This window comes from Meles meles, chromosome 8 (genome assembly GCF_922984935.1).
Source record: "Meles meles chromosome 8, mMelMel3.1 paternal haplotype, whole genome shotgun sequence".
Taxonomy (NCBI): Eukaryota; Metazoa; Chordata; class Mammalia; order Carnivora; family Mustelidae; genus Meles; species Meles meles.
The window spans coordinates 43,481,531-43,542,478 of NC_060073.1; the positions used below are offsets into that span (position 1 = coordinate 43,481,531).

The 60,948-nt window shown below is 45.8% G+C and overlaps 1 protein-coding gene and 1 long non-coding RNA gene across 7 annotated transcripts; one reads left to right on the forward strand and one right to left on the reverse strand.

Moving 5' to 3' along the window:
* Positions 1 to 10,951: 10,951 nt before the first annotated feature.
* LOC123947918 lies at positions 10,952 to 43,410 on the reverse strand. Of its 3 annotated transcripts, XR_006819884.1 has the most exons (7): positions 43,272 to 43,410; positions 39,051 to 39,111; positions 38,532 to 38,645; positions 37,541 to 37,628; positions 21,432 to 21,685; positions 20,093 to 20,153; positions 10,952 to 12,652 (listed from the first exon to the last, which is right to left on the reverse strand). It is a non-coding gene; the product is annotated as an uncharacterized LOC123947918 (long non-coding RNA). The 3 variants fall into 3 exon arrangements; XR_006819886.1 differs by lacking the exon at positions 39,051 to 39,111 and having other exon boundaries at positions 43,272 to 43,405; XR_006819885.1 differs by lacking the exons at positions 10,952 to 12,652; positions 20,093 to 20,153; positions 21,432 to 21,685 and adding an exon at positions 29,303 to 30,727.
* E2F8 (E2F transcription factor 8) lies at positions 43,251 to 60,606 on the forward strand. Of its 4 annotated transcripts, none has more exons than XM_046014234.1 (13): positions 43,251 to 43,382; positions 44,577 to 44,704; positions 46,878 to 47,156; positions 47,513 to 47,669; positions 49,373 to 49,687; positions 50,132 to 50,293; positions 52,307 to 52,444; positions 54,107 to 54,310; positions 54,617 to 54,704; positions 54,963 to 55,482; positions 58,945 to 59,077; positions 59,197 to 59,585; positions 59,911 to 60,606. In XM_046014234.1, the coding sequence occupies exons 2-13, from the start codon at positions 44,690 to 44,692 to the stop codon at positions 60,091 to 60,093; spliced, it is 2,583 nt and encodes an 860-aa protein (XP_045870190.1). In that variant the 5' UTR covers positions 43,251 to 43,382; positions 44,577 to 44,689; the 3' UTR covers positions 60,094 to 60,606. The 4 variants fall into 4 exon arrangements, 3 of the variants coding, with proteins under 3 accessions (XP_045870190.1, XP_045870189.1, XP_045870191.1); XR_006819883.1 differs by having other exon boundaries at positions 43,272 to 43,394; positions 59,268 to 59,585; positions 59,911 to 60,050; XM_046014233.1 differs by having other exon boundaries at positions 43,272 to 43,394.
* The last annotated feature ends 342 nt before the right edge of the window (positions 60,607 to 60,948 follow it).

Consider the following 60,948-nt stretch of genomic DNA (forward strand, 5'->3'; position numbering starts at 1 on the left):
AGAGTCAAGTATCATATGGTTTCACTTATTTGTGGAGCATAACAAATAACATGGAGAACATGGGGAGATGGAGAGGAGAAGGGAGTTGAGGGAAATTGGAAGGGGAGGTGAACCATGAGAAACTATGGACTCTGAAAAACAACCTGAGGGTTTTGAAGGGGCGGGGGTGGGAGGTTGGGGGAACCAGGTGGTGGGTAATAGGGAGGGCACGTATTGCATGGAGCACTGGGTGGTGCAAAAACAATGAATACTGCTATGCTGAAAAAGAAATTTTTAAAAAGTGAAAAAAGAAAAAAGAAAGAAAAAGCAGCATTGAGACACAATAGCATTGTAATAGTAACGGAAGAAGAGATACAAACGGATACTTAATCAAGTGACTGTTTCGTAGATCAACAGTGTGAATGTCCAAGCATGTATGAGTATATGGGTAGAAAAAGTAGCTCTGATTATGAACCTCATATTTGACAGCAGCTTCCCATTTCTAATAATAGTATCTAATATTTACTAAGAGGTTGCCAGATACAAGACAAGTGCTAAACTCTTCACATCAGTGATCTAATTTAGCACTCACAAGAACCTAAGGAGGTCGATACCAAAAGAATTCTAATTTTGCAGATGTGAAAATTAAGGTGTAGAGAGGTTAAGTCGCTTTCTCATGAAGATCAGAAAGTAGCAGGTTCAAGACCTTGCTCCAGAGAGCTCATGTGGTTAGTCTCTTATCTCTTATCACCTCTTACCCAATGGGCACCAGCACCGCAAAATCTACCCTTTCCTCTCCCTTTCCCTGATGTCGTCAGGAGCTCTGGCAGGAAAGCAGGTAACAGATCCCTCAGTCTCTTTGCTAAGATGCACGTACAGCTCCAACCCTCTGGTTCATGAAAACACAGGATTAAAGCACGTGCAGCCTTGAAGCACACACACAGTCACAAAACCAGAGGAACAGCAGAAAAGAGTGCTCACAGCCCAGTATAATAGCGCCACATGCAGACAGTATAATTATGAGGTCAACACACATGTATTGACGTGGAAAGGTAATAACTGCTAATATTTAATGAGAGTTTCCCATGTTCTGGGAACTGTATCATGGGCTTTTTTGCATGGACATATTTAATTCTCACACCTGGATGTAGCAGATACCATCATTAACATGTCCATTTTACAGATGAGGAAATTGAGGCACTGGAGAGGTTATATAACTTACCCAAGATCCGTATAGCTAGTAATCGATAGAGTCAGTATTTGAAATAAGGCAGTCGAGCTTCAGAGGACACGATGTTGACCCCACACTATTCTGACTCCAGCAGAGTGTAAAAATGACAGGACAAGCTATTCAGCCAAAAAGAAAACAGATTACAGACTAGTGTGTCTAGTATTTTGCCATATCTATTCCATGTCTATTTCATATATACATATATGAATTTTATATATAATATATTTTAAAAATTTTAGTCCATAAAGGAAAGTGTGGAAGGGTTTATAATAACATATGAACAATGATTACCTCGGAATGGTAGTTTGACTTTTTTGCCTTCTTATTTTTAAATAACTGTATGTTCTGGTTTTTCTACAATAAACATATTCTCTGTTGGAATAAACTTGCAATTTTCTTTAGGAAATGAGTATTATTTCAGGGAAAATGATCTGGCAGTGTGAACAGCTTCCTAATATTTTGGGTGGATAAGGAAAGGAAACTTGGGCTCCCACTAGACATATATAAAAGGAAAGATTCAAAAGCATCTGCTTCATCCTGGCAAGGCAATCAAATGCCCCCTGACAATCATCCCATACCTGAGTGAGCCCAGAAGCCACGTCCATGCATTGTTTCCAGCATGTTCCCTTCTCCACTGCACTATATGAAGGACTTAAAATGTACGGAGCATGGGCATGATTATTCCGCTTTGAAACGCCAGCCTGCTAGATCCTAATCAAGATGACTTGGTCCCTCTGAACATCCGACATTTGCACGCAGGATAGCATTGTTGTGGTAGCTGTGATGTTATCCCTTTGCATCGAGAGTATTCTCTCCCATTTCCCCAAGCCATGTGTTGCCTTGGAAACATCATGATTCTTACAGAGATCTAAGCAAAGGGAAATAATAAAAATAATAAAATCTTACAGTTGAAGTCTATCTTTCATGCCACCAAGGCGCGTTGCTAAACCCATCCTCTAGATAAAAAGACAGACAGGAAGAGTGGCTCATAACATGTGTCATCCTGATAATTAACAATTAGAGAAAACACATTGATCTCTGTTCTCTGGATAATTCAGGTCAAAGTAGTTTTCCACCTGAATTAAGCAGATTGTCAAAGCCAGCAAGTTTATGAATAGGACGATTGAGTCCCATAACTAAAGATGCTGGCCTGAGAGAGGTCTCTGAGTTGGGAGGCAACAAAGCCTCTTGCCATCCTGGCATCAGCTCACGTGGAAGAAAGGTCTGAAGCCATGCGGAGAATCTTTCCTCGTAGAGTAGTGGTTGGCAAACTTTTCTGCGAAGGCCCAGCTGGTAAAAAAGTTTAGCATTGTAGGCCCTCTGGTGTGACTCACCAACTTAACTCTATTGTAGGGTGCAAACAGCCATAGAAAATATGGAAAGGAATGAGCACAGTCACGTTCAATAAAATGGATTTACAAAAACAGATGGCGGGCTAGATGTGACCCTGGAGCCATAATTTTGTAGACCCTTATTCTAGAATATAGACTGAGGATCTTCAAGGGGTGCCTGTAATAGTCAAGGATTACCCTCAGAAGAAGTATGAAGTTGAGAAAGTTATTCTCATTCATTTATTCAATGGATGTGTATTATATTCCTTTAGTGAGTCAGGCTTCGGCTTAAGTACTGCAAGTCAGAAGTGGGAAAGCAAATAAAGTCCCTAGAATTTGCCGTTGATGGAGGAAGACATACTAAGTCAGTAAACAAGCAAATGAGCAAATTTCTAGTATTGATGAGTTATATGGATATGATAAATAAAAGAAATAGTGAGAGAGGGGAGAGCCCAGTTTAGCTAGAGTGGTCAGAGAAGATCTCCTAAGAAAGGTGCTGTCTAGCTCACATTTGTCTGCAAAGAAGGAGCTCACATGCAAAGACCTGGACAAAGAACAGGCCATCAAGGTAATAAGCAAGGAGAGTATGGTTTGGGATGAGGCTAAGAGGTGGTCAAGGGTCTTAGCAGACATAGTGTTCTGAGGCCTTCTGAGTCGTAGGGCCTGATCTTGACCTCACCTTTCCATTGTCCAGGAGTCCTGGCTCTTGCTGAAACCTCACCTGGACACTCACAGCTTTTGGGCCTTGCTCAGGTCCACTGCATTTGTGGTGGGCTTGGAGGTATTCTAAAACTAGTACAAGCAGGCTCCCCTACCAAGGAAAACACACCTATTTTCCTTGGCACCAGTAAAAGACTGATCAAAGCAAAGTAAATATCATGCAGTAGTAAGATTTTAGGCGCCTGATCAAGTGACTTCTTAGCTTCCCCTTTTCTTAAAATCAGTGTTCAGACCAGGAAGAATAAGGAGGTGACTGCTGAGTGTGTCAGGCAGGGCACACTCACAGATGAGAAAAAAAAAGCAAAATCTACTTACCTCCTTTAGCTCTATCAAGGACAAAAATCTTCACACTAGAAAGCATAGACTATACATGCTTCGGAAGGCACTTGAACACAGGGTAAAGAGAACTAGTAAGACAGGTCTTCAGCTATTTTAAATGATCTGGAGGCACCAAGCCCACACCAGTGAACCCAGGGTAGAGAGGCATGCCCTGACCCAGGGTTATAAGATACCGGGATCTGTAAGGCCAGGAGAAAAGCCAGAAAAGGCAGCATTGTTCTTTTCAGAAGGAGTAAAGAGGCATATTCCAAAAGCACAACCCATGAGTTGGATATCCTTCCCTACAAAAATCCTATAAGGGATAATTAAATAATAACATTTCATGAGTGAGAGGAAAGTGGTGAGCATTACACAGAGAGGATTCCTGGAAACAAATCTCACAGGATCACCCTCATTTCTTTTCTTTGATGTGATGGTCACATTCAACCAATGTTCATTATATAACAACTAAGTTCTCACACGTGGGCTGTAGCATGAACAAGACAGACACAGTGCCTAACTCATCAGTGGAGTCCTTAGGAATATACCACTGGGCTTTCTTCTGGATCCTAGCTTACGCAACCTTCTTATCCATTAGTTGGATGAAGACATGGGAGATACGACACAGTGGAATCTAAAATGGGTTAAATCTAATGAAAAATGAATAAATATTCAACCTTGTACAAGTTAACTCTGAAAGTACAGAGTGTAGACTTCTGGTTAAAAATGATCTGTTGATTACAAATATTTATCTGCTCTCCCTTTCAGGCAAAGAGAATGGGAAAGGGGGCTTCAGCAGATGAGAGATTTCATTAAATTTTTGAAAGGGGAGAAGTTATTGAAAGAGTATTGAATGATGGAGCAGGGCAGAGAAAGACAAAAATTAATTTGCAGAGGAAGCTAAGGGCAAAGATTCCCAGTTTGCTTCACAGAACCCTAGAGAAGCTCTAGACTTGATTAAAACTGCATGGAGGGGCACCTGGGTGGCTCAGTTGGTTAAGTGTCTGCCTTCTGCTCAGGTCATGATCCCAGGGTCCTGGGATGGAGCCTACATTGGGCTCCCTGCTCAGCAAGGAATCTGCTTCCCCTCTGCCCCCACCCACCACCCCCGACCCTCCACTCCCCACTCCTGCACTCACTCATGCTCTCTTTCTCTCTCTCACAAAAATAAATAAAATCTTTTTTAAAAATAAGAAGTGAAGCTGCCATGGAGAGGGCAGGGGCAGTGCAGAACTACAGACCTACTGTATCTGAACTCTGAAACGCCTCATCCTTCTTTCCCACTGGATATGTCTGCCCCCAAGGAAGACATCAGGAAATTCTTCTCTGGGAAATCCAAACAGTCCCAAGGAAAAAAATTTCACAGTCTGTTATCTGGGTTTCCCCCAGTGCCAGCCTCCCACCCAATTGCCCACATGAGGTCTGCGAATTGACAAACCCCATAACCATACTCATGCACAGAGCTATCCGTCAGCTTTGTAATGTCTTACAATTAGATAGGAATGGACAGCCGACATCTGCGACAATGTGAAGAGAGGCTGAGGTCAATGAATAGAGAAAAGGAAACTGAAGGAAACAGATTTCAGGCAGGAAACAAAGACTTAGCAAAAAAAAAAAAAAATCTGGTCAGTATCCTCAAAGTAAGTGATTATTACATACAAAAAAAAAAAAAAAGGCAAAACAACCAAGAAGAGAATATTATGAAAAAGTGGCAACTGAAAAGTAAGAGTGAGTTTTTGAAATTAAAACAATGACAGTATAGGGGTGCTGGCCAGTCAGTAGAGTGTGTGACTCTTGATCTCGGGGTTGTAGGGTTGAGTCTCATGTTGCGGGTAGAGATTACTTAAAAATAAAATCTATAGTATACATAAATGATAAATTATCGCCTAAATAAATAAATGAAAGCAATGGAAGATAAAGTTGAAGATCCTTATAAGAAGTAAAACAAAAAGAACAGACTGAAAATAGGGGGACAAATAAAAAATTCAACATATGAAGCAGGAGGCCCAATATTCTAACAAGAACTCCAGAAAAAGAGAACAGAGTAAAAAGAGGGGGAAGAAATTAATATGAATGAATGAATGAATGAATGAATGAATGAATGAATGAATCTCCAGGTTAAAGGACCCATAGCAGGCCCAGCACAATGAGTGACAAGAGGCTGTCACTAAGACTTCTCAAAGTGAAATTCTGAAACTTAGAGATAAGGAGGAAACCCTAAAAGCTTCAGAGAGAAAAACTCACTACTTAGAAAATACCAAAGTCATGGGACACCTTGGTGGCTCAGTCCATTGAGTGTCTGCCTTCGGCTTAGGTCATGATCCCAGGGTCTTGGGATTGCATCCTGCATTGGGCTCCTTGCTCTGCAGGGAGCAAGTTCCCCCCACTGCCTGCTGCTCCCCCTGCTTGTTCTTGCTTTCTCTCTCTAATAAATATTAAAGAAAAAAAGGAAAGACAAGACCAGACCGAGATCAGACTGACAAAGGACTTCTCAAGAACAATACAGCAAGCTAGAACAGTGCTTCTCAAAGTATTAGGCAGAGATTTTACTTTGTTTTCAATCTGTCACTGACTGCTACTTTCATAAAACAGAGTAGAAATAATTCCTACACAAAAAATTACAAATTAAAAGCCAGATTAAAACATTATCATCAGAGATGCCTGTGTGGCTCAATTAGGTGTCTGCCTTTGACTCATGTTATGATCCTGGGACCCTGGGATGGAGCCCCGCATCGGGTTCCCTGCTCAGCGAGGAGCCTGCTTCTCCCTCTTGCTCTGCCTTTCCCCTCTGCTCCTGTGTGCTCTCTCTCTCTCAAATAAATACAGTCTTGAAAAAATATTGAAAAGTAAAACTTATCATTAGCTTCAAGAGACATGAAATGCTGTGGTTAAATTAGTTTAAATTTTGAGAAGCTTACTCTCAATTTCTATACTTAGCTCATCACAGATGAATGGCAAACAGTTTGCAGACTGACACCAGTCCAGGGACCACACTTTGAGTAGCAGTGTGGGACAAGAAATGCCTTCAAGATTGTAGCTCTCAGCCCGGAATTATATACCCAAACTATAACTACGAGAGAGTACAACAATGGAATGTTGAGGCTGGAAAAAATAAAGACAATTTATCCTCTTGGATCCTTCTGTATAAAGCTACTAAGAAGTGCTCAAGCAAAATGAAGGAGTAAATGCAGAAAGTATAAGACAAGTCCAGGGAAGGGGGTTTAAGGGTGGGGTCCTACCCACGCCCACCTGGACCACTGGGATCAGTGACACCCACCCTGCGCCCTGCCCCACCCAGAGCCACTCTCTTCCCTATCTCTTGGCAAGCATCTCCTTCAGCCTGCTGAGTTTAAGCCCTTGAACCTGTGAGGGGCTGAAGTATTCATACACACATCAGAGAGAAACTATGACAACCAGGCAAGGGAAGTGCCAGGAAAAGCAAGGACCTTGACTTCACCTGTGCCTTTTTCACCTGTGAGTGTCCCCAGTGATTCCCATGGGCTGCCACCCTCCCACTACCACCTGGGATCAAACCCGGAGGTGGCTTCTCCTGGAGACGGTCAGAGGGGCCAGTTCTTGGTGCCTGCTCTCTCCTAATGTCTGCTGGGGCTCATTTCGCCCTCTTCCTTCCACTCTGGCGGTCCTGGGAAATAATTTTAAAAATTGAAAATATTTGCATTCCATCCGAGTTAACACCACATCTTCTGTAATTATCCCCGCTGCTGAAATCATTTTCTCATGTGCTTTTTGAGCAAGAAGGGGGCACAGGGGGAGCAAATTAATTCCTTGGCAACAAAAATCTAATTAATCAAAACAGGTCTGAGAGACTCAGAGCCTCTTCGGCCCATGAAAGCAGCAGCCATAAGGGGAACAGGAACACTTAGTAGTAAGGAAAAAAAAAAGTAGGCACCACTTCAGATGGCAGTTTCATGAATGTGCAAGTGAGAGGCAAGGCAGCATGAGAGTAAGAGCAGGAGGTTGGAGTCAATCTGAGTTGGGCTGGAATCCCAGCTCTGCTGTTTCCTGCTGCATCACCTTGAGCGAGTTACCTAGTCCCATGGAGCTTCAGTTCTCCCATCTGTAAAGTAGGGATAACAACACTGTCTCATGAAGGTAGTGGGGAAACTGAGATGATGTCTATAAAACCCTCACACAAAGCTGTCATCATCAAGACAGTATGGTACTGGCACAAAAACAGACACGTAGATCAATGGAACAGAATAGAGAGCCCAGAAATAGACCCTCAACTCTATGGTCAACTAATCTTCAACAAAGCAGGAAAGAATGTCCAATGGAAAAAAGACAGCCTCTTCAACAAATGGTGTTGGGAAAATTGGACAGCCACATGCAGAAAATGAAATTGGACCATTTCCTTATACCACACATGAAAATAGACTCAAAATAGATGAAGGACCTCAATGTGAGAAAGGAATCCATCAATATCCTTGAGGAGAATGCAGGCAGCAACCTCTTCGACCTCAGCCACAGCAACTTCTTCCTAGGAACATCACCAAAGGCAAGGGAAGCAAGGGCAAATATGAACAACTGGGATTTCATCAAGATCAAAAGCTTTTGCACAGCCAAGGAAACAGTTAACAAAACCAAAAGACAACTGACAGAATGGGAGAAGATATTTGCAAACAACACATCAGATAAAGGGCTAGTATCCAAAATTTATAAAGAACTTATCAAACTCAACACCCAAAGAACAAATAATCCAATCAAGAAATGGGCAGAGGACATGAACAGACATTTCTGCAAAGAAGACATCCAGATGGCCAACAGACAGATGAAAAAATGCTCAACATCACTCGGCATCAGGGATATACAAATCAAAACCACAATGAGATATCACTTCACACTAGTGAGGATGGCTAAAATTAACAAGTCAGGAAATGACAGATGCTGGCGAGGATGCAGAGAAAGGGGGACCCTCCTACACTGTTGGTGGGAATGCAAGCTGGTGCAACCACTCTGGAAAACAGCATGGAGGTTCCTCAAAAAGTTGAAAATAGAGCTACCCTATGACCCAGCAATTGCACTACTGGGTATTTACCCTAAAGATACAAACGAAGTGATCCGAAGGGGCACGTGCACCCGAATGTTTATAGCAGCAATGTCCACAATAGCCAAACTATGGAAAGAACCTAGATGTCCATTAACAGATGAATGGATAAAGAAGATGTGGTGTATATATACAATGGAATACTATGCAGCCATCAAAAGAAATGAAATCCTGCCATTTGCGATGACATGGATGGAACTAGAGGGTATTACACTTAGCGAAATAAGTCAGTCGGAGAAAGACAGTTATCATATGATCTCCCTGATATGAGGAAGTGGAGATGCAACGTGAGGAGGTTGGGCGGTAGGAAAAGAATAAATGAAACATGATGGGATCGGGAGGGAAACAAACCATAAGAGACTCTTAATCTCACAAAACAAACTGAGGGTTGCTGGGGGGAGGGAGGTAGGGAGAGGGCGGTGGGGTTATGGACATTGGGGAGGGTATGTGCTATGGTGAGTGCTGTGAAGTGTGTAAACCTGGTGATTCACAGACCTGTACCCCTGGGGCTAATAATACATTATATGTTTATAAAAAAATTTAAAATTAAAAAAAAAACCCTCGCAATGTTTGTCACACTGAAAACACTAAGTGTCAGTGATGAATTATTAGCACCCTCAAGCACCAACCCTGTTATATAAATTGCAAACTTTCAGGAGACATTTTTTTCAGCTTTTTGAAAAGCTGTTTTCAAAGAGCTTCAACTAAATGTATTATATTTTCTGGAAGACATACTAAAGAAATAACAAGAGAAGTATGAAGATATCTAGTTGTAGGAATGCCCATCAAGCTATTCATTCTAATAGAAAAAAGAAAACTGTCCAAATGTCCTGAAATGGGAGTTAGTAAAATAGATCATGCTACACCCATAAAATGAATAATCACTCTTCAAAGCGGGTATCAAGAGAGAACGCTGATGGATGGAGATGTGGGGGTTATAGGGTAGGAAGGTGTAGGAAGCCGATTACCAGTTTGTAAAGTATAAACTGTATTTATTTACTTCAACACATTTTCCACCTGTGTGTATATATGTACAGAAAAGAATTTCTGAAAGGATGACAAAGGCTTTGTTGTTTTGAGTATTTGCTCTCTTCTTTAAACCATCTGTATTTTTCAAATTCTTTTATTGTGAGCATACTCTTTGTGATTTCAAAAAAAATTTGAAATTTTACTTTTTACAGAGTACCATAGATTTCCTCATTCTACCCTCAACCGTAGAGCTCTCTGGACGTGACCCTGGGATGATTTAAAGGCTGCCTGGAGGCTCCGTCAACACAGAAGACGCACAGGTGTCTGGACCCCTGTTGTCAGCCAGACGCCCCAAGGATGACCACCAAGGCGGCCAGTGCTGGGCCTCCTCAGTTAACAGGCAATGGTCCCTGGGAAAGAAATCATCTCACACAGATGTTAACTGGGGTCACCGATGGAGCCTGGGGCTTCTTTGCTGGGCCATACCTGCTGGCTTTTTCCTCTTTGGGGACGAGGAGCAGGGGATACTGTCTGCCTGCCCATTGCCTTCTGTTTATTCCCCCAGGGAAGGTGTCGGCTCTAAGGCAACACTGGGCTCCAGATTGTCTGATCTCTTTTTCCCCAACCAGCAGCTGCCACCCGCCTGCACAAACTCAGTGTCACCATGGACGACGACCTCCTTCTCCCCTCTGGTCCTCGCCAGCCTGCGCCCTGTGCTCTGTTGAGGAAGCAGCAGGTCTTTTCCTGCCCTCTTCCCACAAAAATACACACCCATTCCTGCCTGGGAGAAAATCAGCTGTGATGTCCATCACTCAGATCCACCACTGCAGTCTCGGGGGCAGCAACGAGAGAAACATAAGGCCATACATACCACCAGCCCTCAGATGTCCCAAGAAAAGCCTCAAGACTTGGGTCTCAGGTCCCCATCACCTCCTTGTACAGTTTGTGGAAAGCTCAAGAGAAAAAAAAATCCCCAGGCTTTGAGCATGGCTGCGCAAAGCAGAAAGGTGATGTTGTCCAAAGAGTTGAAGGCTCTGCCGAAAGTTCCATGACATGCCTCCAAGGCTTTCAAGAGCTTTCCCCCAGAAATCCCCGCAAGGTATGAAGCAGATGCCTGTGATGCAATGGCATCCTAGAACCTCTGATGGAAGAAACAAACCTTGAGGCAAAACAATGAAGTAGAACATTTTGGCTGCAGAAATTAAAGATAAAACAGTAAAGGGGAAATTGGAAGAATAATAATAAAACCCTCAAAACAGCTTGAGTTGGATTTTTTGTATTTATTCATCCAATTCAACAAACATGATGTGTGTCTCCATGTGTTGGGTCTCCAAGCATTACAAAGATTGGGACAAAGTCACCATGGTGAGTCTCCCATCTCCTGGATGTATTCCTTTGGGGTCCATCATGTGGCTGGTTGCATTGTCCAAAAGTAGCCAGCCAGGGCAGTGTGTCCAGTCATATGTTTCCTTTCCAAACCTTGATACCCCTCCAGCCAAATGGGGAGCCGATCTCCCCTTGGCAGGGGTTCACACAGTCCCCTGTGATGGCCTTGACAAGTAGGACCCAGCAGAAGTGATATTGCTCCCTTCGGAGGAGAGCTCATAAAAGCAGGTATGATGTCTGCTTGGTTCTCTCTCTCCTTTCTGGCCCCTTAAATGTGGGGGCCACCATATTGGGAGGAAGCCCAAATTCATCCACACAGAGACAGCTCATGGGCAGGTCCACGTGGAAAGGAACTGAGGCCCCCAGCTTCAAGTCAGCCTCAGTGGGCAGAGTGGGGCAAGTGAGCCTTCCAAGGAGCACGGTCTCCAGGCTTCGAGTCCTCCAGCTGAAACTCTAGACACTGCAGAGTGGAAGCAAGCCCTCTGTGCCCTCTCTGCATTTATACATGAGCCCAAGAGATGGTTGTCTTATGCCACTAAATTTTGTGAAACTGTTCCTCAGTCATAGGGACTGGAATATCTTGTTTTCTTGAACAGAGCTTGGGTTTCCGGAGCCGGGCGGACCCGTTTTTAAATCCCAGCCCTGCCATGTCCGAGTTAAGGGATGCAGGCAAAGTCACTTAAAGACCCTCTGTAATATGGGAATAATACCAAGACCACTAGCGAGAGCAGAGACTGGAGAGAGACCCAAGGATTAGAGAGGAAGGGGAGTTCAAAAGTCTCCAATCACAAAGGTTAGAAGTGGTATTGAAACAAATGAAGCCAAGAGTCTAGAAGGAGAGGAGAGGTTGCTCAGGGAATAGAGAGCAGCAAGGAAGGGCTAGACGGTTGTCTGGGAGAGGAGCTCAAAACACCAGAGTGGGCAAGTGGCCACAAAAGGAACAGGAGCAGGGAGATAAAACCACAGGGCTACCGATTTTCACTCAGCAGCAAATACTTTTCGCACCCAAAGATGGGTTAGAGTAATCGAGAAGATGGGCGTTTCTGTCAGCAGGGGTATTTGACGCAAGGCAGGATGCCCTTGGAACAAACCTGCAGAGTACGCTGAATCTTCACCAGGAGACTGGATCCAAGGAATTTTAGAGTCCGGCCCACCCTGAGACACCAACTGTCACCAAGCCAGCCTGTCACTCTTTAGTATGGGGCCCTTTATTCATGCTCAGCACCACCTTGTCACCAGTCGATATTTTCTTTCTGCACTATTCTATTCTATTCATCTGTATTAACAGTTTACCATCCCATCCCTACCTACTACTATCATTGACTACATATCGAATTGTCCCAGAGTTCAGTGGCTTGCAAACAACATTTACTATTTCACAGTTTCTGCGGGTCAGGAATCCACTGGGGCCAGCTGGAGCCTCCGGCTTTGAGATTCACAGGCTGCAGTCACGGTGTCGGACAGGCCACGTGCCCCTCAAGGTCAAGCCGGGCAGGTCGGCAAACTGGCTCACTCACATAGTCATTGGCAGCATCCAGTTCCTCCCGGCGGGGGACTGAGGCCCCAGTTTCTCAGGAACCGTCAGTCAGAGGCCACCCTTGGTTCCTTGCCAGGTAGGTGTCTCCATTGAGCGTCTCACAGCCCCGCTGCTTGCTTCAGCAGAGGGAGGGAGAGGGGAGAGAGAGAAAGAGCCAACAAGACGAAAGTCACGATCTTTGTAACAGAATCAGAAGTGACCCCCCCCATCACTGTGGCTATATTCCCTGTCTTAGAAGTGACTCACTGGGTCCAGCCCACACTCAGGAGTGGGGATTTATACAGAGCTGTGACTTCCCAAAGTCACGGCTGCCATCCCCCTTCATCCAGCCCTCGCAAAGGTCCATGACAGCAGGAACCTCGCCTGCCTTTTTCACCTCCTTATGCCGGCGCCTGAGATGTAGATGTTCGACACACATTTTTAACGGAGTGAACAAGGTGAACCATAAGTCCCAAGAGCTCTGGGTGCTGCCCTGTAGAATACGTGCTCATTGAATAGATGAATGAATGAGTGGATGGATGAGCTAAATGTCCCTCGGTAAACATTTGACACAGTCCCCAAATCACGATTAAAAACTAGATTTAGAAGACTGAGTGGCTTAGTAGGACCCATGAATAAAGAGGGGTTTTCAGGCCGAATTACACAGAGATCCTATTCCCAAACCATGTGTCCACAAGGCCATCTTGAAGACGCGTAAATAACATAGGAATCCCTCCAGGAGACATGTGGCAAGAAGGCTACTGCCTCCAGGGAGTAGGATGGCAAGCAGACCTTTATCCTCTTGCCAGGTCGTGGCAGGGGCTCTGGAGAATTTACATTTGCATAATTGTTTCCCCCTGACTGACTCCCCTCCCTGCTAAGTCTGATGTCCTGGAGATGCCTTTCCAAGTGACAAGTGTAGTGTCAATGCAGAGCAGATCCATGCACCAGGCTTGGTGATTGGCAGGCCATCAAATCACAGAGGAGGCCCCAAATGGGGAACTTGGGGGACCAGACCTGCAGGAGGAGGCTGGTGAGAACATGTTCTCCCTGCCCCCCATCCTTACCCCTACTATGGCTGTTAATTGAGAAGGGGAGCCTCAATAAATTATATTGAAAACAGATAAACAACTCAAGCTGTGTTTATTAAAGAAATAGCAAATGGCACGGTGCCAGCACGAATGAGCTTTGCTGTAATCAGTGTATTTATTTCACCGAAAAAAAGCCTGTCTGGGCTTCTTTTAAGCCTGATAAATTCATTATGCTAAGTTTCAGCCTCCATAGAACTGAGGCTTTTCTATATGTTAATTCACTTTAGTAAATAATTATTCTGTTTGGCTGAGGGAATGCATGTCTCTATAATTTAATAATTGGGAGGGTTATTACATGTGATTAATAGGAATCATAAGCAAATACTGAGAGTATAATAAAGAAGGTCAGTGGGGAGGAAAGTGGGAAAGATGCTCCATCCCCCACCCTTGGCGGAGTTAGGGATTCGGTACTTGGAGGAGAGATTGCCTTTTTATCCATCTGAGAGCCATTTCTGATACATGGTACATTTCTCTTTGGAGCTTTGCAGTGTGTCTCCATGTGTCTGTATTTCAGAGGTGAGAAAGGAGGAGACAGAAGACCTGGAGAGAGAAACAGGGCCTTGAGTGGCTGGAACCTCCAGACCAGAGCCTCCCAGATGCCCAAGGGAGCCCCGACCTGTCCCTTCAATGCTAACCAGAGACATTTTCAACAAACCTCAGTGAAATGAGAACAACTGACACCATGTGACGGCTTTTCCAATTTTTTTCAAAATTCTGGAATCATCCCTTCCCCAACTGGAATATTTTTAAAATGTCCTTTTGTGAAATAAGGATGACCAGTAACCTCTTTCTCTTTCTTCTTTGTTGGAAAAATGAAAATCTGGCAATTTTTGACCTCTTCCCTCCAATGGGTTTTGGCATTTTTAGTTCAGAAATGTACCAGACTGTGAAACCCCAAAGTCTTAGAACCTCTGCTTTAGGCCAGAGCCCTCTGACCTCAAGAGTGAGACCATCCTGGGATGAGCGTCCCATACCTGATTGTCCTGGGCTATTTCCTCATTTATTAAATGGAGAAATTGATTCACCTACATAGGAGTCCAACAATTCAAAAATATTAATTGGGCATCTATGTGACAAGTACTCTTCTTAGCACTGATGATAAAGCCCCTGATGTCCTTTAGCAAATACGGGTTTAGTTGAAGAACTGTTACCCCCATCAGTGTAGAGATTGTACATGACCAAGGCAACAGGGGCAATGCGCGGCTCTTAGTAAGGGATAAATAGTGCTTGTTGACCATACGAATGACTGAACTACATTCATAGTTGTTACAAGATCATAGATATCAAGGTTCTTTACATATGTCAATATTGTTATGTTGTCCTTATTCCTGTAAAAAAAAAAAAAAAAGCAATGGAACCTTCCGGGCCCAGCCAGGCCAGCTGGGAAGCCCTAAGGAATCAACAGGTACTAGGAGACGCATGAGCAAGCTCCCCATGATCCTTCCAGACACAGCTGCTGTGCTGCCTTCTCCGTTGTCTTCTCACAACTGCTTCTCCTGACTTACACACAAGACCTGCTCTCCAACCCCTGCTGTCCTGACCTTGACCCCAGCCTCTCTCAGTCCTGATCTTCCCCAGCCCTGCCCTCCCGTGCCTGCTCTGGCTGTTGGGTCCACATCCAGCCTCAGGGAGCTTCGGCCCCTGCCCCCACTGCTGCTTCCCAGACTGACACACCATGGTCCCGGCGGAGGTTTCTGGGGCTGAGGCTGCCACTTGCCAAACATGTCTCCTCTCTCCCAGGGACCAGTGAACCTCATAAGGTATAAGCCCTACTGCCTTGTAGGTACCGGCGAGCTAGGCCCAGACTGGTGTTCCTGGAACGTGGCGCACCTGAAGCCATGGAGAGGCCAGAGCTTCAAAATGTATTAATTCCTTCAAGAAATGAGTTGAACTTGTACCTAGTATATGCCAGTCATTGTGCAGGGTGCTGAGCAGACAGCAATGAACAAACAGGCAAAAGTCCCTGCCCCTGTGAGGCTTAATTTTTGGCAAACGGATGCAAATATATGAGATAGAATTCCAGAGAGTGATCAATGTTACAAAGAAAAATAAAGCAGGACAATGGGATAAGGGGGCAGAAAGGGCATCTTTGAGGAGGTGACATTTGAGGTGGACTGCATAACATCAGGAGAAAGGCCTCTGGGGCAGAGGGAACAGCAAGTGCAAAGGCCCTGAGGCCTAAAACTGGGATGTTTTAGAAATGGCCAAGAAGGTTAATACAATAAGGACTGGAAGGGTTATAGACTGAGAGAAGAGAGGATAAGGGGCAGTGACATCACGTAGCACTTAAAGACAGTTGTGAGTACTCTGGATTTACTCTAAGCATTTAAGAAACTACTAAGAAATTTTCTGATAAATGGAAAGTAAGGGGAGGCCCAAGCTGAGGCCTGGCCTGGCTAACTGCATAGTCATTAAAAAGGGTACCTGCCTTCAGAGAATTCCTTCAAGCCTTTCAGTCCTCCTATACCCTCCAGCCCCACCTGATGCCCCTCTTATTACTACCAGCCCCCATGCCAGATCTCTTTTGTCATCTCTCATCCCCACTCTCAGGTTGGTCCCTGGCTCATCAACAAACAATCCTGAAGGTGGGGATGGCCGCCATGTGCTGAGAATCATGACATGCCCAGGGTTGGTGGCCCAGATGAACACTACCAGAAGATTAGCCTGCTTCGATAGACCGTACCAGACATGGGATCAGAGGTGTTGGGTCCAGTCCAGCTTTGCCATTTAGTAGCTGTGTGATCTTGTACAAGTTACCTAACCTCTCTGGTCTTTGTCTTTAAATGACAATTGTAATAACTGCTCTGCTAACCTCCTGTGGTGGCGAGGACCCAGTTCTTCACGTAAACTGTTGAGCAATGTACCCCTGTCAGCTGTGCCTGCAAGCCGATTATCAGCATTAAACCCTGAGCCTGCCTATAGGCTCGGACCCTCATGGCTAAATGGCTTTCAAACACCATCCTCCCTTTCTTCCCTGGGGCCTGGGCCCCAAAGCCATCTCATCTCCATTCCCTCCTTCAAATAATACATTTCACTGTTGCTCAGCTTTCTAGGAAATAGTGACTCTTGAGCTCGTGAAGGGCCCAGAAAACACATTTGGCACAGGCAGGGCATGGCTTCACGTCTGACACACCCAGTGCTGGGCCAGGATCCCTTCCGGATGCCTCCCTCTACAGCCGCCCCTACAGACACTCACACACGCACAAGTCAAGAGGGCCGTGGATCACACTCCTGTCGGGGATGATGGGAGATCCTTGGTTTGCTCGTTCACTCAGTCTGGCGGTCAGGCAGGCAGTCACCAAACATGTGTTCAGGGCCACGCTCCAAGCTAGGCCCCGAGGCCCCACAGTGAGCTAGGCAGGCCTGGCCCTGGCCTGAGGGGAGCTTAGGCCAAGTTGTGGTCAGTCTACCAGCGTGCCGGGAGCTACAAGGGACTACATCCGTCCAAGGGTTCAGGGCGGGGGGTTCCTCTGAGGAAATGCCTACGTTACCTCTCTCAAAACCATGCTCCGGGGCACCTGGGTGGCTCAGTGGGTTAAGCCGCTGCCTTCAGCTCAGGTCATGGTCTCAGGGTCCTGGGATCGAGTCCCGCATTTGGGCTCTCTCCTCGGCGGGGAGCCTGCTTCCCTCTCTCTCTCTCTCTGTGCCTGCCTCTCTGCCTACTTGTGATCTCTCTCTGTCAAATAAATAAAATCTTAAAAAAAAAAAAAAAAACCATGCTCCACTTTGTGGAGCGGTCCTCGGGGCAAACAGCCTTTTTCCAGAGAAGCGGCCACCCTGCAGCCCGGCGGAGACGGGGGATTCTGTCCTGACTCCAACATGCCAGGTCCGTTTATAACTTTGGACACATCCCTTCTGCTCTCTGGGCCGCCCGGTGTCCCATCTGTCACGGAAAGGGCTACAGCAACCAAAATTGCTCACAAACTTCAGTTGTCCTGCAACACTCCTTGTCACTTCTGTCCCACTGTCCCCCTGCCACCTCCAATCCACACACTTTTATGAACGGTGACTTAGACCATGCTTACTATGTGCTGGGAAATGCTGTAAGAGCTTTATATGTATTCACTCATTTAATGGTCTAGATACCCTTCTGAGGTGGCTGCTGTTTTACAGAAAAGGACACAGAGCATAGCAAAGTGTTTGCCCGTCTCATCACAGCTCCTAAACGTGGGGCTGGGAACGCCGCTTGGGCAATACGGCTTCGGAGCTCATTCTCTTAACGCTTGTAGTATGCTACTTGCTGCTCTTAATACCTTTCTTTCAACCAATCGACTTTTTAATGTCTGTTTCTTTTTTTTTTAAAGACTTGCAATCACGTCCATCAAGTGAAGAAGTATGTGACTTGTCATAAATAGAAGAGACCTGTTAAAAATGCATGACTACTCCATTGCGAACTCAGTATTTCTCCACGAGACTCCTCAGATCAGCTCTCAGACCACCAGGGGACACTTGGGGACACCTGGAGAGGACACGCTGAGGGCTTTTCCAGTCTGCTTACACTGTGACTTTCTGTCACTTCCAGGCACCTGCAGGCTTCCAGGGGAGGAAAGCCTCATGGCTCTCTGACCCCACCCTTCCCCAGGATTGCCACTCCTTGCACACCTCAAAGACTTCCAGAGGATTCGACTCCTGCCAGCCTGGGGCTCCCATGACTCACCACCTCCTCCCTTGTGGGTAAAACGTCCACACAGGAGCTAATGATGCCCCCAGCTGAGGCTCCCTTGGTCCTTTGCTTTTTCCAAAGACAACCCACTGGAGGCATGTTCCACCTCCTGCCGGAGTAAATAGATGATTTTCCATTGCCCTGGGTCCAGTGGGGCCTCCTGGGGAACATCAGCAACAACTGCGGGGGGTGGGGGACAGGGAGGAAGGGGGAAGCCTTGCTGCCCAGGCCCCTTCCTGAGGGGGATTTGCAGGGTAACAGGTGTTAATCACACCTCTGCTGCTCCAGCACTTTCCAGACCAGCATGTCTCCCACCGCTCACCCCCTGCCCCGGCACCAGGCTCTTTATAAAACCAAGTGTTTGTCTACACGGACCATGGAAGGGAAAAGCAGGGAATTGACAGTCCAGGACAAAATGCCTCCCCTCACCTTGAATACTTTTCTTTAACTCAGAGTACAACTTCACTTAGAGAAGAAGGATCGCTTAGGAGAGCCCAGTCCTGCAAATACTCACAGTGCCCAGCTTGCTATCACTCCAGGGCATAGCTGAGTCACAGAGAGAAGAGAAATGAACTTGGAACCACCGCCACCCCCACTAAAGTTTGAGTCCTCTCTCCAGCACCCTGGCAAGTGGGAGTGTGTACTTGGGCTAGTCATTTACCTACCTTGGGTCCCACCTCTTCATCTTCAAAACAGGGATAATATCTGGGGGTCTGCCCAGCTCCAGGGGCCATGTGGGGACAGAATGAGAGGTGCCTCTGAATGTGTGGTACAAGCAAGGAAACCCAGTGTGGATGTGGGAGTATGACATGACGAGGTGTTAGCCACCGTCACCTGCTCACAGCAAACCTAGTGTCGGGGCAGGGGCTGTAGGTTTGAGATGTGTCCTCTGAAAATGAAGGTACAGTCCTCCCCACCTCTGTGGCTATAGGAATTTGTCAAATGAGGCATCATTTAACCCATAAGACAACTAGACTCGGAGAGCAGGATGCTAATGAAATGGAGTCTTAACCACTTTCAGGGTTGAAACCATTTTCAAACTCCTTCTTTTGTTCTAGAACGAAATGAAGTTTGATTCCCATTGAATCTAGTTTACCAAGTAAAATTTGGCTTGGACAGGAGGGAACAAATTTAGTTCAGTTGGAAATTCCAAGAGATGGCACATACTTGGGTTAGGTTTAGGTTCCAAGCAGGAGGGCTTGTTGCCCTCATTTGGGTTTTGAGTCTGTTGCATGTGGGTTCCCTGGCCTTTCGTAACGGGGTCTGGCTGGGCAAATGACCTTCATCACACTGTGCTCTTCCAGTACGTTTGTGAGTCAGAAGCCATCTGATAGACGCCATCAGATTTGGCTCTCCCCACTAAGAGAATAAGCTGGCCCAGCTGCTTACCCAGACAGATGGAGCAACCCCCATGGCTTTATCCATTCATTCACTCAAGCATTCATTCAACAAACATGTATTAAACTCCTGTGCCATGCCCTCTCCAGAATGCGGGGGAAAATAGAGGTAGGACTTAGTCCCTGACCTCAAGAAGCCCATAGTCAGGTGAGAAACAAGCTTGCAGAGAAATACATTACAATGTTGCATGTCAAGAGCTAGGGTCCAGAGCACAGAACACAGGAAGAAGACAAGAACAAAGGATTAAAGCAGCAGTGTGGGCCAGTGCTCCTGGATAAGGTGGCCCCTGGTCTGGACCTTGAAAGATGAATAGAAAGTCACCAGCTGCATGACATTACTACATTCTGATTTGTATTTGTTTTCATGGATGTGTTTATTTCTGCACAAGCGTAGACACACACACACACACACACACACCCCACTACCTCGATCCTCAGCACCATGAAGGCCGGGAGCTGGTCTTGTTCACTGCTGCATCCCCAGCACCTAGACAATGAGTGGCACATTTTTTGTTAAGTGAATAATACGTAGGAGGTATTCTAATCAAAGAGCAAAGCATTTTCCAAGGGGACGTTAAGAGGAACAGAGTTAAAAAGGAGAGAGAAGACCATTTTCCACTGAGGGTGGAGGAGAAAAGCTGGGGCAGGCTCAGGATAGGCAGTTACTCAAACACTCCACGGGTGGGCAGCCAATTTGCAAAGGAGGGAGTTACCCGACAAGGAACAGGTGGCAATAGCTGTGGCCTTCAAAGTGGCTATACATTTTTCGGAAGGTTCAGGGACCCCACACCACCCACCTACACACAAACTCCATTTCTGCATGAAATTTGCCTGGAAATAGACAGGCGGAGGAGGGTGGCACCAGCCGGGGGCAAGAGCATTAACCAGTGAGCAAAAGAACGATTGCTGGTCCCTAATCATCCTGCCTCCCCTGACAAGCCAAAGCCCTGGGTGGGCCAAGGTGACAGCCACAGAGCTAAGGCGGCCGTTCTCATGGAGGTACCGCTTGGAATGGCAGCAACATAAGCCCCAAGAAGTTCACTTCTGGTTCTGCGGGCTGAGGACTGGCGGCCTCCCAACAAGGGAACAGCCAGGTCTTGGAGGGAAAGTGGAGTCTAGACTTGAATGCCCCATTTATTTATCACCTAAAACTGAGCCAGAAAGGTCATCAGGGCATTTGGTCCACAAGTGCCAACAGCAAACTAACGCCCACCTTGCCCAAAAGTGCAGATCATGAAACAAGGACATGTTACCCCGCGAGCTTGGCTTGCAGGGATCAGAGGGAAGGGGAAGGAAGGAACTTCATTCTTTGAGGGGAGAGGCGCCCAGAGCGCTCCCCCCACCCCGCCCCCGTCAGCCGTCGTTGGGTGGCCCAATTGCTCAGTAGGCAGCCCAAGTCCCCAGGAAGCCTGCCTCCCTGCGGTGCCCTCGGGAGAAGGAAAAATGCCGGCGAAAGGAGCACAGAGCAAGGGAGAAGGAAGCCCCCGGCGCTGTTCACAAAGGCAGGCAAGAGCCTCCAGCGAGAACACAAGCCTGTGCAGCAAGGACGGAGGGCTGAAGTCACCTGCGCTGCGGACTCTAAAGGAGGGGTGATGCTCGGAAGAGGTGAAGCCTCGGGCGGCAGCATCTGGATGGAGGTATCTCACTTACCGCCAAGATGCACCTACTGAGGGAATGAGGTCCCCCGGCCCACGCCACTTCCTTTCAGGGGGCCGCGCACCTCTAGCTGGCAGGGGCTGGACGGCCCTGGAAACCACTTGCTCACCTTATCCCAGGGACCACGGTGATGCAGGAGGAGGAGCCCCGCTCTGGGAGACCCGAGCTCTTCTTCTGGAAGCTGCAGTTTCCACATCTGTAAAGCAGGTCCCATGAGTGTTGTGAACTCACGTGGCCGGGGTGAAGTCGCCGGGAGATGGCAGGCGTTTGCCTGTATTTTCAGCAGGTGAGGGCACCGGGCTTCCCCGGGATAACGAGATTTAAGCCCAAGAAATCAGCAAGTGGGAAGCCAAACTAAAATTCCTGTGTGAAAGAACAAAAATTCAACTGGATAAATCTGAAGATTTAATTGGCTTTATTAAGCCGTTCGCAAAGCAGGTAGCATCTTCCCATCTAGCAAGAAGGAGGGAGCTCCAGAGGAGCTGAAGACAAAGGGAGACTTTTTTTTTTTTTTAAATAGGAATAAGGGCAGAGCAAGGAGTTACAAAAGAAAAGCAAAGATCTTTTCAGGCAAGTTCAGCTTCCCTTGGGGTTCTTATTAGGAGGATGACCTCATCTTCTTTTGGAGGATGGAGAGGGCCCACTGGGACAGATTACCTCATGGAGGCTCATCAGAAAATTCCTGACTGACCAGCTAAAACTACATTCCAGGGGGGAGATTGTTAACTACAATTAGGTTAGGTATTAAGTAGTGGGTTTGTGACTTGGCCTAAGTGACCCCATTTCAGGCCCAAGATTTTAACACCTAACTGCTCGTTCAGTGCTTTCTCCAAAGCCATGCGTACCCACAGGTAAAGAGTTTTAATCATTTTGTGGGTCCACAGCTTGTCTCCTCAGTAAGTTTCCCTGGGACGAGGATTATATACTCTACATGGTTCCTGATACTTAGCAACCGCAGCCAACATGTATGGCGTCATTACAGAGCACTGAGCTTTATTCTAAGTGATTTTCCTGTCTGAACTCATTTTATCCACATGTGAGATCGATGAGGTTAAATATTATTACGATCTCCGTCATTACAGAGGAGGCGGCAGCGGCGCACAGGTTAAGAAACCAGCCTACGGTCACCCAACCAGTGGGTTGGTGATATTTCCTGACGAACCAAGGCAGTCTGACTGGAAGGCTCCGCTCAACCACCTGAAGCAGAAACACGGGTGTCACAAAGAGTTGGCGGTTACCCAGGGAAGTGTGTGAGTGCCAGGGACCGGGACAGTGGTGGTTTCCCTAGACCTGAAGAAAACGTTGTGATAAAATGATTTGCCATGTGCAGCCCTGGTGCTGGCTTCCCGCCATTGGGATGACCAGGAGGCACGTCCATCTTTCCTTCCTCTCACAAAGGACACGAGGAGATTTGTACTGAAATGTGACAGTGACCAAGAGATGTCAACAAGTCAGGAGAAAACTTCAGCCTCACCAGGAGTAAAAACAAAAACAAACAAACTAAGAAACCACATTAGAATTAGGTACTCTTTTCATCCATCAAATTAGAAAAGATTTTTCTATTTTTCCATTTTTCTTAGATTTTATTTCTTTGTAGAGAGAGAGAATGAGCACAAGGCGGGGGGGGGGGGGGGGTCGGGTGGGCAGAGGCAGAGGGAGAAGCAGGCACTCCCCATGCAGCAGGGACCCTGATGTGGGACTCGATCCCAGGCCCCCAGATCACGACCTGGGCCGAAGGCAGCTGCTTAACCAACGGAGCCACCCAGGTGCCCCAGAAAAGGTGTTTTTAAGTGATCAAATCTAATGCTGCCAGATGTGGAGTAACACATGGTCTCTCATACCCTGCTAGTAACAGTGCACATAGGTTGTACTTCTCTGGGAAATTACATTTCATAAAGTCACCACAAACTCTGAATTAGCAAATACTGAGCCACTGTTCCTGGGGGAAGGACAAGGTTAGACTACTGTGAGCCTCTCATCCAAGCAGTTTGGTCCACCAATGAGTACATACCTCATTTTACATGTTTCTATTTAGAGACACCTTACTCAGTATACTGCATGTCGACCATCTAACTCTGGAACTCATAGCCAACAGCACTGTAGCCCAGGCCTGAACAAAGCCTATTGAACACAGGCATTTTCTCCATAAAGCACATCACGGCCTTCTTGTGCTTCGAAACACCAGCCAGCACTTATGCGCTGTGGTTGGAAGACATGTTGTGTTGTTGCTGCGTTGCTTGCTTCTCCTCTGCTCACAGGAAGACATTTTCAGGACTACTCACTTCGACTGAGATCAGTGGAAGATTGGGGGGATGGGGGGTGGGCAGGGGCTTCTCCTTTTTCTCTAAAACTTTAAACAAAATTTCATTGAAATATAATTGGCAAATAACATGGTATTAGTTTCAGGCGTACACATTTCAAAATTTATATATATTACAAAATGATCGCCATTGTATACACTGCAGAAGGCTAAGTCAAAGTAACCTCCATCACTACACAGTTACAGTTTTTATTCTCATGATGAGAACTTTTAAGATCTACCCTCTTAGCCCCTTTCAAATATAAGATATGTATTCCTCACTATATTCACCGTGAAGGTAGTTTTAAAATAAAAACTATTGTGCTTTCTATTTGAAAACTATTTCTCTTGTTAACTCTAATTTTAAACATTTTAGAAAACAAAACAAAACAAAAAACTTAGGAAAATGGCAGAGAAATGCTTCAACTTTTTGTATTAGTCATGTAGCTACTCTTGTTCTCACCTAATGCTAGGCTTTCTTAAGGCCTATCCTCAAAAAGCTTTCATATAATGGAGATATAAACTATGGGCACTCTCCAGGTGTTACCCCCTCCAAGACTCCTGGGTTTGTGGGAAGCACAAGGTAAGGGAAGTAAGGGGGAATGAAGCTGCTGAGGTTAGTCCATCAGATTCACTGGCTCAACTGAACCCCTCATCTTTAAAACTACTAGAAATAAATGATTTTAAACTGAGTCGATTACGTGATCATATTCATCCCTTAGAAATATAATTCAGAAATCACAAAGGAAGATTAGTGAGAGAAGACTGATGGTTGAGAAATCAATTTTTAATATTTGCATCTTTTTGAAGAACTGCTATTTCAATAGAAGGTATTCTCTGTTCTCTAATTATAGCACATAAAACAGATAAAATTCTTTTTCTTTCAGTCTTTGACACCCTTCACCCATTCCTCCCACCCCCAGACTCTAGCAACCACCACTCTGTTCTGAGTCTGTGAGTTTGGTTTGGGGTTGTTGTTTTTTGTTTTTGTTTTTGTTTTTTCCCTGATTCCATATCTAAGGGATCATATGGCATTTGTCTCCCTCTGTCTGACTTACCCACATGGCGTAGTGTCCTTGAGCTCCATCCACGTTGTAGCCCCTAGCAGGATTTCATTCTTTTTATGGCGGGATAATATTCCATTTATATATACACAATTTCTTTATCCATTTGTCTATCGATAGACAGCTTGTTTCCATATCTTGGCTATTGTAAATACTGTTGCAATAAACACTGGGTTACATATATCTTAAGTTGTTCTCATTTTCTTTGAATAAATACCTAGAAGTGGAATTTCTGCACCATAGGGTAGATCTATTTTTATCTTGAAGAACTTCCATACTGTTTTCCATGGCAGTTGCTACAGTTTACATTCCCACCAAGAGCACAGGAGGGCTACCCTTCCTCCACAGCCTCGCCAACACTTGTCATTTCTCGTCTTTTTGATTCTACCCATTATGGCGGGTGTGCAGTGGTGTCTGACTTTGGTTTTGATTTGTGTTTCCCTGATGATGGGTGGTATTGATCATCTTTTCCTGTACCTGTTGGCCATCTGTAGGTCTTTTTTAGAAAGATGTGTATTCAGATCCTCTGTCCATTGTTTAATGAGATTGTGTGGTGGTTTTTTGTTTCTATGTTTGTTTTTTGCTTTTGAGTTGGAATTCTTTTTATTTTGGATATTACCCCTTTATCAGATATATGATTTGCAAATACATTCTCCCATTCAGGAGGCTGCTTTCGCACTTCGTTGATGCTTTCCTTTGCTGTGTAGAAGCTTTTCAGTATGATGAAGTCCCACTGATTTATGTATACATCTGTTGCTTTTGCTTTTAGTGTTAGATTTAAAAATCTTCACCAAGACCAATGTCAATGAGCTTACCACCTGTGTTTTCTTCTAAGAGTTTAATGGATTCAGGTCTTACATTCAGGTCTTTATCCATTTTGAGTTCATTCTTGTGTATGGTGTAAGAAAGTGGTCTAGTTTCATTCTTTTGCATGTGGCTGTCCAGTTTTCCCAGCACCACTTACTGAAGACACATTTTAAGCAGGAAAATCACCAACAAAAAGCACAAAAATGCAAAACACAGAGCCCTAAGTAGACTGCAAAAGGATACTGTTCATGGTGTAACTAAAACAACAAGGCAGGGCATTACCTTGTTCCACCTCACTAGGAATAGACATGATAGCCAACTGCACCACACAGGTACCCCATTTTTTAAAAAAATTTCATTGAAATTCAATTTAGTTAACATATCACGTATTACTAATTTTACCGGTAGGATTTAGTGATTCATCAGCTGCATAAAACACCCAGTGCTCATTATATCAAGTGCCCCCCTTAATGCCCGTCACCCAGTTACCCCATCCCCCTCCCATCTCCCCTCCAGCAACCCTCAGTTTGTTTCCTAGAGTTAACAGTCTTATGATTTGCCTCCCTCTCTGTTTTTATCTTATTTTATTTTTCCTTCCCTTCCACTATGTTCATCTGTTTTGTTTCTTAAATTCCACGAGTGAAATCATGTGGTATTTGTTTTTCTCTAAATGACTTATTTCACTTAGCCTAGTACCCTCTAGTTCCATCCACATCATAGCAAATGGCAAGGTTTCATTCTTTTTGATGGCTGAGTAAAGCAACCTCTTTGACCTCAGCTGCAGCAGCTTCTTGTTAGACACATCTCCAAAGGCAAGGGAAACAAAAGCAAAAATGAACTATTGGGACTTTATCAGGATAAAAAGCTTTTGCACAGCAAACAATGAACATAACTAAAAGGCAACCTACAGAATGGGAGAAGATATTCACAAATGACGTATCAGATAAAGGGCTAGTATCCAAAATCTATGAAGAACTTACCAAACTCAACACCCAAGATACAAAAAATCCAGACAAGAAATGAGCAGAAGACATGAACAGACATTGCTCCAAAGAAGACATACAGATAGCTAACCGACACATGAAAAAATGCTCAACATCACTCAGCATTAGGGAAATACAAATCCACAGTGAGACACCACCTCACACCTGTCAGAATGGCTAAAATTAACAAGTCAGGAAATGACAGATGTTGGCAAGGATGCAGAGAAAGGGGAACCCTCCTACACTGTTGGTGGGAATGCAAGCTGGTGCAACCACTCTGGAAAACAGTATGGAGCTTCCTCAACAAGTTGAAAATAGAGCTACCCTACAACCCAGAAATTACACTACTGGGCCTTTATCCAAAGGATACAAACATAGTGATTGGAAGGTGCACATGCACCCCAATGTTTATAGCAGCAATGTCCACAATAGCTGAACTACGGAAAGAACCCAGATGTCCTCGACAGATGAATGGATAAAGAAGATGGGTTATGCTCATTTTACTGATGAAGGCACCAAGACACAGGGAGAGTTTACAATGTAATTAAGGTCAACCAGGTAGAAAGAGATTGAGTCTCATTAAATCCCAGATTTTTCTGATTCTATAGCTTCTATGCCAATGCTTCTCAAGCTACCTGGTGCGGAAGGGCCAGTTGGGTGATAACAGAAAAATGAAATGGGAAAAAAATTATAAAATACCAGATGTGCTTAGGTATCATGCCAATACCAGAATTTTCAAACACTTGCAGCATTTGTACTTGTCTCACACAGCCTGGTAGAAACACTTCAGTCCAGACCAGACTCTAGAATAGCTCTGCACTATCCCCCAAAGAGTTGGGTATTCCTGACTTTCTAGGTGGTCTGGGGACTGACACTGAGGCTCCATGAGAAAAGTTCATAATCTCTTTCACCTGTAGGGAACTTGATAATTTCACAAATCAACTTTCCATTGATTTGACCCCTTAAAGTTCAGGGAGGTGGGGATTAGTTTTCTGACCCCCTCCTCCACCCCCACCTTGTCTTCAGATGAGAAAACCTACTTTTTCCTCTGGCCAGGACACCCCTTCCCTGGGTTCCTCAACAGGCTGACTCCTCATCAGCCTTGGGGTCTCTACTCAGCATCACTTCCTCAGAATGGCCCTCCCTGACCACCTCATCCCGATAGCTCCTCTGACCCTTCCGCTCGCCATGCCCTGTTTCACTCTATCACCATTGAAAGTTGTCTCTTTGTCTGTTTACCAGTTCTTCTCTTCCCTTTTTATAAGACCAAGTCCAGAAGGGCACAAACCTCTCAGTTCATCCACTTTCTCCCTGGTACCTGGCAGAATCAGGCTCCCTGAAGGATTTGTTGAATGAATGCAATAAGAGCACAGAACCACAGAATGGTAAAAGATAGCTTACCTCAGGTCAAAATCAAGTACGCGCAGGAGCTGGAAATCAAATCCAGTCAGCAATTCCCCAGATAATGTTTATGTGTCTCCTTCTCTGAGTCAGGCATCAAGCTGGGCCCTGGGGGGCTGGCGGTAGGAGAGAGAGGCCAGCTCCCACCCTGCTGGGGGCTTATAGATCCAGTGCCAAACCTAGGGGTTCCTCTCTGCCTTTCTGGCTCTTTCTGGTCTCTTCCATTTGTATGTGCTCTTCTGCCTACGATGAACTGTGTTATCTTGTAAGTAGGGATTATTATTACAACTCTTTCTAGGGTGGCCAATTAAAACACAGTTATATTTGAATTGCAAATAAACAATGAGCAATTCTTCAGGATCCGTGTGTCCCATGCAATACTCGGGACATATTTATATTGAGAAATTATTCATTGTTATCTGAAACTTAAATTTAACTAGATGCTCTGAGTTTTTTTCTTTCTTTTTTCTTCTCAGTCTGGTAATGCTGCACATTTATAGACAAGGAGACTGGGGCTCCGTGAGAGCGTGCTGACTTAAAAAGCTTGTCCCTGGGGCACACCACCAGTAGGAGAGTCACCACCAGCCTGTCTGAAATTGGCTGACTCCTCATTTTCTCAAAGACCCTGTGTTTCTGGGGCAAAGCCAGCTCCTGCTCTCCAAATTCACGTACTCTGAAGATCAGCTTGAAGTTGAAATACCTCCTTCACCTCCAGCAAAAAAAAGCAGTTTTCATGTCTATATTTGATTATTTTTAGTGAATCTTTCCTGATTATAGAAACATACCTGTAATACATTCACACGATGGAATACTACACCTCAGTGAAAAAGAACGGGTTTCTGCTACACACAACAACCCAATCAGTGAGTTTGGGGGTATTTATACACATCGACTTAAATAAATGATATTGAACAGGAGTCCAAATAAAGAAGAGATCCTCTCTAACTCCAAAAAATGAAGTCGCAAAATAGGCAAAACCAACCTGTGGGGACGGAGTAATGATTCCCGGGGGGATCGAGGGTGACTAAGAAGAGACCTGAGGGGACGATTGGGGGTTTTGGTAATGCGGATCGTAATCTTGGTGAAGGTTACACACATGTATAAATACATAAATCCAAACTATTTGGTTGAGATTTGCACACTTTTCCATTTGTATGTTATGTGTCCATGAAAAACTAAAAAAGTAATAATAATACTGCTCACTATTAAAAAATGAATTGAGTATGGACAAATCTAAAAAAAAAAAAAGTCTGTAAGTACCAGTGGGAGACTGCACAAGCAACATCTTAAAGTGTATCCTTCCAGATATTTTCCCAGCAGCATTAACTTTTGATGAGCATTTCTTACGAAAGGACTTCAGGATCTACTACCAATCACTAGAGATGCTAATTTATTTAGGAGTCTAAATTTCTGGACAAGTCTTTCACTTACCCAGAAGGCCCTGACACAACTAGATTTAATTTGAACATTTTTAGAAGAGCATGGAACAATTAACATCAAATAAATGGAATTAAAATCAAATTGAACACAGTCTTTCAATGATATGACTTAGAATTTGATTTTAAGTACAGTAATGAATATAAAATGAAAGCGTGAAGGCAGAAAAGAGCTTCAGGGGCCTCCTGGGACGCAGAGTGCCACCTGCTGGTCACAGTCTGCAATGACATCCCACCATCCTCTCAGGTGAAAGCATGGTCTCCCTATTTATAAGCCCCAAATTTTATTCCCCGTTTTCTTGTATAAGTTTGTACCTCTCCCAAGAGTTTCCCAGAAATCTTTGCTTCCCTGATGTATTTCACAGCTCCTAAGTCAGAGGAGTAAGTTAACAAATATTTGTTAAAGAATGAATGAAAGGATGGATGAATGGACAGATGGACAGAAAAAGAAAAGACGGGCGTTCTTGAGCATAATTGTGAAACAAGCGAGTAATCTCTGCTTTACCCATCTCTTTGTTTTGTTTTTAATAAAAATGATGATTTGATATCCCAAAATAGAGTAAAATGATTAGTAGTCAAACTAATACACATCTTCATATAGTTACCTTTTAGTGATAAGAGCACCTGCATTCCACTCTCTTAGCGTATTTCCAGCTGCACATTAGGGATCTAGAGACAGTTCATCCTTCACCACTGCAACTTTGTGCTCTTTGACCAACATTTCCCCCATCTCCCCGTGCCGGTGAACTATGGTTCTCCAACACAGCTTCTATACATTTGACTTCTTTAGATTCCATATTTAAGCAAGAGCGTGCGGGGTTTTTCGTTCTTTCTTTCTTTCTTCATGGGCTTTCTTGGGAAAGAGGATACCCACTGGGTGAGACCAGATGAATGTGAGGGATTATTATGACACCCAGCAGCAGGAGGTGGAGGAGTCAAACGGTGACCAGGGTGAGCGGTGAGGCTGTAGAAACAGGCACCATGTAAACAACAGGAAACAAATATATGTGAAACGTCTTGAGCCCGACATTTAATAGGCATCTGACAGGTGTCACCTCTTTTCCCTTTCCTCTTCCTCCTGTGCAGGCTGGCTCGCAAATCCTTTCTGCAGGACCCGGTGAACTAAGGATGGAGATTTGTCCTCTCCTGGGCTCACTCACAGGTGAGGTGACGTTCGAGGTCTGTCTGGTACCAGTTCTGAAACAGGCCAGGGTCCCCGCACCTGCGGGTGTGAGCTGGCCTGTCAAAGCCCTCCTGAGTTAAGAAAGGTGATTCCAGAGACATTGCCGTCGGGCTGTCTGATAGCAAGGTGCCCATCTGAGTGTGTCCACTGTTGACAGTCCTTGACAAGCGTCACGCTGGTCCTGCTTTTAGATGCCGCACAGTGGGTCTCTCGTCTGCAAAAAGGCTCTGGCCTGCAGTGGAAAGAGTGTGGATGAGGGGTCAGAAGCCTGGGCTCTGCCACTGGCTAGCCAGGTGACCCTGAGCACACTGGTTTGCCTTTGCCAGGATATAAGGATATAAACCTCATTAGGACAGTGTAATGAGATGATGCCTGGGAAAACGCTATGTAGAAGGGTATGGCTGTTAATAAAACCCCAAATGAACATTATACCCCAGATGTGACCTGAGTGAGCTCAGAAACTACGGGAACCGTCGCCTGCTTTGGTCTGGATCCAGCTTCCCTTTATGGAATTGCTTCCATTTTAGCAGTTACATCACCGTCTTAATCACGTGGAGCTTCTGGCCCACCAAGGCCTGCTGGCTTCTTAAAATCTGGGCTGCGCCCCATAGACCACCCTTCGTTTGGGCAACCGTCCTTTTGAAACTAAATGGAGACTTTGTGCTCCATTTGTACTGGGTAACCTTGATCTTGCTGCTCTGGCCCATCTATACAGGCTGTTAAAAGGTTTTTCATAGTACTTTGGCAATTCCATACGTTCTCTCTCCCTGCCAACTTGATGACAGCCGCACATTTCAACAGTGTACAATCCGGGCATTCGTTCATTCAGTATACATTCACTGAGCACCCACTACTGCCTAGACACTGTGGCAGGAGCTGGGAGGCACGAGGGGTCTATCTGACAGAGGGTGGCAGGCACCAGGGTAAGGATCGCAGTGCTGTGGCCGCTGGGGGCGCAGAGAGTGGGGCATTCCCAGTGTTTCCAGTAGCAGTGGGAAGGTTTCCCCGTTCAGGAGATGTGGCAGTGGTCAGTGGCCATTCTCCTTTCTTTTCTTTTCTTTTTTTTTTTAAGATTTTACTTATTTATTTGAGAGAGAGCATGAGCAGAGGGGGAGAAATAGACGGAGAGGGAGAAGCAGACTCCCCACCGAGCAAGGAGCCCAATGTAAGACTCGATCCCAGTACCCTGGGATCACGACTTGAGCCCAAGACAGACACCCAGCTGATGGAGCCACCCAGGCACCCCCTCCTCTTCTGAGCACACCCTTGGACTCTGCTTTCCAGCCCTGATAATTCTTGGTGCTCCCAAAGGAATGACCAGATCTTTCTTCCTGGGCAGGTGAGGACAGGCAGTCCACTGTGATGAGTCCCTCATGATTTCCTCTACCTTCCCAGCAAAGAAACTGCAGGTAGCAATAGCTGGCCTCCTCTTAGCTTTCTAACCTCCCCACCCCATCCCCTGGCCAGTGCACACGCTCATTCTGCAAATACTGGCAGATTGCCCACTTTGGACCAGAACCGTGTTGAGTTCCATGGCGTTCTCCTAAATCCTCTCTGAGTTCAGAATCTCCACGATGGGGAGCAGGGTGACCCTTCTCCACAGGCAGAGACTTTTCCCTAGCCCTTTCATCCTAGCCAAGATGAAGATCTGAGCCTCTGCATCCCTACCCCCCGGCTTAGCGCTCCCAGGCAGCGTGTAAAGGTGCCAAGGGAGGGCGCCAAGGGAGGGCGGTGTGAGGTGTCACTGCACACCTTATCCTCTTAGTCCCTTCCTTAGCAGAGTGCTGTGATGAGAAAAACCTGAACTCTGAGTAAAGCGACACAGACTTGCGTCCCACACCTGCCACCAATCAATGCTGTGACTTTAGGTACAGCCCATAGAGCCAGCTTCGTAGACCAGACCTTTGGGTCCCCATTCATCTCGAGTATTCTGATTCTTTCTATGCTAATCCCTAATTCCTGGATGGATCTTCCACTCTCTTCTTGCCTAGCTTTATAGAGGAATAAAAAAGTCTTACAAAAAGAGGCAGAAGGAAGGGAAAGGAGGTTAGCCAGCCTTCCTTACAACGAAGCACGTGCTGGCAATAAGCAGCCCAGGGGTGAAAAACAATCGCGAAAGGCTATAACCTCAGAATATCCCCAGAGTCTTCCTTGCCAGAAAATTGATTTCTTTTAGGCTTGGCCTCATCTTGACCAGACTCATGCTGCATGCTAAGTGTCAAGACAGGCTCAAATTATTCATGGAATTTCTCTGCTGGAATGGTTTGGGGGGCTCTCCTTTGCAGACGCATTCCTCCTTCCCTGCCTGCAAGCCTTCCTAGGACTGAGCTAGCTGGACAGGAGTCCCTTCACTTTCTCGGGCCTTATTTCCTAACGGTAAGCCAGGAAGGTGGTCCCTCCCAGCTCTCGAAGGTCTTGATGCTGTCATGACAGGTGCCTCAGCCGGTGAGTTCACATGCAGCTCCCCACCAGCAGCAAACCGCGGAGACACACACATACGTATGCAAAAAGGATGCCATCCCCCGATTAAATGCAAAAGGAATTATGCAATTAGCAAAGGATTTGGATCACACACGTGAGTCTAAGTGCAGCACCTGCGAAGCTTCGTTAAATTAGCTAAATGTGGGCTTCCAGTCACTCTCGTACACAGACTGAATGGTAAAGTTGAGCAAAGTATAGAAGTTGATTATGAGACTGGAGTGATAAACACGGGATGTGCACGAGGCCGATCAGGATTATTAGCCAAGTAATCATCTCACGCCTAAGGTGGCGTGTTTTAGGAGCCCCGGGCCCCATAGTTGACGACCGTGTAATGAAGTTACCATGTTTCCCAAAACACAAAACACGTCCTTCATTTTTACATCGCACCTGTCACCTGAGGAACTCCAGCACCAGGGACTGGTGATATTGGCTCGTCACCTGGGTCCGATGGCACGTTGCTGAAGTGGGCAAGGCTTCACGTACTGACCTAGAAAGAGAACCCTGGGTCCTACCATTCTCAGACTCTCCTGAACCCGTCACCCATGATAAATCTTTAAGTCCGTGAGGTAGCTCCCGCATGAATGAACCTATCAGGGTCAGGAACATCCATGGAGAGTGACATGGTGAGAACCTAGGTTCTGGAGACAAACTCTGTGAATTTGAATCCTGTTCTATCATTAATTCTTTGACAAATCAGTTGAGCTCATTGGGCCCTGGTTTCCTCATCTCTGTCATGGGGACAATAGTATCACCTATCTTTTGGGATACATGCAAGGAATAAAGGAATTACTATCTGTAAAAGTACTAAGAACACTGTCTGGTACATAGCACACACCCAAAAAGTGGCTTATTTCTTCACACTTAGTTTTGCCTCTTCGTTAATTCATTTATTCAGCCAAGTAAGGGCCCACTAAGTACAAGGCACTATGCTAATGACAATGCCCATAGTGGGGAACACACGCACGCACACACGCACGCGTCCCACCATCACACTGGGATTAGAGAGGAAGTGTTATGTGTGACATGTTCTACTTATGGGTTGACAAAATGCTCCAGGGGGCGTTACTCCTTCAAGGCAACTGGAGAAGTCTTCATTGAAGACAGGCCAGGATGAGATTTTAACAGAGGGGAAACGGAGTAGAAAGATGTGTAACAGGGGCACCTGGGTGGCTCATTGGGTTAAACATCTGCCTTTGGCTCAGATCATGATCCCAGCGTCCTCGGATCGAGCCCTGCTTCGGGCTCCTTGCTCAGCAGGGAACCTGCTTTTCCCTCTGCCTGCTCTGCCTGTTCTGCCTGCAGTTCTCCATGCTTCTGCTCTCCCTCTGACAAACAAATAAGATCTTAAAAAAAAAGAAAGATGTGTAACATTCTAGGCAGAAGCTGCAAAGATGCTTAGTCAGAAGATCCAAGGCAGGGGCACCTGGGTGGCACAGTCAATAGGGCCTCCGACTCTCGGTTTCAGCTCAGGTCATGATCTCAGGGTGGTGGGATGGAGCCTTGCCTCAGCTCCACACTCCACACAGCGTGGAGTCTGCTTGGGATTTCCCTCTGCCTCTACCCCTCCTGCTCTTGCTCTCTGGGTGGGAGGGATGGGGTGGCTGAGTGATAGACATTGGGGAGGATGTGTGTTGTGGTGAACGCTGTATATTGTGTAAGACTGATGACTCACAGACCTCTATCCCTGAAACAAATAATACATGATATGTTAATTTAAAAAAAAAGGAAAGCATGTTTATGGAGAGGAGAAATGAAAAGTAGGTATTATATTATAAAAACCAAAATTTTTTTAAAAACTGTGAATATGAATAGAAAAAACATTGGAAGGAAACATGTCATGACATTCATAGGTGATATTTTATATCTGTATCAATATATCTATATTTGTGTTTTTGTATAAAATACATAAGTAAATCTTAAAAAAAGGATAACACGAAAAAAAAAAGATCCAAGGCAACATCAAGTTATTGCCAGAAGTGATAGGTGAAGCTGGAAATCAGCTTTGCAGTCATTTGTGGCTGGGAGTGAGAAGTAGAGGGGTGGGTCTCAATTTCAAGCCCTGAGTATTCATTTTATCCTGTAAGCCACAGAAATCACTGGAACATTTCAAATGACACATTTTAGGACAAAGCAGTGTTAAAGGAAGATGACTCTGGCAGGGTGAACAGAAAGGATGGAAAAGCAAAAGACTAGTAACCGTGTGAGCTAGGATGCTACTGCAACAGTCCAAGCATGCAGTAACAGGGATGAGACTGAAAAAAAAAAGGCAAGGGACATTGGGAAAGACAAATGACAGGACTCAGTGACCTATGAGCTCACTCAGTGAGGATGTACAGAGCAAGGATAAAGAGGAGGAGACGTTACGGTTTTGAATGTGAGTAGCATGGACAGAATAGGAGGCTTGCTGGTCAGCAAAAGATTCTGATTCCCAGTTGCACTGAGGAGAAGTTCAGAACGTGGGCTTAAGAGCGGAACAGTTAAGGATACCTGCTATGCTATTTGCTAGCTGCGTTATTCTCAGCCAGTTTTAACCTCCCAGAGCTTTTCTCATTTGCAAAATAGGGATAAAAACAACATACTTCTCATGGATGTGAAGATTCAGAAAGAGAATAATGTGATGAAAATGTCAAGCACTTGCAAAGAACCCGCCCAAAGAGAGCACAAAGTCAATGCCAAGCGAAAGAATGCCAGGGCCCCCAGAGGATACAAAAGTATTTAATAATACTCTGCACTCGAATTCTCCTGAACAAATATTCACATTTTGATGATTTGGAAGCTCTTTCCAGATCTGGCAGAACCACCAACATCACAATGTACTGTTGCTGGGTTAAAGCCCCAAAAGCACCAGTTGGCACATGCTTGGGTCGGGTTAAAAACAAACCAGCTCAGTGTACGGCTTTGGAGCCACAGGCAGGAAGAGGAAGGAGCAGAGAGGAAGAATCCCTGCTAATGGAATAGGACCATGAATTTGGGTAAATTCCTCCCATATTCTCGTCAAGGACCCCATCGTTTTCCTTCTCACGCCTCTTGGGCAACACCAGCTTCTACAAACCTTTCCTGACTTCCTGTGACAGACGTGGTGGTGAAGATCCCAGGGGCTGCTGACCAGTCAGCTGCGGTGTGTGAACTTCAAAGGCCCTATTGACACAGCTGCAGGCCCCTGGGCCAGGGGCCGGCGGGGGCGGGGGCAGGCCTGTCTGAAATGCTTCAGCCATACCTCAAGAGCAGCAAAACGGCAAAGGGACCCATAAACCATCCCCAGTTCTCAGAGGGAGCACTGTGATTTAGGCAACAAAAAGTCACCGTGCCAAAGCAACCTGGTTCTTTGGAATCAGGAGTTCCTGGTTCCAAACCTGGGGTTTGGAAATTACAGGCCTAAATCTAGGTCTAATCCATTTTCTCTCACTGCAGAGCTCTGCTCACAGCTAATGTCTTATTCCAAGCAAAACTGCCCTTCAGCCAAACTGCTGTGAAGTTTTCAAAAGTACCCGGGACCCTCTGTTTAAAAAAAAAAAAAACGAACAACAAAAAGAGAGCAAGCCGTGAAGCAGTCTGTTGGTCTGTCTGTCAGATTCAAAGCCTGTGCCTCTTCCAGTTTCCAAGGAGGACTCAGTGTCAGCATTGAATCATACCATGTTGGAAGATTCAAGGAAGCAAGTCTGCCACCGCCCCCATCATGCCCCCAAATCACAGGGGAGATGGCTGCAGCCCAGGAACTGTGTGGCATGTCTATGATCACACAGCACGTGGCAGTTCCTATGGTGGAAATCCATAAGCTAGCCAGATATTGGATCCTATTAAAAAGATGATTTCCTAATAATCAAATAACAATGTTTTCAAACATTTTTTTTGTTTTACATTTGTTGTCTCAGTTGGTCTCACACCATCAATGAAGTCTTTATGTCACTGGCATTTCCAGCCCCTTTCACAGAAAAGGAATCTGAGGTTCAGAGAGGTACATGGCTTACCCTAGGTCACAGAGCTGGCAGGTACCACACTCAGGGCTAGAACCAGAGTCCCCAGGTTCTAAGCCAGTCGGCCAGTATCAACCAAATCCAGTTCTATGCCCCAGGCCATGCTTAGAGAAACTAGGATGTATATGTGCTGGGAGAAGAGATACAGACAGCAGAGAACAGGAGAGGACATATATACTAATAGAGCCAAAAAACTAGACAAGAAACCTTAAATTATGATGCACTTACTAATTCTACTAAGAGATAAGAGTATGTTATCTTAGAGGATTTTTTCTCGTTCAATGTATTTTTCTCGAGCATTCTATGAATTAAGTCCAAAAAAGAGCTAAGGCAGACCGCAGGTTGCAGGTTTCCAAAGACGTGCCCCCGCAGCTAAGCACAGAGCACAGCTGCCCTGTAGCAGGGGGTGGAGGGGGCAGCAGAAGGGGCAGAGGATACAGACCCAGGCAGTTAGGAGGTATGATTTCGGGCCCCAACGGTCTGCCTCCCGGGAATCTCTTTGCCCAGAGTGCTTACAACCAGAAAAAATAAAAACAAAAATGAATATTGATTTGTCTAGGTTATAACAACGTAGAGTAAATAGTACTTACCCTAATGTGCGAATGTCGTGCTCGGTCCTTTATGTCCATTATCCCATCTCGTCCCCACGGCAACCCTTCAAGCTGGGTATTTTGATCCCTATTTCAGTGAGGAGGAGAATGTAGGGCTCAGAGAGGTTCAGTAATTTACCTAAGGTCACACAGATACCATGATGAGGTGACTTTGAACCAAGGCCTATTTCCCTCCAAAGGCCTGACTTGTATCCACATCCTATCCTTGTTCCAAGAAGATAATGGACTAGAAGATGACTCTCCTTCTCCCTTCTCCAAACCCTGAGTTTCCCTCAGAGGCGACCAGCTAGGATATGACACAGATAGGACATTTTCACAATGACATCAAGATAACGAATACCTAAAAATTTTGGTTAACCAGTATCTTTCCCTTCTTTAATTAAAAAAAAGGATCATTTTGCATATTCAAACGAATTTAAAAACAATTTCAGATTCTCATTTCAGAGATTGAGTTAGGAAGGAAGTTTAGCACTGTTTAAAAAGCACATGTAAACCTATCCGTTTTGTGGGCAGCTTCTAATGCAATTGCTGCACCGATTTCCACACTGAAAAACACTGTGAGTTTTTACTGAGCATTTGCAGGTAAAGCTGAGAGGGGAGCTATCTCTTTCTTTTCAGAAGATCCTAAGTATTTTGCCAGCAAAATGAATTACGTATGTCTTACACAATCTCTGTAGTGTGTGATAAAGCTGCACAGTGGGTAGCTGAATTCTACCACAGTATCGTGGGCTACATTAGGTCAGACCAGACCCTGGAAACCAGGAGCTTACGGGGAACTCACCAAGTGCCAAGGAGGCAGTAGACACCTGCTAGGGGAAGAAGTGGGATGCTGGAGGGCTCGGTGACTGCTTGTAACCCTGTTGGGGGTACCCCCCACCCCGGCCTGCCTTGGCTGATCAGGAACCTTCTGTCTTCCAGGCTCCCTGCTCCCGGACACAACAGTGAGCCAGCCAAGGTTTAACTGACTTACTTAAGTGGACCTCAGTGATCATTCCAGGAGAAAGCGGCCTCCCCCTGGGATTCTGCAGCAGCAGTTAGACAGGATCAGAAAAGCAAGCAATTTCTCCAAATGAAGGCCATGTCCCTGGAAAAGAGAAAGAGAAAGAAGAGTGGTAAGTGAACAGCGGGCCTTGCTGCTGTGATCTGAGGGCAGCTGCTGTGCCCTGTGCCTGGTGCCCAGCACTCCCTGGGCGCGGAGTAAGTGACCCATACATGTGGCTGAAAGGAGGAAAGAACAGAATGTGCGTTCTTAGGGAAGAAAGATACCTACAGAAAACTAACTAAAGTAAAAAAGAAGAAGAACATAGAAAAAAGTCATGTTTGCTAAATAGAGGAGTAGCAGAGAGGTCTCATACACAGGAGACAAATAAAATAACAACAACAACAACAACAATGTAGTAGTAGTAGTAGCTAACACTTCATGCCAGACAACGTCCTACTGCTTGACTGTCAATTCCAAAAGGGCAAGGACCTTGCCTCTTTCACTCACCTGTACATACAAAGCACCTCATTCAGGGCTTGGGAGTATAGTAGGCATTCAGGATACTGTGCTTTAGTAAATGAATAGAGAAAACAGAGTCATGAGTATGGGAGGGAGGTGGAAATACTATTTAGCTAAAGTAAAAAAAAAATTTTTTTAATTTTATTTATTTATTTGACAGAGATCACAAGTAAGCAGAGAGGCAGGCAGTGGGGGAGGGGGGGAGCAGACTCTCCGCTGAGCAGAGAGACGGATGCAGGGCTCAATCCCAGTGCCCTGAGATCATGACCTGAGCAGAAGGCAGAGGCTTTAACCCACTGAGCCACCCAGGCGCCCCTAGAGTAGGTGTCAGGCATTGAACTTGGTCCTAGTGATAAAGAGGTTAACGGCAGGTATTTGCTGGGCTTGGTGAGATGGCACTCAAAACTAGGGCCTTATTCAATGAACCAGCATTTATCAAGTCCCTGCTCTGTGCCAGGCACCCAGCTGGGCACCTGGGGGAGAGAGAGATAAGGAAGTCCCCTTCCCTGCCCTCCAGGAACTCACAGAGGTAGAGGAGGAGTGTCTGTAACAGGGATAGATGTACAGGGCTGCGATCAAGACAAGACTTGAGAAATCTGCCCTCTGAAGGGGATCAGAACAGTTACCCTTGATTACCAGACTTCAAACAAAGGGTAATAATTGCTGATCAGGGAGGGAGGTTATGGGATTCCTCCACTGATTGGGACTTTTTCATGTAATAAATTCCTGCCCCCACCTCCCAGGAATCTGTATATATACTTTGATTTTTGGTGTGTGTGTGTATATGTATATATACATATATATATATATATATATTTTTTTTTTTTAATGTTCTAGAACCTGGAGGAAAGGGGGTTCTTCCAATCTACAAATAAGCACTGAGACTACATGATCTTTAGCTCTATGTCAATTTTAAGATCATCTGATCTTAAAATTAATACAATGAGGACAGAACTCAGACTCGAATTCGATAAAAGGGTATTTGGTGTTCAGTTATCCCCAAAGCATTTTAAAAATTTAGATGCCGTAACTGCTGGATACATGGCAGCAACTGTTGCTGCTGCAGCTGAGTCCAGGGCTGCAAATATCCATCCGAGGGGGCTCATTGAGTGAGATTTCCCAAAGGAAGTCACGGAGAGCTGAAGGGGACTTCTTACCCAGCCGCCTACCACTGCCAGCAGGCTCCGACCAAATCTAGCTCCACAGTGGGCACAAGCCAGCTCCAGGCTGTCCCACCTCCTGCATCCCTTCCACCCACCCGCCTTAAACCCTGCCCAGATTGGACCCAGCGCAATTCATTTGGGGGCAGAGTAAAGAGCTAGTTAAAAGAACCTGGGAGGACTGAGATCTGGTAGTGAGCAGCTGTGACCTAAGCCAGCACATGGGGATGTGTGCCGATTTAAGCTCTAGACAGCTGTTTTGCGGTGTCTATGCCAACTCATGTTGCCGAAAAAGCCCAACGCTGCATTGCCCCACCTGGTTGAACTGGGAGGTGGGGCAGCAAGACAAAAAAGAGGTCTAAGAACCAAGAAATAGAGCACCTCCCTTTCTAGCCCTGGGCCCGCCTGGTTGGGGGCAGGGAGCTGCTCTTTTCACACCCCTCCCCCCACCACCCCCTGTGAGGCTCTGGTGATGATGAAAAAACAGGATTCCCAAATCCTGAATGTGTCCTTTGAATCTAGACACCTTAGATGACACTCATCTCTCCCCCTTACTTCTTTTCTCCTTTTTTAGTGCTTGACATATTACACAACACTGCACCCTCCAAGTTGTGAAAACCATACGCGTAGAGTTGAAAAACTGGTCTAACTTCAGTGAGACACAGATTACACAACATGGTGAACCTGAAAAAAATGAATGAATGAATATTCCCTTGGATTTTATAACTAGTAAATGGAAAACATGTTGGATGGGAAAGTAAGAAAAAAGATTTCAAACCTGTCCCCTCCTCCTTCCTTCTGAGCTATGCAGTAAACATTAAAGTTTTCAGTGGTCTTATAACTTCCCTTTATATTTCTGTCGAATTTCACATCAACATGACAGTGCCGAGTGGAAATGCCTTAGCTTGCTTTTTCATTACGTTTACATAAACGATCTGTTACAACTTTAAAACTAGTTCATTTCACTCGTAGTAGAGCTACTTTTCATCAGTCAGTGACTTGGATTTTAATTTTACATGCTTCAATAAGATATGACAATTGTCATTCAAACAAGAATTACTATATCCCACTTTTCCTACTATTTGCTTAGTAATAGTAAGAGTAAGATAGTAAATACTCTTATACTCTTATAGTAAAAGTAAACAGATTGGCTTCCAATCTGAGCCCTGCCACTTAGGGACAGTTCTGTTAAAATGCTCTTCTTCACTTTCCTGAATCCTGGTGAACACCTTTGCTGAGTATTAAATGAGATGCCCTCTGTGCAGGGTCACCGGAGGTGGCTGCTCCTTGCACCGTTTGCCTTACAGGTCCTTGACACTCAGACACCTGGGGCATCAGTGGCCATATAGAGATGTGAACCCGTGAGTCACCGTCTCTGAACACAGGAGAGCGGGAGCACTCCTATAAGCGCTGGGGATGGGGAGTGGAGAGAGGGGGGCAACAATCTGAAACAGTGGCAAAAGCAGAAACACCATCGTCCCCCTTCTGCTGATGCATGTGTAAGCACACCTTTGTCCAGAAAAGGTGTACCCGGGCTCAAGAAGAACCAGCTGCTTAGTGCTGTTGGTGGTGACTTCTGCCCAATGACCTTCGCTTTAGTTTAAATCTGAGACTTTCTGCACAGAACCCCAAAAGGCGGGCTTTCAGATAGAAGTGCCCTCCTGAGCGACACCTGCCCTGAAGTAGATGCGGCGCGTGTCCCCCCGGCTGGCGGCAAGGGGAGGACAGGGGCACCACAGCCCCTGTACACCCCAGGATCGCAATCCACTGTTCACAACGCGGGCCCCCGCCCTACGGTCTGTCGCTGCAGCACTGCGACCCCAGCCTCTGTACCAGAACATCCCCGCCTTTAAAGAACTTTCTCGGGACTATGGGAATGTCCCGCGCTGCAAGTCAGCTCTGGTGATTCACTGACACATGAGTGAGCCCGGGAGATCGTGGACAAGGGCCTTGCCGGAACTTAGAGACGCGAGAATACAAAAGAGGGGGAAGAACTCACACCAAACCGTCGGGAGATGGGCGCCCTGATCTAGGCGCGGTTGGGCAATACACGCTGTACCGCAACTCCAGCGCAGGTCCCCAGAAAAGGGGAAACGCTTTAAGGCAGAGAACCGCGGGGCAAGCCAACACCGGCGCACACAATCCAGGCACAGGCAAGGCAGCTCTGCCGCCCCGGGCCTCGGTTTCCCTGTCTACAAAACGAGGGCTTTGGACTAGAGCGTCTCCCAATCCTGCTATTAATGTAGACCTCTACAATATTCCATGCTGAAGCTGTCCGAGGCTCGGAAACCGGAAAAAGAGGGGAAAGCGAGGGAACACGACAAGGGAGGGGAAAGGGAGGAGCGGGTGGGAGATCACGAGAGGGAAGACGACAGGCGCCCAGAACACGCTTGGCGGGTTTTCAACCTTCCTACACCTCCTCCCACACCTGAGTTCTCACGTCTCGGCCAAGGCCTCACGCCCGTCGAGTTTGGGCACCAGTTGGCCGAGCTTCTCCCTCTGCACACCAGTTTCTAGAAGCCACGGGGCAGGTGGTGGGCGGCACAATGATGCATGCCAGAAATGCGAGGGGGAATGGTCCCGGCTGGGGTCCGGAGGGCAGGTGAGCGGATCCAGAGCTGGGCAGGGAGTGGGACGGCCAGCCTGGGAATCGCAGAGCGCCCGCGTCTCAGCCCCCATGCTCCGGGAGGGCCAAACTTCATTCCCCAACTTTAGCAAGGGGAGGGGGGTGTTCGGGTAAAAAAGGAAAAAAAAAAAGTTGCTGAACTTTTCCCCCAACTCTGTCGTGGAGGCGGGACCAGAGGGCGGTACCTACACCCTGATTCGCCGTCGCCTCCTGTCTGGAGGCTCCGATTGGCGCGCGGGGTCCGGGGCCGGGAAGAGCGGGCGTGGGGGAGGGGAGCGGCCCTCCCAGCCCGCGGGATCGGCTCGCGCCGGGAGCGGGTTAATTTCAAATCGGGGGCTTGGCTGCTCCTGGACGGTCACGCTCTCTCTGCCCGCCCGCCGGCCCGCCAGTCCCGGTCCCGGCGTTTCCCTCCGCGGCACCCACCTCGGCGCGGCGTGAGGACCGACTGACGGCCCGACACGCGGGCTCCCGGACCTGAGCGGGGAAGGGACGCCGAAGAGTCCCCGCTCAGCCCCCGCCGGCTCCAACCGTGAGGTGAACTGACAGGTCAGCGGGACGCAGAGGGATGCGGCGCCCAGCCCGCCCGGCACCGGCAGAGGGCTCGGGAGGGCAGCGGCGGAGACGGCGGTTTCCCGCCTCTCGCTCCGCCGGGGGCCGTGGAGGGAGGAGCTGAGCTCCCGCGCAGAGGGGAGGGGGCGAGCGAGGGGGAGGGGCGGGGATACCGTGGTTCCGGGCGCGGGTTTGCCCGCGCTCAAGCCCCGCGCAGCTAAGGGGCGGTGCCGGCCGCGGTCCGACTTTCCGCGCCAAATTTTTAAATCGAAGGCGGAAGGTCCGGACCCACCCCTGGAGCCGCCAACCAATCGCAGGCCCGCACCCAGCTCTCTGATTGGTTAGGAATCGTTGCCCTGGGAACCGCGGAGATGCTGTCCGGGAACTGCAGGGCTGGTGGCGCGCGGACGGACTGGGCCCTGGGGGAGGGGTAGTTAGCGGGGCGGAGGGGGAAGTGCGCGGGGCGCGGAGCGGGTGGCGGCAGGGGGACTCTACCTGGTTGCTTTAATGAACAAATGCAGACTCCTCGGTAAGATCCAACATCGTGGCGTGAACTAGCCACCCGAACTGAGAGTACACAGGGCTCCGCATCTATAAGATGTCTTAAGAGAAGAAAAAGTCTTAATCATAAGGCGCTCTTTAAATACCCAGAGTACTTTTGGAGCTTAAGGACTGAATTTGGGAGTTTCCTATCAAGCTATTTCCCGAGACTTTACTGCTGACCCCGTGCACGTGTGTGTCAGGGGGAAAATACAGGCATCTAGATGCAGACTTTTGTCGAGATGCTTGGGGTCGTGTCTGCTCTGCCGGAACCAGGGCTGGGGCGCTGAGTCCCGAGCCCTGACCTGTGAACAGGTGGGTGCTTGTGCTTACGACGGTCCATTTGGTGGGGTCCGGAGAATGGCGCGCCTTCCCTAAAGGTGGGAGAGGACTGTCACTGGAAGTTCTGTGGTTTGTTTTAAGTCTCCTGACAGTAGATCGGTTTGCTGAAGGGAATTTATTGGCATTTGATGAAGTTCTCTGCCCAGAAGGGCTAACTGGTCAGGAATAAAATGTAAATGTAATTTGTCATTTTTCGTTAGCCTTTGTTTAAGTGGCCTGTGGTGTCCATGAGGGAATATTCAACGGATCTCCTGGTTTTATTTTTTTTAACTTTTTCTATTTCCTTTTCTTTTTAAGGAAAATAAACTTTTTAATAGAATTGATTGGACTACTTAAACCATCAGGGTGTTGAGAGAAACTCCAGATTTTTCATTTTTAAAGAAACTCTAAATGTATGAAAAATTTACAGAATGGAGAATGAAAAGGTACCTTTTTAACTTTAGTATTCATCCTCACAGTTTTAAATGCAATATCCTGATTTAACCCCATAATTTTCCATATCCAATATCCTATTAATGCCACCTCACTTTTTAGTTAGCTTCTGTAAAAACCTCGAAGGAAGGCAAATTTAATTTTTAAAGAGGTGAAGAGTTTGGCCAGAGGTAAAGTAATCTAAAGTTTTTAATGGTTTGATTTCAAATGGAAGTCTCAAAGAGATAAGCAGAGAGAAAGGTATTTTTGAAAATAATAAAATTTCTTAGCTCCCTTATGATATTTCTCAGAATTCTTGAACAATTAGAATTCAGAGAGGGTATTTGACATGATTTGAGATCGGATTTCTTTTTAAGATAATTTTCTACCAAATTGGCAGCTTCTTAAACTTGGGGGGGCCACAACACTGGATTTGTGAGCTAGACATTTTGTAAAATAACGAAAGAATTGTCAGTACGGGTGTCTTGACTGATGTCCAACAGTAGTTGGTTAAAAAATGAAAAATGCAAAATTCCTCAAAGGTTTAGTTATCAGTCAAGTAAGAGAATTGCTATCTTTTCTGATAATCTGAGGCAAAGGACAGCAGCCTTTAGAGAGATGGCATTCTTGGGTAGCCACCTCTCAGGGCATATACTTAAGAGGGTCCCCCTTGTATCCATCATACTGATTTCCATGTAAGAACACCATAGTTGGGCTGAGGATATTTGGGGTCAAGTCCTGTGCAACCTCTCTCAGCCGGGGTCTCCTCTTCTGCAGAGAAAGACTACATTTGGTAAAAATTACAAATAATAAATGCCAAGGAGTCATAGACATGTTAAACAGTCCCATTAATCTTTGTTTAAAGTCACTGAGGAATTAGTAGGTCTCTGTGTTCTTTCACTTTATGACCATTCCAAGCATCTTCTCTAAAATAGCCATAGGTGGTAAGAATGTGTGAAGTCCTCAGTGGCCAAAAGTAGAAGAAACATAGTATCCATTCATCTTTGTGCTGCTATTAACTTACCCTCATGTCTCAGTGGCAGTCCTGCCTCTACTAGGAACTAATTTTCTTTCTCTGGGCCCCATTTTTCCTTCTATAAAGTGAAAGGGGTAGGGGTGCCTGGGTGGCTCAGTCAGTTAAGCATCTGCCTCCAGCTCAGGTCATCATCTAGGGGTCCTGGGACAGAGCCCTGTGCTGGGCTCCCTGGTCAGTGGGAAACCTGCCTCTTCTTCTCCCTCGGCTCTTCCCCCTGCTTGTGCTCTCTCCCTCTCTCTCAAATACATAAAATCTTGGAAAAAATAATAAAGCGGCAGAGGTAAATATTGAAAGAGCAGACTTTCCTTTGCTCTTAGGCACTCTGGATTTTGTTTCCTACTAGGTTTTGCCTATAAGTATGACTGTAGGCTAGCCCTCACCCTTGTCTCCTTGTCTTTCTGACTTCTACATCAATGCTGTTTTACTGAGCATTCAGTGCGTGCAGCCATTGGGCCGGGTGTACACACACAGAGGAATGGGATGTGATTTCTGCCATATAGGCTTTTACTTACTGCCATGTCATGTGTAAAAGTAATTTCTAGGAGTTTTGGATCACTTAAATTATCGGTCCCATTAGTGGAAGATGAGTGAAAGATATATGAAAACTCTCTATACTGCCTCCAACACTTCTCTACATCAAAAATTATGTCATGGGGTGCCTGGGTGGCTCAGTGGGTTAAAGCCTCTGCCTTCAGCTCAGGTCATGATCCCAGCATCCTGGGATCGAGCCCCACATCAGGCCCTCTGCTCAGCAGGGAGCCTGCTTCCCTTCCTCTCTCTCTGCCTGACTCTCTGCCTACTTGTGATCTCTCTTTCTGTCAAATAAATAAATAAAATCTTTAAAAAAAAATTATGTCAAAAAGGTTTTAAAATTAGGTCTTTAAGGTCTTTGTTTTTTTTAAAATTCTTGGAACATAAAAATAAAAATCTAAGTCTGTGCTTTATTGCAAGATTTAAAATGGAAATTTAGCTAGTAAAAAGACAGTAAGTGTCACACGATCATTAGAAGACAGTTACTAATTTAATCGACTCTCCAACCTCATTAGGCATGTTTTCCTTAGCAATATTCTATTGTACAATTTCTGAAGTCTAAAGCTGTCTGATAAGTCCTGTTTTATAGTGGGTTTCATTGTTTACTTGTTTTAAACCAGGAAAATCTCTTTTTTGAGCCACATAAAAGAGGACTCATGAAAACACCTCTGAAGGAATCCACGACAGCAAATACAGTGTTGACAGAGATCCAGCCTGACTTTGGCCCTTTGACCACACCCACCAAGCCCAAGGAAATCTCCCAGGGAGAACCGTGGACACCAACAGCAAACCTCAAAATGCTCATCAGTGCCGTGAGCCCCGAGATCCGAAACAGAGATCAGAAGAGGGGGTTGTTTGACAGCAGGAATGGATTACCTGAGGCCAAAGATTGTTTACATGTAGGTTTGCAGAAGACTGGGTGGACACTGGTGCGTGCGTGCGTGTGTGTGTGTGTGTGTGTGTGTGTGTGTGTGTGTGAAAGCATTGCCACCTACAGATTGTTATTCACCTGCTTCTGAGCACGGGAAAGGTTGGACCCCATCAAATATAGCACTAGGAATTCTGAGCCTTTGACTTATTTTCAGTTCAATCTTCCTTTTTAGATCTGCCAAGCAGTTTCATACTGGTTCCCACCTGTTTTCCCCCAATTCTGCCGCTGTCGAAGCTAAGCGCGTTAGCCCTCGAGTGCAGAGGACCCTAATAAACCTGTCAACTTGATTTCCGGCTCAGACATTATTTACCTCTTCTTTTGCAGGAACACTTATCTGGAGACGAATATGAGAAATCCCAGCCGAGTCGAAAAGAGAAAAGTTTAGGATTGCTGTGTCATAAGTTCTTAGCACGATATCCTAACTATCCCAACCCCGCTGTGAATAATGACATCTGTCTTGACGAAGTCGCCGAGGAACTGAGTAAGTACACAGAGGGTTCAGGGAGATAGTTAGTAATTAAAGTCACTCCGTGGACTTGCTCCCTCGGACCCACGCTCATCTAGCCAGTGTGTGTAATGACACAGTCATGCCATGTGGAGATGATAAATCCCCGAAGCCCTATTAATTTAAGAAGGAACGCAGAGAGTTTCCAATTTCGGCTAGTCTTCAAACAGAAGGACAAAATGACAGTGGAGATTTGCTTCTGATTGCATTTCAAAAGCTTAGAAGCTGTAAAGGAAGGCAACATTGTTTTAGGAGTTGTTTCACAAACGGCTACAACTTTGAACTTCTGTGTGGGTTCTCTCCTCGAAGAGTGGGCTGAGGAACGGGATCCTCTTGGTTTCAGGTGGGCACGCGCTTCTGTGAGCAGAAGCCGGGCTTTAGCGTGCCCTGCCACTCAGCTACGTGTTCGCGTCTGGCAAAAGTGACTGTGCTTCTCCTGCCCCTTGACTCCTTTCTTCAGATACTTGAATCTAGTGACAGCTACAGAGGGGTCTGTGGCCAATTGGGGATGTCTCTGGAGTCATGAAAATATCATAATCTGAACCTGAAGAGAGGATGCAGATATTTGAATGTAGCGCCATCCCTTCCTCAAAGGAATTTTACTCTTCAGACACATGTTTGTAAATATCAACTTGATTTCCCATTTTAAGAATATGCCTTTCAGATTCATCTATTTGCATATCCTTAATTAGAGCTACATAGGCTGTACCTTTAATCTAGCAGGTAGCTGTTGACCCCCTTCTGTGTGCCAGGCAATGTTGTTAAAGCTTGGGATGCCATCCATGAATGACAAGAATAAAGTCTTCCCTCCTGTGGAACCTAATTTCCAGTGGGGCCTAATAGATAAGTATGCAAGGGACAGACAATAAGGAGAGATGATGACAGGTATTATACAAGGCACATAGTAAGCAAGTAATAATGATGCCTGTTGGAAGGTAATACATGCTTTGGGAAAAATAAAAGGTAGAACAGGGCAAAGGGGAACCAGGAGTGCTGAGAGTGTGCTTTGCAACATTAAGTTAGGTGGTCAGGTCAGACCTCCTTGAGAAGATGACATCTAAGCAAGAACTTGAAAGAACGGGGGGTTGGGGGGGAGCAGGGAGGGCTTTAGGAATGGCAATTCCAGGCAGAAGGAATAGCTCACTCCAAAGGCCTTCAGACAAGGGCACAGTTTCCAGGAACAGCAAGGCATCTCGGTGCTCTGTGCCTATCATATGACAGCTCTGTGTGTGTGTGTGTGTATGTGTGCACGCGCGCGCATGCACATGCTTTGAAGAATAATATAAAAAAGCAGGTAGTGTGTGGAATTTCGATATTAAAGACTTACTTTTGCCACTTACTGGCTCTATATCTTGGGGTGAGCTACTTAGCCAGCCTGAGCTGCTATTTCCTCCTCCAGAAACTGAATAATAATATCGGCCTCACCAGTTTACCATAGACATTTCCTCTAGCTGTATGGCCCATAGTGGGCCCTCAATGAATGCTTCCTCTCTAATTCATATTCTTGGTACCCTGTGAGATCAGAAACATGTCTTCCTCGTCTTCACAGTCTTTGTCGAGAGTAATTAAATTCCCTCATCCAGACCCACTGATCAACAGACCGTGGGCGAAAAAGTTATTCTGTTCTATACACATTACAAAGTCTGGTCCTAGCACGTACAATTGCTCATTCTTTGCAGATGTCGAGCGGCGACGCATTTACGATATTGTGAATGTCCTAGAGAGTTTACACATGGTGAGCCGCCTGGCCAAAAACAGGTACACTTGGCACGGACGACATAATCTCAACAAAACCCTTGGGACTCTGAAAAGTGTCGGAGAGGAGAACAAGTATGCTGAGCAGATCATGATGATCAAAAAGAAAGAATATGAACAAGAGTTTGACTTTAGTAAGACTTACAGTATAGAAGATCATATCATCAAATCAAACACGGGCCAGAACGGACACCCAGACATGTGTTTCGTCGAACTCCCTGGAGTGGAGTTTCGGGCAGGTAAGCGATGGTTGGAGGCGCCAGGCTGCACAGCACTTCTCAGAGGCCTAGAGGCAAATGTTCCTTCTAGAATACTGTTCTAACGCTGCTGTGGCGGCTGCGGCTGCGTCTGCATTTTTTTTTTTTTTAATTTTTTCAGTGTTCCAAGATCCATTGTTTATGCACCTCACCCAGTGCTCCATGCAATTCGTGCCCTCCTTAATACCCACCACCAGGGTCACCCATTCCCCCATCCCCCTCCAAAACCCTCAGTTTGTTTCTCAGAGTCCACAGTCTCTCATGGTTCGTCTCCCCCACTCCGATGTCCCCCAGTTCATAACATGTTAAAATGCAGCAGTTGTCAACTGTCTGATCAGGTTGTGGTATTTTTAGCCTTGTTACTTTAGAAATTACTTGTCCCTTCATGAATTTTAATTCTCTAATCCTCCTCCTCCTTCTCCAAAGCTTCTGTAAACAGCCGCAAAGACAAGTCTTTAAGAGTGATGAGCCAGAAATTTGTGATGCTGTTTTTGGTGTCAACGCCTCAGATAGTCAGCCTAGAAATCGCTGCCAAGATTTTAATTGGGGAAGACCACGTGGAGGATCTGGATAGAAGCAAGTTTAAAAGTAAGTGTCGTGAGCGCTGTGGACTTTTGGGCCGCTTCATAAACCATAAAATCTTACCTATGAACCGACTGCCAAATACATTTACTATACTGACATCATCTCTAATTACGCTTTTGTGCCTTCACTTCGCCCCAAAAGCCATGATTATACTGTCTTTCGCTTACTTGCAGGATAGAAAGATATGTATATAAGTACTCTTTATATGTCTGGCACTCTAGCTTATACACAGTTCCTTAAAAGTTACCTCCTTGAGGGCTCCTGGGTGGCTCAGTGGGTTGAGCCTCTGCCTTCGGCTCAGGTCATGATCCCAGGGTCCTGGGATCCAGTCCCGCATCGGGCTCTCTGCTCAGCAGGGAGCCTGCTTCTTCCTCTTTCTCTCTGCCTACTTATGATCTCTCTCTGTCAAATATATAAATAAAATCTTTAAAAAAAAAAAAAAGTTACTTCCTTGGGTGCTGTAACCTTGTCCCCACTTTGTGCATGTGGACTCTGTATTGCCCAAAGTCTAAACGAGCCAGTAAAATGTAAAGTGGGTCCAGACCCAGCTCTCTGCTCTCAGATGTAAGCGTATAAATAACTCTCCTAAAATCGTTACCTAGAAGTGACCTACCTGCAGCGTCCTTGGTTTGCCATTTTTGAAAGAACGGTTTTAGATAGATCCACTCAGAGCACGAAAGGGGCTTGGACAGGTTTCTGACACTGAGCTCTGCCCACCCAGCAGGGACAGGCTTTGCAGGAGCCTCTAGCAAGAGAAGCATGTAGAAAGAGGGGCTCAGCAGGGGGCGCCTGGGTGGCTCAGTGGCATAAGGCCTCTGCCTTTGGCTCAGGTCATGATCCCAAGGTCCTGGGATCGAGCCCCACTTCCCCACCTCTCCACCTCCCCACTCTCTGCTCAGCAGGGAGCCTGCTTCCCTTTCCCTCTCTCTGCCTGCCTCTCTGCCTACTTGTGAACTGTCAAATAAATAAAATCTTAAAAGAAAACAAAAAAAGAAGAACTTTCTTTTTAAAAAAGGCTCAGCAGATGGGAAGAGCCTGTTGCATGCCCACCTTTCCTGGGGCCACATCCAGGCAGGACATGAGGCTAGCCTAAACCGGGGGCCCATAGTGGGGAGTGCCCAAGAGCTCAGACTCCTTTCCCATCCCTGTAAAGCTGCACTAGTCCCGCGAGAGTATAGTCAGACATCCCCAGCTTGATAGTGTCTCTATAAAGACAAAATTAAATCAAGGGTAAAGGCAGTAATACCAGCAATTGGCTTGGGAGATGTGCAATTTCAGAAAACAGTCCCCGTATTACTGATGGGCCGCCTGCTTTTTCTGACTCACCAGGCCGCTTTCAGCTCTCCATTTCACTGGTTAGTCACGGCATCAGAAACCATTCTGGGAACTGCAAACGTGTCATTTGCCAAATCGCCAGGGAATTCAGAACCTTCTGGCCTGGCTTTGAAGAAGGAGCCCAATTTGTGATTTTGTACTATCAAGCTAGAAGTAGAGACAGAATTCTCATAACAAAACTTTTTAAGATACATTATGTAAGATTTGTAGATTTCACAAATCTCTGCTTTGCATATAATGTAAAGACAGTATACAAATTGACAAATTTTATGGGTATAGAATTTCCCATGCTTATGATGCTCAATAAATCTCATTGTTATAAACTGTCACAAGCAGGAAAACAGTACATTTATCATTGGTGCTTTATTTTTTCATAAAACTCTTCCGAATCCTCATTAGAAGATGCCCAGCAATGGAAACTTTTTATTAAAAAATTTGTAACATAGCTCCCAATAGAAGGATCTCATGAAATCCTTTTCCCTTTTTCAACTGTTGTCATTCCAAAATTTAGTACCCACAGCAACTGAAGTCTTTTCCATATTTAAAACTATTTTTTGTTTGAATTAAAGCAGTAGCACCAGAATAACTTAGCTCTCTAAATATACATGAAGTCCTTATGAAGCAAAGTCCTTTGATCTTTCATTATTCCATTAAGTAGTATATATACCTTTTATTTTCCAGCAAAAATTAGGAGGTTGTATGATATAGCTAATGTTCTGAGTAGCCTGAATCTTATCAAGAAAGTTCATGTCACAGAAGAAAGAGGCCGAAAACCAGCTTTTAAATGGACAGGCCCAGAAATCAGTCCAAGTCCCAGTGGTATGTATTTGCTTCCCTTCGCTCCTTGCTTTGTTGTTCTGAATTAATGCACATTGGGAGATAATCTCTCTTCCCCTCCCTGCCCACCCTCCCACGTGGAAAAAAGGTATATAAGTTGGAAAGACAAAGACGGTGCCAATAGGGAAAGTTTGGCTATGGGTTCCATCAGCAACCCACGGTCTAAAACACCTCCTACCCTATACCCAAGAGGCAGAATCTGTGTGAAAGGCCCTCGAAGAGCCTGCACGCACTGAGAATATGAAATGAATTCATTCCAGTATTAATATTCTTGACTCCGGGACTCTGACATTTTACTTTCCACCAAAGATCCCATGCCGAAATGTTTAAAGTGGCAAGAACACGGGCCATGGAGGCAGAGGGAAGCTTAGCCACTTAGTAGTTCTGTGGCCTTGAGCAAGTTGTATCTCCAAGGCTGTTCCCTCGCCTGCGAAATGGGAAGAGCAGTGGTACCTTTGCAAGGTTACCGCGATTCTGAATATGCATTGACTCTTGAACAGCACAGCGTTTAGGAGCGTGGTCAAAATATGCATATGACTTTGACTCCCCCCAAAATGTAACTACTAATAGCCTATCACTGACCAGAAGACTTAGCAATAACATAAAGTCACTTAGCAAATACTTTGTATGTTATATGAATCATGTACCATATTCTTACAATGAAGTAAAGTAGAAAACAGAAAATGTTAATAAAATCATAAGGAAAAGAAAACACATTTAAAATACCTCACTGTAAAAAATCCATGTACTCGTTGCCGTTCAAGAGTCCACTGTAATCTCAGAGAGAGGTCCCTTGGTGCAGGGATTCAGAGTGTAGGTTCAGGGGCCAGACAGACGGGTTCATATCCCAGGTCCATGTTCACCTGAGAGACCAAGGTCACAGTGTGTTAATATCTCTGAGATGGGGATGCATTTCCTAAGTTTTTGAGAATGTCTTACTCCATTTAGGCTGCTATAACCAAATACCATAGACCAGGGGGCTTATAAACAACGGAAGTTTATTTCTCAAGTTCTGGAGGTTGGCAAGTCTGAGATCATGGCACCAACAAATTCATTGTCTTGCCGGAGCCTGCTTTCTAGACTGCTTTTTGTCATAACCTCACAAAGGTAGAAGGGACTAGAGAGCACTGTGGGGCCTCTTTCATAAGAGCCCTAATCCTACTCAAGAGGGCTCCACCCTCCTGACCCAAGCACCTCCCCAAGGCCCCACCTCCTAACAGCATCCCATGGAGGGTTGGGATTTCAGCCTGTGAACTTGAGGCCCAAACAGTCAGTCGATCGCCGTGACGGTTGCCATATTTCATCGGGTTAGGACTCCACGGAATAGAAGATGCCCAGTTCAGGGTGTGTATCTGTAAGAAAGAGAAGCCACTAGTGATTACACTCTAGCACATCACTGGTTGGTTGTAAGACGCAAGGGATTTCAGCAATGTTAACGTGTGAAATCTTACCTTAGAATTCAATTAAAATTAGATTAACGGGGTTTTGTGCCCAAAGACTTTCAGACAACATCTGCCCCAGGCTCAGTGCTCTGTAACTGTTGACACTTAGATTCCTAAAATCGATCTCAACTACACTTGGGCTTCAGCTCCCACAAGGAACCCAAGCCGGCTGGGTTTTGACCCCCTGCCTTCTCTCTTTCAGGCCGTGGCCCCGTCCTTCCTCTCCCCTGCTCCGATCTGGAAGCAAAGCGTCCTTCGAAAGACAACTGTGCCAAAAACCTCTTCTCCACGCGTGGGAAACCGAACTTCACTCGACACCCATCTCTTATCAAACTGGTAAAGAGCATAGAAAGTGACCGGAGGAAAATAAATTCTGCCCCCAGCAGCCCCATCAAGACCAACAAAGGTATGTTTTCAGGCGCTGCTCAGAAGAATTCCTTTTTATCTGCTCCTTTAGCTGACTTGATCCCTACGGCACTTGTTAGAGAACCGTTTCAATACCCTTAGACCCCGACCCACTTGAAGCCTAACCCATGTCTGAATGAAAGGGTAGAAAGTAATTGGTAGGTTTTATTGTTTCATTGCTGTGTGATTGGGGGGGGGGGGGGTGTGCGTGTGCTCTGTTCCTTTGGCTTCAGTCATGTTTCATCTGTATGAGCATTCATTGTTTTGCTTTGACCAGTGTCCCCCCGCCACCTTTCTGTTTCACCAGCTGAGAGTTCTCGGGACCTGGCACCCTTCCCAAGTAAAATGGCTCAGCTCGCGGCTATTTGCAAAATGCAGTTAGAAGAGCAGTCAAGGTAGGTTAGTAATACTTTTTAGTGGCAGGACGAATTATTTCTACATTGCATCATTAGAATTACTTATTTTATGTAAGAATGCACGCCAGCCTTGGAAACCGGGAAGATAATCTTTTCCATGACTCTTACGCAGTCATTACAGACACTATCAGCTGGTCTCATAAAGGCATGGTTTCAATGTGGGCCAGTCTGAAGCGATAGAACACTTTAGAGAAAATGTGTTTCCATTGTCTCATGCCTTGAAATCTTGTCTCTTAGTGAACCCAGAAAGAAAGTGAAGGTACAGCTGGCAAGATCTGGGCAGTGCAAACCCGTGGCCCCCCTGGACACCCCAGCAAGTGCTGAGCTGGACCTGACGGCACCATCCCTCATCCAGCCCCTGGGGGTGGTCCCCCTCCTCCCCAGCCCACTGTCACCAGCAGTACCAGTGATCCTACCTCAGGCCCCTTCGGGCCCGTCCTATGCCATCTACCTGCAGCCTGCCCAAGCCCAGACCATGACGCCACCCCAAGGCCTGAGCCCCACCCCCTCTTGTAAAGCGACAAAATCAAAAGACGCCGCAGATGCCACCACCGAGAAGGCAGCCAGTGATGCCACCAAGTCCGGTGCCTCCACCAGGCCTGGAAGCTTGCTGCCGGTGCCCGAGAGACCAGGTGCCAAGAACCGAGACAAGGAGCCTGCTGGGGAAAGAGGCTCCAAGAGGGCAAGCCTGCTTGAGGACAGTGGTTCCAAAAAGAAATTTAAAGAGGACCTAAAAGGACTTGAAAATGTCTCCGCAGTAAGTACAGCCTTGACCTGTATGAAGCCTTGGGAAGTCCACAGTTGATCAGAGGATAATGCAGTAGCTCGTGAAATTTACCAGAGCAAAGGGCAGTTTCTCAGAAGACAAGAAACTGTTCCTTAGCATCCCATAATCCAAACAAAGCCCCAGACAGCTAATCCCCTGACTGGGATGACCGCAGGGACATTTTTAACCTTTGGAGGAAGGGATTATTTGCTCTCTTTTTAAAAGCACCACGGGTGGCTGTCCTTAAGTCCATTTCTCTGTCACATACGGGAATGCAAACACCTGTCATGAAAGTCTTAAATAATTTACAAGCAGACGTAACCCCAAATGAATGGATGGATGCATAGGGTTCTTGTAACTCCTGCTCTCTGAGTCACTACCTAATGTTTGCTTGATGTCGTGTACCTGGCATCTGTTGCCTGGATGAGAAATTGTTCCCTCTGTTTTTACTTTCCCCCTAAAATTTAACCCTAGATTTCTGTTTTGTGTAATAGAAAAGTCAGGCTTATTCTGGCAGATTGTTGGTATATTTGCTGCATTGGCTTGTAGGGATTGTGATGTTCTAGACCATTTTTCTTCCTAGGTGGAGTTAAGTTCAGGAAGGAATTAACATTTATGAGATGCCTACCAGAAGTATTAGGCACTTTTATATACGTTATTTCATTTTTCTCCCTCAGGACACTTATATACGGAGGACATTATCACCAAAAAAACACCACTAACCATGAAGGCAGAAGTTAGTCTCCCATTTTGTCCCTGCTATTAATGAGCTATTTTACTTCTCTGCATCTTGCTTTTCCACATCTATCAAGAATTTATTCCCCCAGTTCTTCCTGATCATCTCCTGGGTATAAAGCTCTGTGCTCTGGATCCACTCAAACCCAGCACCTGCCGTTTTGAATTCTTGCCCCAGGACCCCGTTACAGTTTTTGTGAGATTAAGTGCATTTATTACATGATAATATACATAAAGGGGCTTGTGATCCTTTTAAGGCACCATATAATCTGAAGTGTATTATCTGTAACTGTTGTTATTAAAGAGGCTTTAGAGGTTGTCAAATCTTCCCGGAGGATGGCCTCATGGCAACAGTTCAAAACATCGATTATCTTAACATAGTATCATTTTGCATTTAAGATACATGCTAAGCGGGAAATCACCAAGCTTTGGCTTGATTCTATTTTCTGGGAGGTCCATAATCTCTTTGGGCCAATGGATATGATTTAATAATGGTCTCCTGTTGCTCACATCGTGATTTAGGATTTTTATTTTCAGTAGATAGATTCAGTAGATAGATAGATTTTTCCACGTCCCTCTGCTTCTTTTCTCGTCTCTATGACTTCGTTTTGACCACTTCTTTTTAGTATGGACTGAGCTGAACAGAGAAAAAGAGAGATTCATGTGCCAATTCATTCATCAAACATGACTGAGAATCTACACGTCCCACGGGTAATAGACAAATGAGAGAAGGTGGTACACAACGTGTACACTTCCCACGGGTAGTACACAAATGAGAGAAGACAGCATACAATGTGTACACAAACGAACACAGATACATCAGGTAGTGAAGAAGCAGTAAAAATGAAACAGGCTGATGGAAGAGGAAGGACGGGGTAAGAGGGCTAATGTAGGACTAGATGAGAAACATGCAAGCGGAAACATACCAAATTCATTCATCCTGCTAACTAGTAGTTATGATTAAAAAAAAAAAAAAGAAAGAAAGGAATTGGCATTTTAGGTTAAAAGATTTCATGAAGAATGTCGTTTGTAGGAAATGGAAAAATAATTATTATTAGAGTACTATAGGTTTTGCTGAAGATTTGAAACAATTAAGCCAGCAACCAGAGTAACTTGTACCATGAGAGAGTATGATTAATGGTTAGCAAAGAACAGCTCTTTGTAAAATGCCTAAACCCACCCATTAAGTTTCTGTTCCTGCAGCTTTCAAGGAACCCAACCAGCAAAGCTAGGGAAGCAGCACCAAACCTTTAAGAAACAAAATAAATAAAGAAATAACCGTGTCGTGGAACAGTGTGAGCATTGAGGATTCTGAATTCACTGGTTCCCAAGGAAAAGATGAGACCTACTAACAGATAAATCAAAGCGTAGACTGTTGTTTGGACAATGGTGAGAAGAAAGATCTGGAGGAAGATAAAAGGAGGGCCCCCAGGTTACAAGAGCTGCTTTTAGCTTTTGCCAGGCCTGCTCGTGGTAAGGCGGAAACGGACTTTTCAGGCAGCTCAGCCACCCGTGCAGGCTCACTGGTGAAATGCAGAGACCAAGCAGGCTGGGTGAGGGATTCACCCAACCCAACACTGGCCATTTCTGTTGCAAATATAACTTTACTGCTTAAAGCTTTTGCTCCATGACATTGGGTCTGCAGTATGAATCAATCAGTTCTTTTTCTGATCTCCAGCTTTTGAACTCTGGTGCTCTGACCTTTAGTTTGTATGTTAAGAGCATTTCCTTGGTATCACTGGAAGCTAAAGCACTAGGAAAAAGAAAATGCATAGTTGTATAATTACTTAGTTCTCAATGAGGGGTCAGCAAACTTTTTCTGGAAAGGGCCAGATAATATGTATTTTGGCTTTGCAGGCCGTGTGGTCTCTGTGCTGACTATTAACTCTGCCATTGTCAGAAGAGAAGCAAGCAGCTATAGACAGAACATAAATGAATGGGCATGGCTGGTTTCCAGTGCAATTTCATTCACACAGATAGCCCGGAGGCCGCGTTTTGGCCTGTGATTTTGGCAACCCCTTTCTCTAAATCACCATTTCTTTAAAATGTTTCCCTTGAATACCAATACTACCAAAAATTTAGCTGCCAAATCGCCCAGGAAATGCTACATGCTGGATGCCCCCTGGAGATTTACAATGGGTACCATCATCAAAGCCCCTGAGAAATTCTCTAATAAAGACAACATTTTCCTTTGTTCGATTCAGCATTCCTGAGACCTGTTCCACCATGATTCAAGTCGGGCCAACTTGCATCCCATGGAACCAGAGTTCCTCGGAACACTCTGGGAAATGACCATCCTAACATGATTTAAGAACAATCCTATAATAATATGACAGGGCCTTTATGGTGTCCAACAGCATTAAACGTGTTTCTGACAGCACCACATCATACCAAAAAGTCTGCTGGGGGTACTTGGGATGTCTGTGTAAGGGTGGGGGGGGTGTTGGGCAAATTCTACACTTAAGCAGGCTCACTTCTAGCTTTAGGACACTTCCTAAGGCCACCACATCTAGGAAACCAATGGCTTATGATATTCAGGACAAGTGTTGGATGAGGAGAGAGGGATATTTTCTTCTACTAGCCCTATGGCTGGCCCACCCATAGCCCATACTGTTGGATGCTCTGATAAAACAAACTACCACAGACGGATACAGCACAGGCACATGGCCACTGTCCTTCCATACTTGTGTGTAAAATAAATCCTTCCTTGTTTTCTAGACCCTGTTCCCATCGGGATACCTAATCCCTCTCACCCAGTGCTCATCCCTAGGGGCAGAGTCCATTCTGTCCAGTAAAGAAAACTCAAGTACACTGTCCCCAAACCACAGGATCTACAGTTCCCCAATCACAGGTGAGTGTACCTAAAACACGATTCAAATGTGGGTCAGGCTCAAGTTCACGTAAGCCTTGTAAGCTTCTCCGACAAATGCCTGTGCTTTTAAGATATCTTCCCCCGCCTTTTCTTTCCAGGTGTTATTCCAGTGACATCATCCGAACTCACTGCTGTTAATTTTCCCTCTTTCCATGTAACACCTCTGAAGCTAATGGTCTCACCAACTTCTGTGGCAGCCGTCCCTGTCGGGAACAGCCCGGCTCTCACTTCGAGCCACCCCGTTCCCATCCAGAACCCGAGCTCAGCCATTGTAAACTTCACCCTGCAGCACCTGGGACTCCTCTCCCCCAGTGTGCAGGTGTCTGCCAGCCCAGGAGCTGTTCCTGTGTCTCCAAGAATAGAGGCTGTTAGTGTCATATCAGACAATGCAGGCACTCAGCAAGGAAGGGCCACCAGGTACGACTCTCCAGTCCCGGGCCAGAACCAACCAAATGGACAATCAGTTGCTGTGATGGGGACACAACAGGTGAGAGCATTTCCATTTAATGTGCTTTTCCCCCCCCTTGGGTTATTAAGACCCAAATATCAGTATCATGGAAGACTCGCTTTTGCTTCTCTTCCCTGGAGAGGGAAAGAATGGGAGGAGGAGGAGGAGGAGGAAACTGAAGGCCTAACTGCCTTCCAAACCCTGGAGAAGTACCCAAGGAGTCCACAGTCCTCCCGGCCAATTGTAGAAGATGCCAGCTTCCTGCTCTGTGCCCTGCCCTTCCAGTTCCGCCCTCCGAGGCTAGTAGGCCTTAACTATCTGTGTGGATTTGACATCTTTTTCCTATTCCTCTCTTTCTGATCAGCCTGTTCCCGTCACACCCAAAGGGTCACAGTCAGTGGCTGAAAGTTTCTTCCGGACCCCAGGTGGACCAGGGAAGCCGATGGGCCCATCCTGTGTGGATTTCGATGGTGCTAATAAAACCTCCATAGGAACTCTCTTTGTCCCACAGCGAAAACTGGAAGTCTCAACGGAGGATGTCCATTAATTTACAGATTGGACTCCATTTAATTTTCTAAAGAGTTGTTCAATAGAGAAGATGTGATCAGACTTATTTGAAGAATGTATTCTCTGAAAATACTGTAAATATGTTGGGGGTTTACTTAAGTTCAAAGCAGACACTTGTTTTCCTACTTATATACATACACACACACACACACACACACACACACACACACACACATTTGTACTAAGTTAATTTCAGCCGTCAGTCCTACCAGGTAAAAGCAAAATGTTGAACTAAGGTGTATAAACTTCCAGAGGAAAGGATTCATCGTCTCAGTTGTGTCTATGCTATTATGCAATGTAACCTTATTCAAGTTTACTTCCCTTTGAGTGACTACATGACCTGCGCAATGCACCATTCTTCGTCACCTTTGCACAATGAAAACGCTGTGATGTATAATGTTGTATTTTTAAATGGGAGGGCTATAGCTATATTTTTTGTAATTCCTTTAACCTGTTTCTTGTTGCCATGTGTCCTTTTGTAAAGTTTGCAAGAATCTTCAATCAAGTCTATGGAAAGATTATTTATAAACATATTTTTAATCATAAGTTGTTCAAATTAAAACTTTTCTAAAATGTATTTTCACATTTTCATGTGGCTGGTTCGGGCACTGTTGGGAGAAAATGAAAGCCTCACTAGCCGGGGAGGCGGGTCCTTGGTAAAGGGCAGTCCCTCCTAGGTTCCCGTAGATGTGCCACGTTTATAAAATGGCCCTACTTTCCTTCCCCCTTTTGATCCTCCCTACGCCTCTACTTTTCAGCAGTGAAAATGGCTTTGGAGAGACTGTTGCTTGGCCACAGACAGCCAGCTGAGTCTCCTGTACTTTCCACCATGCCT

Coding starts and splice junctions, on each gene's coding strand:
- E2F8 (XM_046014234.1), top strand. Junction 52,445..54,106: donor AATCAGTCCAAGTCCCAGTG/GTATGTATTTGC, acceptor TCTCTCTTTCAG/GCCGTGGCCCCGTCCTTCCT. Junction 54,311..54,616: donor CCCCATCAAGACCAACAAAG/GTATGTTTTCAG, acceptor CTGTTTCACCAG/CTGAGAGTTCTCGGGACCTG.